We start from the raw sequence: 65886 nt of genomic DNA, 5'->3' as shown, positions 1-65886 counted from the left end.
TCCCTGCTTCCTCCAAGGCTCTCTTACAGTTGTCTTTAAAGATACCTTCTGTTTTCGTAAGAATGAGTCATCCCATGCTGAAATTTAGAAATCTCTGATGATTACAGATTTCAGCCTGAGGAGTGAGACGGCTGAGGATTTTCAGGCCACGTTAAGGGAAGAAATCTACTGCAGAGTACTAAAAAAAAATGAGACCTGGTTAGCGGTCCAGCTGCACGGAGCTTGTCCTGATGGGAGAAGAACCGCTTCTAAGCTTTCTGGAGGTGACGTCGGCTTTAGCTATTGAAGCCAATGTGCCGGTAGACCTTCACCGGCAGCAAAGGTGCAGGCTGGGCAGAGGCTGGGGCTGGCAGGGGCCGACACCCCCCCGCAGGCGTACGGCTGCTGCCGGCGTCCTGCCGGCTCCTCCGCACCACGACCCGTGGCTGGGCTCTGGCAGAGAGGAGTGGGCAGCCCGGGAACGGGATGCAGGAGCTGCACTCGCCGAAGGCTGACGGCAGGTCAGGACGGAGAGGCCAAGGCGGCAGGTGCTGCCCTCCCTGGGTTTCCTGCCTCGCTGCTCTCTGCCGCTCTGGCACATAATTCCTCCCACCTCCCCAAACGCAGCCGGGAGAGCTCTCCTCCCCTCTCCCGCTCTGCCGCGCGCTGATGGATGCTCGCTTGGCTGCGGCGGGGGGACGCGACCGCCCCGCGCGACCCACGGCTCTGCTTGCGGCAGCTTCCCGCCGGCAGCGGTGCCCCCATGCACTGCTGAGGACTTCAGTGCTGAGCTGCGTCGTCGCTTCGTGCACCGGGCAAGGGGATGTGGCGCGGGGGGGGAATTATCGCTGTCGGGGGTAGGCACAGGGTGGGACAAGGGCTGAGTCGGGGTATGTACGTGCACGGTTTGGGAGCTGCGGTTATCGCTCCCCTTTTAACTGGAAAAACCCGACCGGTGTTTTTCTGTCTGAGCATCTTCCATCAGCTCTTACTGGTGCTCCTCGGGATGTATTTTGGCTGCCGTTCTGTTTAGCTCGGCAGTTCTCGCTTCCCCCTCCCCTCCCCGCCACCACCACGCGAGCGCTTGGGCCAGATAACGTCACCGTGTGACTTTCCCGCTGTCAGCTGGTTGTCATCTCTGCTGGTTTCACTCCTTCTGCCCAGAGCCAATAAAAACCTGGTGAATAATTTTTGGCAGGACTTCAGCACTTTTATTGTTCCGTTACGTTTGGACACTTGGCCCTTGCCAAGCGCGCACAGAGACGGGAGGCGGCAGCAGAGGTAGCACCAGGCGCGCGTTTCACCGGGGACATCCTCCCGCGAGCGAACGCCGCCGGTCCTTGCTCCAAACATCCCTGTGCATCACCTTCGCTATGATATTGCTAATTGTGCTGCCGTTTTCCAGCGCAGTTCAGAAGCCGGTTGCTCTGGGCGGAAGGGACGGCGAGGGCGAGTTTCCCCTCCGAGCCCTTACAGATGCCACGGAACATCTGGAGGGGCCACATCTGGCTGAAGCGGGTACGTCCACGTGCGGCCGCCGGTCCTAGCGGGCAGGTTGATGTGGCGTTTGGCACGTGCCCGACGCTCGCCGGGACGCCCAGAGACGCGGCCGTCCGCTGCCCAAATCCTGGTGCAGTTTCAGCTCCGTTTCAGCACCAAATTCCCCTTTCGGTGTTTGAAAGCCTCCTCCTGGGGGGGGGGGGGGCGGGAAAGTTGGATTTTGGGTATCTCCCTTTAGGTCGAAAGGCGGCAGTGCATAATTTCTAAAAACGCACTTAAATTTGTAAAAAATTCTAATAATTCTTCGCTGTGAGGGAGTTGGAGTTGAGCTCCCACCAGAGGGTCCCAGAGCTGCTGAACCAAACGGGGCCGAGTTCTGCGCGTACACAGCACCTCTTGATTTTAAGGAAGTCAGCAAAAGGAAGAACCAGCATCGTCCTCAGCAAACTGATGGGAAACACCTATTAAGATAAAACTCACAGCGGCTTCTCCTCTGCGTTTGCTTAATTTTGCATTTCAAGAAACAGATCGTGCGTCTTCATCTATAAATTCAGGGTTGGGTTCGGGGTCGTTTTTTTTTAATCATCACGGGGAATCTTTTCAAGTAGGCACTGACGAAATGTTGGAAAACAGAGAAATAACAATAATGCTGCGGCCGGGAAGCGTACGGGGAGGCCGAGCCTCAAACAAAGCGAAACCTCCAGGAAGCAGAAAGTAGGTCGGGTTGGTAAGGATGAGCGCGGAGGGACGGCGTTAACGGGGAGGGGAAAAACAAAGTAGGGAAGAAATCACCTCGTGGCCCTGTTTGAAGAAGGAGGGGGCTGTCTGCTATGGACGGCTGAGATCTCTACGCCTTTTTTCTTTAAAACCTCTTATCCCTGAAGATCTCAGCTGCCATGGAGCGGTAATTGCAATTAGCAACGGCACAGGGAGGGTGAGACCGCAGCCTGGGCTTGGCCGGGGACAGCTTGGGAAAAGCTGCAGAGAAATTAGGTGTTTGTGAATTATTGAGGCTGGATAAAATTCCTGCAGGGGTCCGGGAGGAGCTGGTCCTGGAGAGCAATGGAGCAGTTCCGCTAACACTGCAGGACCAGGGAGCAGCTGGGAGGCTTGAGAGAATCACGGAATGGTTTGGGTCGGAAGGGCCCTTGAAGACCACCCAGTGCCACCCCCTGCCCCGGGCAGGGCCCCCTCCCCCCAGCCCAGGTTGCCCCCAGCCCCATCCAACCTGGGGCTGGAAGCTGGAACGTTGTCTGCCGGAAGGATGGGAGGAAAAAAAAAAGCTGGGAGGTTACAAACCCATTGGGCTCATTTAGACCCTGGAAAATACTGCGAACTACCCGGAAACATCTTAAAAAAAAAACCAAAAAAAAACCACAGTGGCACCACAGGCTCATGGAGAGGCAGGAGGTGGTCTCACGGGTCCCACGTATGCCAAACCCTCGGGATGGGGGGGTGATGCAGCGGGTCCTTGCAGGGATGCGGGACCGCCGGCGGCTGCGGGGGACCCCTGCTGCGCAGTCGAGCCCTAAGGTTGCAGCAAAGCAGGGCAGTCGGTGCTAAAATTGGACGCATCAAGCGCCCCCAAAATGGCCCTTTCTGCTTTAAATAGCGCCCGGGTGGCACAGGAGGAAAACGCTGGGAAAAGCCGGAGCCGTCACCCAGGGAAGGGAGTTTGGGAGGAAAGGTGCGAAGGAACCTGGTGAAGGGTTTGCCCTGGAAACCGCACAGCCGCGGCTCCGGCTGGAGATTTTTGGGTGAATCCCAGAGGTTTCAGGAGACCCGTGAGAACGCTTCCCAAAGGTGCTCCGCGCGCTGGAGCCCACCCAGCGTCACCCCGTGGGGCCGCATCCTGCGCCCGTGGCCGGTGCCCCCCGGGGCGTCCCCCCCTCCCCCGCGGCAGAGGCCGCTACGTTTGTGCTGATGTTGGCAGATATGCTAATTGGCTCATTAATCATCACCGCCCGCCGCTGTAATCGGGCTCATTTCGCATTGATTCAAAGGGCTTTGGCGAAACGTCGCTTCTTCCCATCCAGGAGACAATTTAGCGCCGTAAATCCCAACATCCCCCCCCTTGAATAAGGCCATAAGGCGTAAATAACCTCAACCAGGACCAAACCAGCGCTGCTCTGCACGCGGCAGCCGAGAACACGCGCTTAAAGAGCGGTTTCTCCTTCCAAATTTGAGACGTGACAAACCCCGGGAACTCCAGTCCTGACACCAAATGATGACACGTTCCTCCGCACCAGAAAATGAAGGAAACAGAGCTTCAGGCTCTATTTCTCTCTCAGCATCCCTCGCGCTGTCCCCCTCGCGCGTGCAGAACCGCCACATTTTACCTGCAAATTTGGGGCCGGTCTCAGCCTAAAGGGTTTATAAGAAAGATGGGGACGGGCTTTTTAGCTATAGGACGAGGTGGAACGGTTTTAAACTGGGAGAGGGGAGATTCAGGCTAGGTATAAGGAAGAAATTTTTTACGATGAGGGTGGAGAATGAAACTGGTGAGGGGCGGCGGAGGGCCCTGGGGGTGCTGAGCCTGGAGAAGAGGGGGCTGAGGGGAGACCTTCTCGCTCCCTACAGCTCCCTGAGAGGAGGGGGCAGAGAGGTGGGGGTCGACCTGTTCTGTCACATAACGGGAGACAGAACAAGAGGAAATGGCCCCAAGTTGGGCCAGGGGAAGTTTAGATTGGATATCAGGAAGAGTTTCTTTACTGAAAGGGTCATCGGGCATTGGAACGCGTTACCCGGGGCAGGGGGGGAGTCCCCGTCCCCGGAGGGGTTTAAGGGTGGTGTAGATACGGTGCTGAGGGCCATGGCTTAGTGGTGGGCTTGGCGGTGTGAGGCTGTGATTAGACTGGGTGATCTCACAGGTCTTTTCTACTCTGGGGGATTCTGTGAGAAAAACCGGCGCAGGGTGCCCCGAGGAGCTGTGGCTGCCCCATCCCTGGAGGGGTTCAAGGCCGGGTTGGACGGGGCTGGGAGCAGCCTGGGCTGGGGGGAGGGGGCCCTGCCTGGGGCAGGGGGTGGCACTGGGTGGCCTTTAAAGCTCCTTTCCCGCCCAAACCTTTCTGTGATGCATCTTTGGCTGTTGCCCCCCACCCCAGCGAAGCATCTCCAGTGAGCATCTCCCCACCACACACCGCTCACCCAAACTGGGTACCCATCGCCCTTGCTGGGGAGCCCAACCCAGCCTCCGGCCAGCATCGCTTGACCCCACAGGGACCCCCCCAGCCCTGAGGGAAAAGCAGAGGACACCTTTGTGCACACCCAAAAAAGCCCTTTCGGGTCCCACCACCCTCTCTCAGGTGGGGGCCGCTGCAAAGAAAGAAAGGATGGGGCAAGGGTTTGGTATCTTGAAAACATTTTATTTCATCACTATTCCGTGGTAGCATAAATAATAGGCAATGACAGCACATGTAACATAAAGAGGGGGAAGCAGTGGGCGCGGGGCACAAAGTAAATTAACAGAGAGGAGAAACTCTTGCAGGGGTAGCGCTGGGCAGTTCAGCAACTTCATTTAGTGAAAATGTATAGATATAGGTAAACTCGCGGTATTTGGTGGTGTTCCCTGCACTACAGGCCTAATCCACAAAAAAAAAAAAAAAAAAAAAAATAAAAATAGATGATTGTACACAGGTGCTGAACCTTTCGAGCGCCCGCGCACCTCCAGCGCCCGCGGGGTCCGTCCCTCGGGGCAGCACCGCCGCATCTCCCTCGGGGTGACATCCTCCCCCCCTCCCCGCGGCAGCGGCGCGTGTCCCCGCGGGAAGGAGGAAGGTAAGTCCCCCTTGGCAGAGGCAGAAGGAGCAAAAAAAAATCCCTCCGGGGTTAGGAAACCCATCCTTTTTAATTTTATTTAAAGAAGGCTATAGGTGCGGGTGTACGGGCGCAGGCACAGGGAGCAGCTCCCTTCCCCAGGCTGGAGCCTGGGGACACTCACAGGCTGCTCTCCCCAAAGCTCAGCCGTGCCGCGGCCACCAGCCACCGGCCACCAGCCCCGGCAGCACCACCGCCACCACGGGAAGGGTGCGGGGCTGCCGCCGCAGCAGCGTGCTTTTGCGAATTAAGCCCTTCCCGCAGCTCGTTCCAGTTCCGCGCCCACCAATGCGTATTTTTGCATAGGAAAAAAAAATAGAATAATAAAATTAATAGCAACAAAGCATCGCACTTTTCCCGGGGAGTCGCTGCCGCCTCGGCTCCCCCAAGGTGCCGGTTAATCCTCGCGGAGGGGGGGGGACGACACTCCTCGTCTACTTACTCGGAGCCCGCGGCTCATGCAGCAGCTTTCGGTTATCACGGTTTTAGTGCTAGACAAGACTAGGAGGACGTATTTCCAGTTAGCGAGTGGGCTCTTGGCAGGTCACTTGACTTCTGGCTCATATTCTGTGTAAGTGGATACGGTAAAATTAAAGAGCGAGTATAAACAAAGAAAGTTTATTTATAAAACGTCCCTGGAAGTTAATTATTCTTCGGGCTGTTACGTAAGTTTTTCAACTCCAGCTGTAGCTGTCGGATCCGTATGTCTTTCTGCGAGAGCTCATCTTTCAGCCGCCGGATCTCGTCCTGCTGTCGGAAGAACATCCGCAGGAGCTGGAAGGGAAGGAGGGAGCTGGAGGGACCGCACCAGCCGCTCGCCCCTCCTGCCAACACCCACCCCCCCCCTCCCCGGCACCGTTCTCATAACTCGGCTGCTTTTGCAACACGACTTCGTCTGCCGCGCTGCTCGCTCGGATTTAACGTCCCACCCACCAGCGCGGGGATGCCCTACGCCGGCGATCTGCAAACTCAGCTCCAGCAAAGCAAATTCCTTCCGGGACCAAGCGCTGATGTTTCCCCAGCGCTTCCGTACGTCATTCCCAGAGAAGGATTTTTAATTAAAAAAAAAAAAAACAAAACAAACAAAAAAAACCACCATAAAATAACAATAATTCAGGAGCTCAGCGCCGCCCCTTTGGGGTGCTCTGTGGTTAATGGGGAGCGGGATGCTTCGAGCGCCAGGGAAACGCGGTGCCCAGGCACTTCGGCGTGGGGACAGAGACCTGTGGAGTGGTGGCTTTCCAAACTGCACCCAGAAAACGTGTGTGTGTCGTGTCCCCCACCCCCCCCAGCCAGCGCCTGTCCCCTCCCGTCCCCGTGCCACGCTGCCCTACCTCGTTCTCCGTCCGGGGCGGCACGTTCGCCAGCAGGTCTATGCCGTTAACCACAACACTCTTCTTCTCCCTCACTGGTGCCTTAAAGACAATTTTGGATGTCTTCTTGTAGCCCTCCTTCAGCGACATCAGGATGGGATCTGAGCGGGGCAGAGGACGAGAGGGGGTCAGGGGGGTTTTGTGGCCCTGTCCCGCTGCCCGGCCGTTTTTGGGGGTCTCCGTGCCGCCCACCCAGCACAGCGCCGGCGCCTTTACCTCTGTTCACCCCGCTCAGCCATTCGTCCGGCGTGAGGGCTGGCTCCGTACCCGGAGTCATGGGGTAAATGTCCTCCTGGTACGTTTCAGACTAAAAAACACGGGGAAAGAAAAAGCGACCGCCTCCGTGAGTCCGCTCACGACTTCAACTACGCGTTGCGACGTGCTGTAAACGGGTGCGCTCACTCCTTCGGCACGCGGCAGCGCAGGCACTCAGGGCAGCAACCCGCTGGTGTGGGCACCATTAAGCTAGAGGAGAAACACCAGTGCTGCCTGCTCGGGGCACTGGGGGGGGGGACCTGGGAAATGCCAACCGGCTGCGGAGCCGAGGGGCCGGAGGAGGACGAGCGGCCGCGGAGCTGCAGCGGAGCCCGGGACTGACTCCTCCGCGCAGCCCCAGACAGGATTGCTTCCAGCTACAGACGGTGCCGGGAAGGCAAATGCCAAACCCCGCTCCTTCTCCCAGATAGATTTTCCCAGAAACAGCCCCCGAACCTCAGGCGAGATGAGCCCTTCGCTGCCCGTCGCGATGGACCGGGCTGATTTCTCGCCAAACAATTGCATCAGGGCAACGCAGAGACGCAATTCCTAAAAACACTCCCATTAAACATGGGGTAAACCACCCTCCCACCCCTCCACCCCCCAGGGAATCCCATGCCTGGGGAGCGTAATGACTTGGAGACCAGAGCGAAGAGACCCAGTGGTCGGACTGGGCAGCAAAGCGGTGCAAGCTGGGGCATCTCCCTCGCACTGGACCCACGTCGGACCCCCCCGGACGCTGCTGGCCCACCCGGGCGCCCCGGGGTGCAGCGAGGGACTCACCCTCCTCGGCACGATCATGGAGATGGGTTCGATCAGCCCCTTGAGGGTGATGAGCTTGTAGAAACGAAAGACCTCGCAGGCCGACACGTCCAGCCCGTGCTTCGGCATCACCCCTGCGGAGGAGGGGCAGAGAGTAACCCCCCCGTGCTGCCAACCCCGGGCAACCGGCTGGGACCCATCTGCCTCCCCGGAACGCAGGAGCCCAAAAGGTCCTCCCTCTCCATCAGCAGACCCAGGTCTTTACTGGGTTAATGCCCACCGTCGCCCTGGGGATCTGGGCCACACCGGGGGCGTTTGCAGGGACATGGGGAAAGCCATGAGCAGCTTTGATTCGGGACAAATCACCGGAATCACTGACTGGTGTCCCCTGGTAAAGCCCTGGCACGTGTGACAGCAGGAAGGAATGCGCCTGGCCGGCACCCAGCCCCATCCCGGCTGAATCACCGCAGGACGGACGGCACAGCGACGTGCACGTTGCCCTGCAGGCGCTGCAGCGCTGAGCTGATGCTCCAGCGCCGGCCCAGCGCCCGCCAAACCCGTGCCAAACCCATTTGCCTGCGGCGTTTAATTAAGCCCTTTCCATCACCTGCCTCTGGCACGTTCAGACCGAGGGGTCAGCAGCACAGCCCCTCCTTACCCAGTCCTTTTTGCGGGGCCGGGGAGCGAAACTCCATAAGATAACTCAAGTAGGGCTTTTCCGAGCCAATCTCGTAGTACCGAATGTTGCCGTCGCCCTGGAGTAAGCGCCGGGAAGAGGAATGGTTTAGTGCTTCGGCAAACATGAGGCTGAATAAAGACCACGATAACGACCCCCGGCACCCCGTCCTTGGGAATCGCTGCGGGGGGGACACAGGCTGCGGTCACCGCAGCATCATGCATCACCCCGCGGGATGCTGCCTGCTCCTGCAACAGCGGCGGCCACCTCTCCAAACCATTTTTTTTTTTTTTTTTTTTTTTTGGCCAAAGAGCCGTGTAACTCTTTGCTCGAGGCTCAGCACAGCCTCGGTTCTTCTCCCCCACCCCATTTGCTGGAGAGAGGCCCTTTCGCCTCCTCGGGAGATGCTGCAGCGCCCGCAGGATGCGAAGCACAACCCCGTACCTTGCCAGCCAAGTACAGCATGTGAGTGTCGGCATCGTAGAAAGGGAAGAGAAGACCCGAGAGCCCGTCGATCTCCTCCTCTATCAGGGGCATGGACAGGTCTTCCTGCACGACAGCAAAAAGCGCTTCATTAAGCGAGATGTCCCGATGCTCCTGCATCCCAGTGGGGACGGAGCGGGGGTCCCAGCGCCCACCTGGTCCCAGAGGGCGATCTGCCGCGTGTTCCAGCGCGACACCCCCGTGGTCAGCAGCCGCTTCGTGCTGCCCAGGAAGACCACCCGGTTGACGCGGTGGTTCTTGCAGCTGGCCTCCTGCAAGACAGGACTGTGCTCACTGACAGTATTCCCCCCCGGGCCCCGCAATGGCCCCCAGACCCGGTCTTCATCCCGGGAAACCCTTGGCAGGCGCCCCGAGCTGCCACCTCCCCAACACCTCGTCCCGGTGGGAGGCCGGCTCTGTGCCGGCAGTGGGGCAGACGGCGCGGAGGTCCCGTGATCCAGCGCCTGTCCCCTGTGCGCAGTGAAAGCGCCCGTCTCCCCAAATATTAGATACCACCTTTACTGAGAAAACACCATCTTCCTCTAAACTGTGGCTCTTTCTGGAACCTTCTACACACACAACCCCCCAATTTCTACTGTTTTCCACAAGTCCTTAATTAATAAAAGGCTAAAAGCCTCCAACTCCGGTGCCTGGGATGAGGCTGAGCCCTCCCCATCATCTCCACCTAATTAGAAGAGCCAGCCCCTCCCCACCTGCAAACCTTGACGCCCACAAAACATCACATCACGAGCGGCATCTTGACCTTGCAAGTGTTTTTACGCGTTTTCAGCAGGATTCCTCCCCAAGATCTTATTTCTACCCCCCTCCGCCCCCACGCAGCACGCGGCCCCCCCGGCACCGGCACCTGCAGGACCCTGCCCGAGCGCGGCTCCACCACCCGCAGCTTCTTGTCCTTGCAGGTGGTGGCCAGGAGACTGCCGTCGGTGTTGAAGGACATGCAGAGGATGACGTCCGTGTGGCAGTCGATCATCTTCACCGGCTCCCCGATGTCCAGGTTCCAGATGAGGACCTGCAGGAAGGAGGAGGGAGGCTGCCCCGGCATCTCCACTCCTGGAGACCCCCCCAAACCCCTCCTGCAACCTCCACATCTGCTTTGGGTGTCTCAATATCTCCTGTTTTGGCCAAAATTGTCCCCTCATCACCTACGGAGCCCCCTTCCCTCCTCCCAGGGCAGCTTGTGCGCAATTAAAATCATCCTTATGGGCGGGTGCGAGACCCCCAAGAGGAGGGAAGGTACCGTCTGCCGCAGACACGGTGGGTCATTTTATTCCCGGCTGCGCGCAGGTGACTCCCACCCGTGTCAAGAGCAGGGAGAACCACTGCAACGGCAGCGGCCGAGCGCAAGGAGCGGGGCCGGGCAGTGCCCACCTTATAGTCGTAGCCGGCACTGAAGAGGATGTTGTTGGTGGTAGGGTGCCACTCGACGAGACCGACGCGGCGGCTGTGCCCGTACAGCTCCAGGACGGCCTCCGTCATGTTCCTCTTCAGGCCGCCCTCGGGGATCTCCCAAATGCGCACCTGTGGGATGGGGCAGGCGTTGGGGAGGAGGGCATTGGGAGCCCCGGGAGGACCCCGACACTCACCCAGGGGGGCTTTGAGCTGCTGAATCCCCGCAGCGCCCCAATGCAGTGGCCTCATCCTGCGCCCTAATGGATATCCTGCGGTCAATCTGGTCCCATCACACCAGTGAGCACCCGGGGGAACAGGTAGCCCCAAAACAGGCAGTGGTTTCACCCCTGGGCTGTGGGTGCTGAGGAGGAGGAACCGATAAAGCCAACGCAGCACTCGCAGGGAACGGGGCCAGGGGAGACCCCCAACATCAGCCTTGATGGGAGCTACTGCCCACCCAGTGGGGAGAACCAGAGAATTGTTTGGGTTGGAAGGGACCTTAAATGCCATCTAGTCCCATCCCCTGCCCCGGGCAGGGCCCCCTCCCCCCAGCCCAGGCTGCTCCCAGCCCCGTCCAACCCGGCCTTGAACCCCTCCAGGGATGGGGCAGCCACAGCTCCTCGGGGCACCCTGCGCCAGGGGCTCACCGCCCGCACGGGGACACATTTCTTCCTCACATCTCATCTCAATCTGCCCTCTTCCAGTCTGAAGCCGTTCCCCCTCGTCCCATCACTCCGTGCCCTTGGAAAAAGTCCCTCCCCGGCTCTGCTGGAGCCCCTTTAGGCACTGGAAGGGGCTCTGAGGTCTCCGCGGAGCCTTCTCTTCTCCGGGCTGACCCCCCCCCAACTCTCTCAGCAGAGGCGCTACCTGGGCTAAAAACAAGCCAGAAAAGCCCCTGCACAGAAGGTGTTTGCTGAACAAAAGGAGGTGATGCACTGGGACAGAATAAGGTTTCCATAGCATCTCCTCTTCAATTAAGCAGCTCCAGATAATGCTTTCAAAGAGTGGTTACAGATGCTTTCGTCTCCACAGCAGGTCACTGGTATGAAGCCGATGTGACACATCGCATTTATCCAACCTCCATCGTTCTGCTCCACGCCCGAGTACCTGGACCCATGCGAGCAGCGAGACGCGGGGTCCTGCCAGCCCCACAGCTTCCCAGGGCCACCCCAAACCCAGCAGCGTCTGGTGGTGCGTACATGTCCCCATGGTGCAGATGAGAGCTCAAACGACTGGAGGTCGGCACTCCCACCTCCTCCCCACGGCAGGATGCTTTGGCCAACGCGCTCATCCTTCCCGGAGCCTTCATCTCACCCCAGCTCCAATATCAGTTGCAGACACATCACAACACTCATTTAAAAAGCCAATCTGTATCCAACGCAGCACACAGCCCGTGCAGGTTCCCTTTCACCTCCTCCACCAGCATCTCAAAAGATGAGCTTGCCTACGGGCAGAGGCGGTGGTCGGGGCTGTGCTGCCCCAGTGAGCATCGCCGAGTTGAAATAAAGCTTTTCCAAAATGTAGGGAAAAATGTGGGAGGCTGCCGCCCAGGATGGACTGGTCCTGCTGCCCCTTCGGTCGCTCCTCCCTCTCCACCAGCGCCCACAAGGATCGCTCCATCCAGCCAGGGGCTGAGCGACGCTCTGGTGGGGGGCAAAAATTTATCCGCCGTATTGCAGTGAAAAATCTGCATAAGGATGTACAGGTGGAGCGGTGAGTTTTCTGCCCAAAGCTGCGCTTTTAGAGGTGGAGGACACCGCTCTTGGGCTTGCGTGGCGCGCAGAGGAAACGGCGTTACGCGAGAGACGTGGTTAAGAAGCCAATTTGGCTCGGAGGGACGATTCTGAGAGCATCAGCGGTTTTCAAGCAAGGCAGAACACGAGGAACGAGCAACGCAACCCCGGTGGCCGGCTGTCAAAGGAACCGGTTATGAAAGCGGCGGGGTTACGAAACGGCTGTTACCAAACCTCCGGGCTGCGCTTCGCCCCGGCCGGCCGCACACGCCACCGCGGGGCTGCCCGCCTGCGCGGGGGACGCGCTGCCAGACCCGGGGAGGGCACACAGGGAAACCTTCGTGCGCTGCGGCGAGACGCCCCAGCTCCCCGCAGCGGCAGGGTGCGCTCAGCCCAGAGCCACCGTTTGCCTTTTGGGGTAAAACTCAACAAAAGGGACGGTCGTTAAACGCGTCCCGCACCACCGGGGTCTGGCATCGCCCGCTCAGCAGCGCTGGGGCTCCGCAGCGCGGCATCACCTCTGCGGTCCGCTCCTAACGGAGTTGCATCATTCCTCATGTCTTGCAAAAAAAGAAGAAAAAAAAAAGAAAAAGAAAAAAAAAAAAGAAAAAGAAAAAAAAAAAAGAAAAAGAAAAAAAAAAAAGAGGGTGAGTGCCAGGGCCGGGCTATTTTAGGCAGTCTTTCCCATCACCACGGTCACTATGACCTGAAAATAGACGTGTCGGAACTGGTTGTGGTACTAACGCCGTTCCGTTGCCAGTACAGGCACAGCTGGAGCTAACCCAAAACTCAAGCGTTGGGTTTCACAACCTCGTCCCACCCTGGGATGGAAACGATGCTTTTGGAAAATTATCATTGAAAAAAAAACAAACAAACAAACAGAGGAACAGCCCTAGAAGCTCCTCTCTCCACCCTCCTCCCGTGACACCAGCCGGGGTAGGACGCAGCCTGCGAAGCCAGAGGCGTCCTCCGCCAACCCATCCTAAGAAATCTGCTTGATAAAATTCTCCCTGAAACGCACCTTTCCACAGAGATGTGTCCTCCAAACACGACACCGTGCTGCAACCTCGCTCTGCGTGCCACAGCAGCTCACTGCGCCCGCGCGCACGGGGAAAACGCGGAGCCCGAAAACACCTCCGGACGTCCAGTAATTCGCCTTTTAACCTTCCTGCTTGGTTTTTCTTGCCCTTTAAAAGCTCTTTCCCCAAAAGCCTTCGCAGCACTTCAGCGGCACCGTGGCAGCGACCAGCAACTCGAGGATCAGCCCCGCTGCTAATTGTCCCGCGAGGACACATAATGAACTCACGGCCCGGGCACCCCATGGGAAAGCATCAGGACAGACGGCTTTATCCGAGCGGGGACAGACAGGTACGGATGGAGACAGGTTTGACAGTGAGGGAGTAATTACAGGAGGGGTTTCAAGCAGAGCAATAACCTGGGGGGGCTGTGAGAGCGATCCCTCTCCGGCGAGGCAGCGTCTGACCGCGGACGTTAGCGTCTGGTGCTGCCGAGATGTAAAACCCTCACATCCCCCCCCCCCTCCTCCTTTGGAGAGGATTAACCCATGGCGATGCCCAAGGGACAAGGCTGCACGTGTCGTCCCCTCCGCATAGGGCATGATGGAGGAAAGAGCATCCCTGTGCTCCCCACAGGCTAGCGGGGCACGCGGCAGGTCCCCCGTGGTGTCCCCAGCCTGGGGCAGGCGGTGCCCCCGGGTGACAAATGTCACGCATATACTCTGTTTTCTGCAGCTCAGGCTCCTCAAGGACCAAAGCGTCCTCTCTCTTTGATGAAGAATGTTGGTTTGAACCTCGTTAAACCCCCTGGGAGCCAGCAAAGAGCCTCAAGGTACAGGACCCATCCCCGGGGTGCGGGGTGGCACCGGGAGCCACGAGCCCACCCGGCTGCGGGACCGCTCCCCTCCAACTCATCCCCATCGGGGGGAAGCCCCCCCCTTCAGTCTCAGGGGCAATTAACTTAATTTCCTAGGTTTAACGATGGCTCATGAAGTCTCCTCAGTATCCTCCCTCCCTCCCAGCGCCCCCTATTCCCCAGTGACTGTATGTAAAAGGTTATAATTTAAAGTGGGCGACAGCTCACCATGATTCATGGCCATGATCTGCATTCCTCCCCCCCCCCAATATCTTCCTTGACAAGCTTTCAGCTAACAAAAAAAGCCGATATACTGAACTGAAGGAGAGGATGAGACAGTAGGCGATAATACGGTGAAACGCTCAGGATGAGACGAGGCAGATTTGCAACTGGTTAAAGCCTAGATCACCCCAAACCGTGCTGCGCAGAAGGGGTGATGGTTTCTGATCTTCTCCCTTGGACAAGGGCTTTTTTTTCCCCCCTTTATGACACAGCCTTTGGGATGGACTTGTTTGTGTCCAGAAAATAAAAAGGAGGAGGATGCAAATAACGGCTACGTAAAGATGACCCGGTTCGTTATCCCCCAGCCTGCAAGATTGCCTTCTGCTCGCGTCGCTTGATGGATCAGGCCATGAGAACGGCCGCGGCCCCTGGGAGCACGGAGGATTAATAATAGCATTGCTGTTGGGCTTCGGAAAAAAAAAAAAAAGGAAAAGATGACCTTGTTGTGCACAGCTGTGCGGCTTATCTGCAGCGGGGGACGCAGAAAGAGCAGCGCTGTGACGATAAGGGACACCGGGGACGGCAGAGGAGTTGAGCACCAGCCACAGCCCCTACGCCGATGGCACCGGAGCCGGGGATTGGCACAATTCGCCGATTGCTCTGCATCAATCTCTTACCCCCTCTCCGTTCCGGAGACTGCTGAGCCGTCACCCACCCACAGCGCCTCCGGCAGCCCCTGTTCCCGCACCTCCGGGTGAATAAATTAAAGGCAAAAGGGTGCTCGGAGCTGCACAACTCCTGGAGGTGCCACCACAAAGCATCCCAGCTCACCGAGGTGTCTTCGGAGCACGATGCGATGATGTTCTCAATGAAGGGATTCCACTTGATGTCCAGCACGTTGCCCTGGTGACCACAAACTTTGGGGTAGTTTGGTTCGATCCGGCCTGTCTGTAATTTAAAATAAACCAAAAAAAAAAAAAAAAGAGAGAAAAAAAAATTTCAGTGATAAAATTGGTCTTTTTAATGGAAGGAGCCCTATTAGGGGAGTGAGCTCTGTAACTTGCCCTGGAATATGGTTTTTGGCTGGAGGAGACACTCGGCCAAATCAGGGATTGATTTTTACCCTGTCAATATTCCCAGGGGCGGCTGCAGCTGATCCGTGTACGAGAAGAAACACAACCCCGTGGGGCTGCTCCACACGAGCACCTGCCCAGCCCCGGGGCAGTAGGAAATCTTTGCATGACCATCCGAAACCACAGGTATAAGGACTGGAAGGGGCTCCAGAGGCTCCAAATCACTCCCCAGACCTCGAGGCAGAACAGCCATTGGGTCAGCCTGAAGCATTTGGTACTTTCACCCCCAAGCTTTGGAAGTGATGTTGACCAAGTTATGCATGTGTATACCGCAGGACAAATTGCCAGAGACTTTGGGACCATCAATGTGGCCAGCAGGGCGAGGGGGGGACTCTGCCCCTCTGCCCCGCTCGGGGAGACCCCCCCGCAGTGCTGCTCCAGCTCTGGAGCCCCCAACAGAGGGGAGACATGGAACTGTTGGAGTGGGGCCAGAGGAGGCCCCGAAGCTGCTGGGAGGGCTGGAGCCCCTCTGCTGGGAGGACAGGCTGGGAGAGGTGGGGGGGTCAGCCTGGAGAAGAGAAGGCTCTGGGGAGACCTCAGAGCCCCTTCCAGTGCCTAAAGGGGCTCCAGCAGAGCCAAGGAGGGACTCTGGATCAGGGAGGGGAGCCATGGGATGAGGGGGAACGGTTTTACAATGGAAGAGGGCAGATTGAGATGAGATGTGAGGAAGAAATGTGTCCCCGTGCGGGCGGTGAGCCCCTGGCGCAGGGTGCCCCGAGGAGCTGTGGCTGCCCCATCCCTGGAGGGGTTCAAGGCCGGGTTGGACGGGGCTGGGAGCAGCCTGGGCTGGGGGGAGGGGGCCCTGCCCGGGGCAGGGGGTGGCACTGGGTGGTCTTCAAGGTCCCTTCCAACCCAAACCATTCCATGATAACAGTCTTGCTTAACGACACTAATAACCTGTTACACCACTTGATGGGATCCTTCCACAGGGATGGAAATCCTTGCGAGACTTTAAGGGACAGTCCAGCTCTGACATCCCAGCAGAGAGGATGGCGTGCAGCACCCGGCACAGCCTCCTGCTAAGGTTCCCATCGCAGATGGGCTGCAGGAACCCCCCAGCTCCTTGTCTCCGCTGCCGACCACCCCACCGCCCTTCCTTCTCCTGCGCCGGCTCCCTGCCGCAGCCCGGAGCTGGTGGCACGCTTCGGAGCGTGCAAACTAACTAGGTCAGCACGACACAGCCACTAAATATTTCATAGCCCTTCCAGCACTGACCTTTTAACATATCGAGCTCCTGGCTCCATTTAACGTGAACAAAGAAACCCGGCGAGGATAACGCGCTGCATTTTTACCATCCGCAGCTGAGGGAGGAGCGCTCCGGGCAGCAGGATCAGGCCCAGGGACTCAGCCCTGCACCATCGCTGCCAGGAAGGTTTATTTGAATTAATTGTCTCCCAGGCAGACGCAGCTGCTAATTGCCAGAGCGCTGCGGTGCCCGCCACAGCGCCGCACGGGTGGTGGCGGCACCGGCGAACGCCGGCCGGGAGCAGCACGGGATGCACGGGCAGAGCGGCTCTGCCCGCCCGGATTCGATCAGGCGGGGATGGAGATGCAGAAAACCATCACACAAGGCACTGAGAAACACGGGCAAACACAACCCTCCCCAAGCCCACTTTATAAATTTTAAAATACCCTCCGCAGGCGTTGCGAGTAAAAAGCCGCTTCTGGCTCAAATTGCTACAGCGGCTCCAAGTCATCCCTCAGACACGGCCCATGTAGAAGATGAGAACTGCGCTGGCCTCAAAACGCCGAGGACTTAGTTATATGGGTCATTTCAGTTATTGAGGTAAAGGGGAAAAAAAAAAAAAAAAAAAAAAAAAAAAAAGAAATAGGCGCCTGTTCTCACCACCTTCAATATGTGAACAAATGGGCACCTTCAGCTCCATCACTGGCGGGTAACGGGGTCATTGGCCGTCATTCCCCTCTGCCCTTCGACGCAGTCTCTTACAAACACTCATTAATTCCCCGGCGTGTGACAGGCGCGGGATCACATCCCCGTTAGCCGGTCTGTGATGAGCACTTAATGCAAGACTGATTTCTAACTCATGAGCCTCTTTCTAATTAGGGCACGTTACGCAAATTCCCTACCCATATGGCGCAGGGTTCATTTTCCCCTTCGGTGATTGATACCTGCCGGTGTGATTTTAACCTCTATTAGGGCCGATTTCTGGGCTGTCAGGGCAGGGATGGATGGAAGAGCTGGGAGGGGGCGGCTGTGCCCACCTCCTCCTTCCGCTGCCAACAGCGTCACTTCGGCTCGCTCAGACAGCCGAAATTTTGATAATTCTGCCCAGCAGCAATAATCTGGCTCAGATCTGAGCTGCCACATCAGCCCTGGACCCTTAACTGCCTCCCGCCATCCACTGATGCGTTTTCTTCCCTGCCCTCACCTGGCACCGTCGCCCCAGCTCAGCGGCAGCGATCGACATACGCACGATCGAACAGCTGAAAGGGCGTTTTCCTGGTTAAACGCCCCAGACTTGGGGTTTATGAGTGCCGTTATAAATCAGTGCAGGTTAGTAGGGATAAAAACCAGCAAAGCGACTTTCCGATGGTTTTTCCAGGGTGACCCAAACCTTCGGGGGCTCTGGGTGGTGCCGTGGCCGGAGGGATGCTCCCCTGCATCCCCCCCCCCGGGATACTTTTCCTTGCCTAGATTACATCAAGCACCACTGCAGCATCCCATAGGAAGGGCCATACATTAAAGTAAACATCACCCCATGGATTTTAAGTTTTCCTTTTACTCTGGCAGAGAGAGCCCCTTGGGAAGCCCCCATCACACCAAACCCACATGCTGTGGGGGCAACAGCCCCCAGCATCCCAGAACCCCCCCTTGCACGCTAAGAGATCTCCACGCTGGAAGCCAACGGTCCCCAGGAAAAGCGAAGCCTCAGGAGGAGCATCAACTGACCAAGAGCTGAGAGTTCATGTGCCTTAACATAAGAGAAATCATCAGATAGCGCAAGCCTTTTGTTTAAATAAAAAAAATAAAGTCTTTCTGACACAGAGCCTAGAAAACAGCTTGGATCGAAAAGTTAGTTTTCCATTAAACCGACCTTTCCAAAGGGGCGGAGAGGGAAGACTTAGGAAAATGTTGCTTTTCACTACAAACATCCTGGTACCCAAAAGCAGCGTTCTCGTTCAGCAGCCGTTTCCTCGGGGCCCTGGTGCGGCGGGTGCCCTGTGCTGGGCACCCCGGGGGGGGAGGGGGGGGCTGTTTGCCCTGAGGGACGCACAGGACATGGGGCGAGAGCTGCCCATCGCCTGGGCTCAGCTGCCGCCTTCACCCGAACTCCACTGCAAAAATCACACTGTGAAAATTTATGAAGAAAAACTCTGTTTTTTCCACATTCTTTAAGTTTTCCCCATGGAAAAAAAAAAATAAATAATAATTCTGCCCTCTGTTCACAGGTGGGGAGGAGTTGGTACGGATGGGGAGAGCCCTGTCCTGTATCCCATGGCCCTGCGGAGAGGATGAGGTGCTTTGGGTCTCATCCTGCACACGAGCATCATCCAGAGCAAAGCGCGAGCTGGAGGGATGCAGCTCCCGGGACGAGCAGGCAAGATTCGGGAAGGAAAAAACCCAAAGGTGAGCCGGAGAAGGTGGAAGGAAACGCAGCAACGTCAGTGCTTCGTTAGCGCATGAAGCTCTACCTCCCGGTGCCACCCAGAGACATCCCATTAATTCACAGGAGGGTAAATCACAGCTTAGTGTGCAAGTCCGCTAGCAGACGTCGCTTACCCAAACAGCTCAGACGACGCAGCTTCCCCCCTATTTTCATATTTACATTAGCGTGACATTATTAACACGCTGCCTAGAGTAGAAATTCACACAGCGGCTGTTAAATTCCAGGCGGACAGACCTTTTAACTTTAATTTTGAGCAACTAGACGAGCGATTTCCTTTGCGAAGTAGATTTGATGGGTTTTGTCGCAACCCATTAGGCTTTCAAGAGGGCAAAACACACTTTGCTTACGAGGGATAGCTTCTGCCCAAGAAATCAAGAGTTTCGATCAAAATTAGTTGAAGGCAGTCGGTGTGCAGGAGCTGCCACGGCGTCCGCAGCAAAGGGACGGCCCTCGGGCAAGAGCAGAGGCGGGTTGTGCCCGTGCCCAGGGCACCGGGAAGAGGAGAAGGAGCCAAATAAGTGAAATAAATAATAATAATAAAAAAAATAAATCAAGGATTCACGCCATAGCTTCCCATTTAGTTATTCTTGGAGGCACCTCGCCAGCAGCCGTGCATTAAGCCGCAGTGAATCCTAATCGCGGGATCCCTGACCCCCGCCGAGGGGAAGCTCGGTGACCCACATACCGTCCCTTCAGCGAGAGCCCGCCGCGGCTTGCCGGGCTCCAGCAGCGCTGACGTTTCCCACAGCACGGGACTGGAAGGAGCAAATCTTCCAGCAACTTTTGGACCTGCTGGAGCGGGGCCAGAGGAGGCCCCGGAGATGCTGGGAGGGCTGGAGCCCCTCTGCTGGGAGGACAGGCTGGGAGAGGTGGGGGGTCAGCCTGGAGAAGAGAAGGCTCTGGGGAGACCCTTCCAGTGCCTAAAGGGGCTCCAGGAGAGCCGGGGAGGGACTTTTTCCAAGGGCACGGAGTGATAGAACGAGGGGGAATGGCTTCAGACTGGAAGAGGGCAGATTGAGATGAGATGTGAGGGAGAAATGTGTCCCCGTGCGGGCGGTGAGCCCCTGGCGCAGGGTGCCCCGAGGAGCTGTGGCTGCCCCATCCCTGGAGGGGTTCAAGGCCGGGTTGGACGGGGCTGGGAGCAGCCTGGGCTGGGGGAGGGGGCCCTGCCCGGGGCAGGGGTGGCACTGGGTGGTGTTCAAGGTCCCTTCCAACCCAAACCATTCTGTGATTCTATGAACCTGAGCCCCTCAAAGCCCTCCCTTTGCTGGAGCAATTAGGAGCACTTGAAAAGGAGAAAGTTATTTGTGTTACGGCTCAGGGAGGAAGGGAAGAGAGGACAATGAATTTTTTTAAGCTGGTTGAATTCAGTTATTTTGCTGCTTGGTGACCAAGACAGAAGCCCTCCCCTGGGAACGGCTGGAACAGCAGCGAGGGCAGAGCCCAGGAGAGATGGATGCACGGCCCCAGGAGGTCGGACTGCCCCCAGAAGGGGAACACCATCCCCAGGAGCAAAGCCTCTGTGTTCTCAGAAGCATCACTTTTAAGCACTCTAAGCTCACAAGCAATTTCGATATCAGAGTCCATCCCAGTGAACTTCTTGGCCATCATCATCATCAGACTCAGGGGATGAGAAGCGTTATCTCCTCAGACCCTCTAAGCAGCTCAAGCTCCAGTCTCCTGATGGCAGGAATCTGCACTCGCTTTGCAACAAACCAGGAGGAAGCTCAGAGAAATCATTTTAATATATGTGTTTCATAAAACCTGCTTGTCACCACCTTCCCTGGAAACACAAACCCATAACCTTTCCAAATCCTCATGTTCCCGATAAAGAGCTACAGACGTGGTGAAAACCTTTATTCAACTCTACCCTCAAACCAATCGTGCACGGAAAACTTCACAGAAACCATAGCAGCATCAATCCGGCAGCGACGCCGGCACCTCCGGCACCCGTCCCTGGGTGAGGAACCTCCCTGAGGAAGAATCACCCCACCACCAGCCCCGGGGACCATCCAGGCCACCCTTCCCCACCCAGCAGCTTCCCCCACACGCTCCCTGATCCCTTATTAGCGTTTAGAGGGGGATCAGGGAAGCGCCGCCTGAGCCGTAGGGGATTTACAGGGTTTCCCAGGAAATCCTCGAGTACGCACAAGTCTCCAGTGGCCGAGATTAAGAGTAAATGTATTTACTGCCGTCTTTTTAAAGAAGGTCTCTCCTCCTCAAGAACCAAAGAGGAGGAAATCGCACCGATTTCCCTGACCCGGGGCAGATCCCTGGCTGATTTCGGTACAAGGGAAGGTCATTGCAGGTTAACTGGTCATCATTAGGAACCAAGTCAAACGGAACCAGCACAAGCGGGAGAGAAAATGGACCAACCCTTGGCAGGGACCCAGAGAACCCATTGCCACCATGTGGCTGCACATGTCCCCATGCAGCAGCAGGGACCGGCCCGGGCTGAGAGCCCGTGGGCAGGGGGAGGCAAGGGGAGGGCTCCAGGCACAGCCGGGCATCGCGTCTGCGACACGTGGCTACTTAGGCAAAGAGCGGCGAGAGCTGGAATGCGGGAGGACGAGTCACGGGCAGCGGAGGTGTTGCACCAAGAGACAGGACCTGCTGCCCCCAGTCACTTGTGCAGCTGCACAAATAATTCCCCAAGGAAATTCCCACGTGCAGGTGGAAGGACGCTGCTACTGGAGACGTTCCTCTCCAACAACTGAATAAATACAAAGACAGATGCCTCAAGCCTTTCTCCAACCTTTTCTGCTCTCCCCAGCAGCATCCCTTCTGCCAGGACACACATCCAGCCTCCAGCAGATGCCAACCACCCAGACGGGAGCGATTAAACAGCCCCATTTTGGCCAGAGGCAGCCAAGGGCAAGGAGATTGGGCCACCACAGGTGTTCCCAGCAGGATCATCCCCTGGGAGGGATGGGGCACACAACTGACCTGACTGGAAGGCGGTCCAGGGATTCTCAGTAACATACATCCATGGCAACAAAAAACCAAACTCACAAAACAACAAACAAAACCCAAAGAAATCCATGCATGCAAGCAACGCTATTATTCAACATCAATTCCAGGCACTGGAAAGGTCTGAATGTGCTTCTGCGTCCTGCAGAGAGTAAGCTGGTTGTTGTGAACACACTGTCAAGCTTCCTGACTGCTCTTGTGAATGAGAGCAGTAAGGAAAACACTAAGCCACGAGCCAGCTTTCGAGTAAACAAATTATAAAAGCTCAGCTCATATTCTGGCACCTTCGAGCGAAGAAGCTGTTTAAAGCCAGATGTGCACCTCCAGGAAAACACCACCATGAGCGAGAACTGCCGCCCCTTTTCCCAGCCGGTAACACCTGGGAAATTCAAACCAGGAGGGGAGGGAGATGGAGATGCGCTCTGTGCATCCTTCAGCACCTGCTAAAACATCATATGAGATTTTTTTTTTTTAAAAAAACAAAACCAAAACAAACAAGCATGGAAATACACAGGGGCATGCAGAGCCGGGCAGGATTTCTGCTTAGCCCTGTGGCTTTTATTGCCTGTGCATCTCCCACCCCCTCGGGTCTGCAGGCACCTTCCCCAGCAAAGCCCCGCCATGGGGATGGGGGGAGAAGGGGAAAGCGGGAAAGGCTGCAGTCCCAGCGGGGTTTAGCCACCACCCTCTGTAGAGCAAGCGCGCTCAGCCGTCCCCTGCCCTGGCAGGAGCTGCTCCAGCACCAGTGCAGGCGGACGGCATCCCCGCCGCAGCCCGCGTGCCGTGCTCCTTGAGCAAACATCACAAGTCTCCGTGCCTCAGTTTCCCCAGGAGTGATGATGCCATCACTGTCTCCGGCAAACTCCGTGTTCGGGGGTGCTTTGGGATGAACAGAGTCCCGGATTTACCAGGTTACTTGCCATAAAAAAAAAAAACAACACCTGCACTGATTTATAGATGACTCAGTTACTCTTTTTGTTATACCACCAAACCATGCAAATCCTAAAGCAGGAGAAGAAATCAGCGTTGATTAATGCCATTTTTGGCAGGATGAAGGTTTCAATATCAGTTATTCCTCTTATATGGATAGAAATACTGTTAAATTAAATATAAATACCGTGGGTTGTAAGCCCCTCCACCCACCCACCCACCCCCCTTCTCCCCCGGCTGCCTGCGCTTGGGGCAACCATCAGCAGAGCTTCTCCAGCCACACCGGACCCACAGAGCCCTCAAACCAGCAAAGCGATGCGCGCAGCAGCTTTCGACAAACAATTTGCACAGATTAAAACCCCGAAGCTTTGCCGCAGAGGTATTCATCTGCGCCATAAAAGCAGTAGCCAGGCTCAAGCTTGTTAATTAAAAAGACAAAAGCCCGTATAATGTCTCTGTTAAATTGGATTATGGAACGTTAAAAATAAATCCATGTTTACTGGTAACAAAAAGCCACTTTTCCCCGGTGAGGACGGGGTTTCTCTCCGCTTCAGCCGGCAGAGGGGGCAGGCAGGGCTGCGCTGCGCTGGCCCAGGCAAAGCCGAGCCCTCCCTCCCCCCCCCCAGGCTTCGCTGCCAACCCAGAAGAATTAATGGGGGCAAAAATCCAGATCTCCCCCTCCCAAGCTCCTGCTGGCCCAAGGATCTGCGTTTTCAAACCTTTTTTCCCCCCCTCCTCTGATCCACCACCAGCTCCCCGAGCAGCGCGAAAATTTCACACTGACACTTTTTGACTGATCCAGGTGCTTCAAACCGTGCAGATTCCCAGGACTGGGCTTCCCACAGCTGCTCTCCCATTATCTCCTTGATAAGTGCAGGGACATCAGATTGTGCTCCAGCATGGAACAGTAATGCTGAAGTGACAGCTTTTTTTGTACGCCTCAGGTCTTTGTTTTTTGTTGTTTTTTTTTTCCAGCCAACTCTAGGTTAAAGAAGACGTCTCCCACAGACTAAAAGCAGATAGAGAAAAATTCACAGAAAACAACAAAAAAAACCCATAGCATAGACCAAGACAGTCCCCTGCATCCCGAGTTTAAAGGTAGAAGAGCTCCAAGGACATGAAAACTGGTTCACTGCACAGAGAAAGAGAGAAAATTCGGTATCTTTTTTTTCCCTGCAGAAAACCTCCCGGCGCTTTGAAGCACAGCAGCCCCGAGAAGCACGGAGAGCAGCTGTGTGATGAGCTGGCCCGTTCTCTGCCCTGTCCCGGCAAGCAGGTGTCCCCTCAGAGGGGTGCACAGGGGTCCCTCGGGCGATGCCACAAGCACACAGGCAGAGCAGATGCCACCAGGACCTTGAGCCAAAGGCAAAGCCATCCCGGAGCCAGGGCAAGGCTGCCTGGGGCACGCAGCCCACTCCTCCCGCTTGCCAGCTGCCACCCTGGCACGCAGCTGGCGGGGGGGCACCCACGCAGGTCATTGCCACTAATCCCACGCTGACGAGGGACAGTGGCACTGCTCCTGCTGACAGAGGGGCTGCTCCTCCCTTGCAGCCCCCTGTGCTGGGGAAGGGACAGGCAATACCTAAAAGCACATCCCGCCTCACCTGGGGAGGGATCGCCCCACGCAGCGGTACAGGTCGGGGGGTGACCTGCTGGAGAGCAGCTCTGGGGAGAGGGACCTGGGAGTCCTGGGGGCCAACAGGATGCCCACGAGCCAGCAATGTGCCCTGGTGGCCAAGAAGGCCAGTGGCATCCTGGGGGGCATCAAGCAGAGCGTGGCCAGCAGGTGGAGGGGGCTCATACGGAGCCCCCACAGCAGCAGCAAGGGGCACCCCACAAGGACATAGAGGGGCTCAGCCCCCCCGGGACCCCCTGCTCACCACCATCCACCACCAGCAGCGAGACAGCCCTGCCCGCAGTGGGGTGAGGGACCTGCCCCACACTCAGCCCCACACCACGGGCAGCCGGAGCGGCTCACACACAACCAACCACCACTACCACAGGCAGCGCTGGCACACACAACAGCTTTGGACTTCAGCTTCCGACGTGTAAACAGAGACTCCCCCTTCCTGCTTGCTGCTTCCTTCAGGCGCACAGGCAGATAACATTGTCCGGCAGTGGAAAACAAGCTGTCTTCCTCCCCTACAGAAACAAAAATCCTCCCATCGCAGCCTGAGCGATGCCAACCACCCTCCGCCTTACACTGCTTACCTTAAGGGGCCCCCGCAGCATCCCCACACCACAACACCCAGCCCCTCTCCTCCCCCCCAGCCCTGTTTATATGACACCAACTAAATCAGGCACAGCTGAAATAGATCCACAGACTGATGAAGATTGGTTTTCCCCAACTGCTTTGGCCAAAACAGGGATCCTCCAAGCTGCCTTGGAGCTGGCTGTTGCAGGTGAGCTGCACAAACACGCCGGTTTATTTTTTGATTGAATAACTGTTTCCAAAAGCTGTCGTGGCCCTGGGACGGGGACGGGGATGGGGGCAGCGCAGCTCTCACACTTCAGGGCTGCAAATACAGTATCTTCAAAAAGCACCGTGTATTTTGTCCCTTCCCCCGGGTTCCCCACGCATTTGGATAAGGCTAAAGAGTTTGGGAGACTAAACAGACCGAAGCTGAAGGTGATGGATCAGGGATGGAATCCCCCTGTGAGGGGGTGGTCCCGGGGCTGCACGGCCCCATCCCGGCTCTGGGGTCACAACTGGGTGTGAGAGCAGTGGCTTTCCTTTCAGAGGAACAGAAACGCTTCATCGCCACCGATAAAAGCCTGGAACTGCCACGAAACACATCCCGGAGCGTTTGAAAGCCCAGAAGAGGCGAAGGCTCCTCCGTGGGCGACTTTGTGCCATTGATGATGATGTTGGTGGCCATGCCGGATTTCAGTGTTGGCGTTAAGGGATGTGCAGCCCCGGGGAAAACGCTGCTGCTTGGGCTGCAAAATGCGACGCTTCAGATTCTCCCAATGAAGCACATTTATCTGCTGTAAAAATGTAGCCACACCATTCCTGATGTTTCTGGGGTGTTTGCACAGATTTTTTAAGAACAGAGCCCAAATCCTGGCTTTCCTATAATTTCACAGCCCTTCTCTGTCCACACATCCCTTCACAAGGCGGAGAGGATGAGGGACATGGGGGACGGCCGGAGCCTGGAGTGTGTCCGGAGCAGATGGAGCAGAAGCGTGGTCTGTGCTGGAACACAAACAGGGATGGAATTGTACTGAGCTGCTTTTCTGCAGAATTGCAGCAACCAAGCAGGACTTGATTTTGCTCATGATGATAGACCTCAACCCAGGCTGGGTTATTGTTGACTCAAAATGCCCATTTTTGATGTCATCTCCTCTCCCTTTCAGCTGAATCACATGGTTTGGGTTGGAAGGGACCTTGAAGACCACCTATTTCCCCCCCTGCCCCGGGCAGGGCCCCCTCCCCCCAGCCCAGGCTGCTCCCAGCCCCGTCCAACCCGGCCTTGAACCCCTCCAGGGATGGGGCAGCCACAGCTCCTCGGGGCACCCTGCGCCAGGGGCTCACCGCCCGCACGGGGACACATTTCTTCCTCACATCTCATCTCAATCTGCCCTCTTCCAGTCTGAAGCCGTTCCCCCTCCTCCTATCACTCCGTGCCCTTGGAAAAAGTCCCTCCCCGGCTCTCCTGGAGCCCCTTTAGGCAGTGGAAGGGGCTCTGAGGTCTCCGCAGAGCCTTCTCTTCTCCAGGCTGACCCCCCCACCTCTCCCAGCCTGTCCTCCCAGCAGAGGGGCTCCAGCCCTCCCAGCATCTCCAGGGCCCTATCACAGACTGGTGAGGGGCGGAAGGGACCTCTGGAGATCATCTCGTCCAACCCCCCTGCCAGAGCAGGGTCACCTACAGCAGGTTGGACAGGAACGTGTCCAGGCGGGTTTGGAATGTCTCCAGAGAAGGAGACCACCACCTCTCTGGGCAGCCTGTGCCAGTGCTCCGACACCCTCACAATAAAGAAGTTGTTCCTCGTGGTCAGACAGAATTTCCCGTGTTCCAGTTTGTGCCCATTGCCCCTGGTGTCACTGGGCACCACCAAAAAGAGCCTGGCCCCGTCCTCTTGCCACCCACCCTTTAGATATTGATAAGTGTCGATGAGATCCCCTCTCAGCCATCTCCTCTCCAGGCTGAACAGCCCCAGGGCTCTCAGCCTTTCCTCAGCAGAGAGGTGCTCCGCTCCCTTGACCACCTCCGTAGCCCTCCGCTGGACTCTCTCCAGGCTCTGAAGCGCGGACTGAATCCTCCTGTCGCTACGGTTTGGGGAGCAAATCATCTCCTCGAGCCCCAGACCCAGCATGGGCACGCACGCTCTCCTTCGCCCGCTCTCCAGGGGTATTTACAGCTCAAAACCTTCGCGGTGCTGGGGAGAGGCCGGTTCCCAGTGGTCTCCAGAATTTGGGACGCTGCCCCAGCTCTGCTGCAGCTTGGGGAGGACGGGGGAACAAAAGGCGGCCGTGCTGCGTCTTTCCAACCTACGCGGGTTGCGCGTCCCCTCGATCGCTACGTAACCGCGCGAGGGACCAGCACGCCTGACGCGCAGGCAGAGGAACATATGGCCCAGCGTATGCAAATGCATTGTCGCTCGAAGCATAAAGCAGAGAGGTTTCTGGTGAACATTTCTGAGCAGAACAGAGGGCAGATATGTAAAAAAATAAAAATAAAAATAAAAAAAAATTTAAAAAAATGGCAGCAAATCAAGTCCTGAGTAGATCTGCAGTATCTAGGTTACCTTAATTATGTTCGGCTAAATATGGATGCCAATTAATTAGAGGGCTGCTGATTTCCAAAGAAAATTAGTTTACTCTTAATGAGCTAATCAGTCCCTATTTGAAAAAAAAAAAAAAAAAAAAAAGAAAAAAAGAAAAAGAAAATGAGAAGAAATGATTAGATTGTACAAAGGCGTGTGCAGCCAGTTGACACGGAGTGCCAAGGTCTGCTCCGGCGGGGATTTATTGGGTGTGATATTGCCAGGATTTCCACACGGGGCCGGCCATCCCTTCGGAACAGGTTGCAAACGGTGTCGCGCTCCCTCTGCTCTCATCCTGCTGGGACCGGACTACGTTTGCCAAAAAAAACCAAAAGGGTAATTTGCTGGCAATGCTGGTTATTAGCTCAGGATTTAGGACGAGGAGCGAGCGGTGTGCGGACGGGCATCCTCCCAGCTCGGCGGCACGGGGAGGGAGGCAGAGATGGAGGCTGGAGCGCTCCGAGTGCTCAGACAAAGCTCCCGGTTTTTCGAATATTAATAGGAGTCAAGCTGCGCGCTGCAATTAAAACGCTGATTATAATTTCTTCCATCTGTAGCTGATTCTACTCCAGGAATTAAAGAGAAACTCAGAAGAGATGGGAACGTTACACGGGGAAAATGCCTAAGAGGAACGCCAGGGTGTGGGGAGAGGGGGTGCGGAGGGGCCCGGAGGGGAGCGCTCCTCCATCCCCCCGCGGCCGGCTTGGCCAGTTTCCCCTCCCCGCTGGAAATCCCGGTGGGTTTGGCGGCCTGAGAGACAAACACCTTCTCCCCATCCACGTCACGTGTCTTCACACGCGGTGTGTCTTCGCGTTACACGGTGCATCCTTAAGGGCAGTGAGCGCAGCTCCTCCGATGTCAAAGATGCGCCCCAGAATGAGCGACTCGGAGCCCCGTGGCCCCTCCCGCAGCCCAAGAGCCGTGGGGCGAGGGCAGGATGCCCAGGGACGGGCTGCGGGTATCAGTTCGGAGCTGCCGGTCCACACGCTGGAGCACCAGCAGGAGAGAAGCAGCATCAGTGCAACCGTGGTACCCCGCGGCAGTGCCGGGCGCCCCCGGGTTCAGGAAAAAAGAGAAGGTAATATTTATTTCATGTTCAAGGTCGCTTCTGCACAGCTTTTCCTCCAAGAGACACAGCTCTGCGTCTGCCGGGCGCTCCGAGTGGGATCCCCCGGGGGCAACTTCTGCAGCATCAGCTGAATTTCCGGGAACGTCGACTTGCGTGAGCACGAGAGGTGCGGGTTCACGTGGGTGCTCGTGCAAAGAGCTGGGGAAAGTCTCAGCTGGGGAGGCAGAAGCCCAGCGCGGGGGGGAGGAAGGATGCGCGCTGCAAACGGGATTGACGGTGCAGAGGTGCACACGCCGCTCCTCCCGTGGGCACAGCCGCAAACCGAAGCCCAGAGCACAGCACACGGCTCCCGGGTAAGGGGCTACGGCTTGGGGATGGCCTCTTCTAAATAAATCTTACACGAGGTGGCATCCGCCAGAGGGCACAAAGCAAGAGCCCCTGGGGTTTTGCCACAGCGCAGTGCCACTTCGCAGCCGTGCGCTCCGTCTCAGGGTGTGAAATTTGAGGGCTGAGATTATACGGACGCGCTCAAAGAAAGGGCAAGGACTGCTGCCTGCTCGGCAGGAGGAGGGGCTCCACAGGGACTTTGCGGGAGCCGTCTGGGTGACATACCGGCGTCACAAACCCCAGCGGCCTCCGCCGCTGCCGAGGGGCAGGATGGAGATGCGCCCAGCGCCCGCCCTGCCCGCCACGTGCTGACTGAGAGATGCCAAAAACGCCAGAGCGAAGAGAAGCTTTTAACAAATGTTTCATTTTCTTCTTAAAGAAAAAAAAAAAACCCAATTCACTAAGGCAGCTGTAAATCCTCCCTTCCCCGCGCGCAAAAAAAAAAAAAAAACCCAAACGGTTAAGGACAGCGGAGGCTTCGATGCATCCCGCTGCAGGAGGGTATTCCCGGGATGGAGCGTGCATCCACACACCCGCGCTTAGGGACCGGCTCCAAATCGGAGTCACCTCCGCCGGGGCCAAACCTCCTACCTGCTCGAGGGGGATGACGAGGAAGGAGCCCCCGCCGGCGCTCTCTGTCACGATGGCGAGGAAGCGGGCATTGACGGCGCAGAAGTGGTTGTCGTGGACGTTCTTGGTGATGGGGATGCCATCGAAGCAGTGCTCCCGGCTCGCCACCTTCCCGTAGACGTTCCGAAACTTGGAGCTGCGGTACTGCGGGCGCCATGACATCTGCTGGGCAAACACAGAGCGCTTAGCCTTCCCAAAATACCCCACCGGGGCTGTTCCCCGGTTGCTTTCCGATTTCCAGCCCGTGCCGCAGTTGGGATTTTGCCCAGCGAGGCGCAGCCGTGTCGGCGCAGCCCAGACCTGCGAATACACCGCCCTTGAAAAAAACGTACGGCGTCTCCCTGGTGCAAAGGTACAACTCACGAAAGGCATTAAAAGGCTCTCTCTGCTGTTGCAAAATTTAAGCCGATCTCCTTTTCAGCATGAACGGCTTATCGAGAACACACAGCACGACTACTTCATGTGCATATGACAAATGAATTAAGGCTTTTAATGCGATGACTTGGAAATGGATGGGTCTGGACCCCGCGAAAGCATGCAGCAGGGCAGGGTAAGAGCACTTAGGCAAGGAGTGAGCCCCGGAGAGCTGGCACACGTTGTGTTGAGCTGTCTCAGCCTATTTTGCCTGGGTCTCCCTGCGTGGATGAACCCGCAGCATCGCGGGAGCGCGTACCGCAGGCCGGCTCCCATCGCTCCCACCAGTGAGACGCTCCCAAGAGTGAGATGCTCCCAGGGATCCCGCTAGCCGGTCCTGGTGGACCAGAGATCCTGAGGTCCCCCAGCTCATCCCGCTTCTCCATAGCAAGTCCAAGGGCCGCAGCTGCGTGCACAGAAACGAGCGCCCTTTTGCATGTCCTCCCTCACTACTTTGCTTTTTCTAAGTAAAAAAAAAAAAAACAACCAAACCACTGCTTTTTTTTTTTTTTTTCATGTCAATCTTCTTTTGAACAGCCCTTATGGTAGCACAAGTGTTCACGATAAAATCTATAAAGATTGAAGGCACTTTGAGTGTGCGGAGCAGCATAAGCGTTTAAGCCACCTTAGAGCAACATAAGTACTCGGCTCTATCCAAACCCGGTAACTGCACGCCTGAGGACTCGTAGCCACTCGCGTCTCCATCACCAGCATCTATTGACAAAAGCACATAAGTGTGTACTTAAACGCTGGGTCATCTGCTGAGAGCATCTCTCAGTGGGAGGCACCACCAGAGAAACGCTCCGGTGGCTGCTCTGATCCTAAATAACTCCGACGGAGTCCCCGCTTCGCCCCAAACTCAACGCCGCGGGCGCAGGCTTGGGAGCACGGTGCGTTTGAGCAGCATCTCCCGAATTTGAAAGGGGAATGCTTTAAGACCGCAAACAGTAGCGTTTCCATCCCTAGCTCTTACGAGCGAGCCCAACAGCAGGATTAACTCCCGGCTGTGGGGCAACAGGCGGAGCGAGGAGCAGCGGAGGGGGACAGCCTGCGCTGTGCGTTATAGGGCCGACGGCAAAGGGACATGTCGCGGTGACCTCGTGCGAGCGGAGACCCCGCTGTGCCGATATTCCCCACGGCGTCTGACGCCCTGCCTGCAGGAAAGCCGCCCCTAGGCAGAGTCCTGCGCGAGGATCCCGCTGCGCTGCCTCGACCCCGTATCGCACCCAAAACGCCAGCGGTGTCTTCCACCCCACCAGCAGCGCAGCAGCCGGGAGCATCCTTCCGAGGATGCACGGCAGCACCAGGGCTGCGTGTTTGCCACAGAGGTGACGCTGTCGGCAATCCCCAGGCTGCAAGGAAAAAAGGACACAGATCCTTGAGGATTTAACACCCCCCCCCCAAAAAAAAAAAAAAAAAAACGAGAGCAGAGAGACATTTTTGGCTGGAAAAGTTTCTGCTCCGAAAAAATGCAGACTCACGTCCAACAGCGCGCTGTGAATCTGTGCCAAACCTACCCAAGCGGTCGGAGCCAGGCAGGGCACGGAAAAACACCCCGACCGCAGCTTGAGGAGTGGCTTTCAAGAGTTTCACTAAATCCTACGTTTTCCTTTGTCTGAACGGATGGGTTTTCATGTCGAAATTAATTTTGCTATAATATTGAAAAAGAACAAAAGTGTGTTTCGCTAGTTTTTTAAGCTCTCGAATTGCTCCGTGATCCTGCGACTTTGACTTTGCTCTCGTTTCTGCTTTCTGTGCCCCTCTACTCTGGACCTATTGCAAAAAAAAAAAAAAAAAAGCCCCAAATTCTACCAAAAGGGCCATTTGCTCTATCCCTCCCCCACCAAACTTTTCAGATGCCTCGTAGCGTATCCCCACGCAGGAGAAAACCCGCGAATCCCCCCTGCGGAAAGCCCTCCTGCCCCACGGGGGTAAGCAGAAAAGGGGCTCCCAATATTTCCTGCATCCAGAAATTCAACTTCACAAGTCGCTGCCAAACGAAGCGCCAGCACAGACGAGCTCCAAGCATCCCGGAGACGTGTTTTTACCCCTTAACGTGGGTCTCCGTGCGTGTGCTACGGATGCTCCCGACCCGCCGCGGTCCCCAGCCGCGGGCGATGCTGCTTCCAGCACCTCAGCGCTTCTGCATCCCTCTTTTTCTTTTTTTCCAGCCCTCCTTCTTTTATCCTTCCACATAAAACTGGGCAAGGCTCCACGCCGCGCCGGGAGGAAGCAATAAGCTCAAGTGCCTCTTTCACTGGAGAAATCCAGAGTTTCTTTCCTTTAACCTCAGTCCGTATTTCCTGTAAGCAGCGTCACATCACCCCGCGGCCCCGGGGATGCAGACAGCCCGGAAAAGCCGGCAAAATCCCTGGCAAGGCCTTTGGGGCTGCCCAGAGCCGGCATTGTGCGGTGGGCGGCTCCCGGCCGGGGCCTTTCCTGCAGATTTCTGGGGTTTGGTAGCCAGTGGAGGCTTTCCCATGCCAGAAATAGCTCCCGTGCCGCGTGGGAGAGCGCAGAGCCCGGTGGGGGCTCGGGGGGGGTCCCAGCCCCGCCGGCGGCAGGGAGCATCAGCCTTCAGATGGAGAGGGGGCTGTAGCGCGGGAGCAGCGGGGAAAAGCAACTGATGGGACGCTTACGCATCAACGTTGATTCTGGTTTGAAAACTAAAAAGCTCGGCAGCCTCTGCTCAGCTCCTGCTGGCGCGTTGTCCCGTTGCCGGAGCGAGGTGCTCAGGGGACGGGCGGGCAGGCAAAGTCCGCTTTCGAAACATCACCTTCACCTCTGGTCCGTCGGCAGATGGCTTTGGCAGAGGCCGTGCTTTCCAGCTGGAAAGCATCCCAGGGAAAGCGGCGCCTTGCTCTGCCGTGCTGTGTCACACCTCCGGGTTTGGCACGTGGAGGTGCTGCCGGCTCCGGCGGGATCTGCCCACCCTGGGCTGCCACCCTTTGCCCAAACCCCTTTCCCCGTGGAGCCCACCGGGCTGCGGGAGCCATCGCCTACAAATGAAAACCTGGAAATATTCTCTGGCCGAGAAAAAAAATCACTGGTTTCCCATTGCATTATCCCACTGGGGTGCTTTTTGTGAGCGGTGCTTCAGTTCTGGATTCATGAAAACTTCTGAGTTTCCAAAAAGATGCCAGCTTTTTTTTTCCATTTAATTTTACTATTTATCCCTCTGTTTATTTTCCCCCACTATATATACTTAAACCTTCTCTTTGAAGCTAGTATCATCTCATGGGGCGTCCAAGCATCCAGGAGATGGAGGAGCAGGAGCCCTTTGGCTTCTGCCGGCAGCCCGTGGTGGCCACAGCACTGAGACTGCGGCAGCGCCGCCGGGGACACGATAGGTCCCGTTTGGAAAGATTTTTCTGGCACTCGGCTGCTCCCCAAGGATGTAGAGAAGAGCACAAGCCCACGTGCAAGGCCACCAAGGGACCTTAAGGATGCGAGGAAGAAGAAAGTCAATGAAAAACCAACGTGCAAAGGGTGATGCACCGCCCTTACGCTGCAAACGCGGCTGCCGATGGGTTGCACGTGGGAACTCTTCCCAGCAAAATACATCGTTTCACAAGAAACACCGCTTTGTGATGGGAAACTGTTGAAAACGAGTCGAAATTTCTAGCCAGGAGGATGAAAATCTCTTATCCCGCAGGCTCTGCAATCCAGGGTAGAGGTATAGTTTCAAACGGGAAATAGTTTTGTTATTTACTTATTTGTTTCCACTCCCTGTGTGCCGCTTTGCAGAGTCCTTCGCTCCCCGGGGTTTCCGGGCTCGGAGGGGCCACGTTGGAGTTCGGGGCTGGACAAACATCCTATTTCCCGGCTGAGCCAGCGAAGGCTTTTGAAGACGAGGAAGGGATGGAGAGGAGGGGGGATGCGGGGATGCTTCGGACACCGACGGGACGCAGCCCAGCCTCCGGCACCGAGTATTTTGCAGGTGGTGGTGGTATTTCCCGGCCGGGGAGGAAAACAGCCCCTTCCCCAACGGAGCTCGACTCGGGCGAGACAAAGCCGGAGAGGAAAGGCTGGAAAAAGCAACGCAGCCGCGGTCCCACGCCGGCCCCTCTGCCCTTCGCTTCCTCCCACGGGGCCGGCGACGGCGGGCTTTGCACGGGGGTTTGCGCGTGGAGACCCACGTGCCCCATGTCCCACGGGGTGTGGGGGAGAGGTGGCCGTGACCTGGCGGTGGTGGCGTCGTTGTGGCAAACCCTCCGCGTGCCAGGGGACAGGGAGCTTCCCCAAAACTTACCGAGAAGCGTTGCATTTGCTGTCTTCCCCTTGAATTTAAGCCCTTGCTCCATCTGCATTTCAGCAACCGTGGGAGCGAACAGCATTTCAAACTCTTGGGGGTTTTGTTCCAAATGTCTTCACTTTTGTCTCCTCACTTACAAGCTATTTGCGGGGTTTTGACTTAAGTTTGGCAAAACCGTGTCTGTTCAGAACCTATCGTTTTCATCGCAAATTATTTCCCCTCTACGAACACCCTCCTTTCTGCTCTAGAACAGAAAAATGAAAAAAAAAAAAAAAAAGGAATTTGGGGTGAAATCAGGGGTGCTTGGAGCTTCCAGCCATCACCCCGCAGCCGACGGGCGTGCTGCTGCCGGCTAATCTCTGGGAAGACGAGGGATGCTGGAAGACAAAAGAAAATCCTGCTAATTTTTGCTCCTGGGGGCCGCCTGCCCTGTGCACTTGCATGAAGTCTCAGGCGTCTCGGCCCCGGCTCAGATCGAACTCCCGGCAACGAGGGACCGGCTCCTGTCACCGTGCGATGTGCCACATTCGGCAATTCTGGAAGTTATTATCCAGAGCATTTGCAATCCTGCAATATATAACCTTTACGAAACTCACTTTTTGAGTAATTCTCTACATTCTGCTGACACTAATGGGCATTTTTATTTTTCCATCACCTCACTCTCAACAGCTTAGAGGCATTAAAAAAAATATTATTGATTTAGTGGAGTCGTTTCCATCCATCTCCAGAATCGGACTAATGTGCCACCATTTCCAAGGTTCATTCTGCGTTATTCTTGAGCTCCGGTTTCGCCTTTCATTACAAAACTCCTCCCTTGTTTTAGCTTGAGCAGAACTTACATGAAAAACGAGGATATTATAAAGCACTTCGAAGCGAGGCAATAAAATAAATCACATCCTCAATCACAACATTCAGTATCAACATTAACTTCATGAAACAAGCAGCAGCAGAGAAATTTTCTGCTCCGCTCCGACGTTTTGAAGCTCTTTGCAACGTTTTACTTATTTAAATGCTTGAGGGGAAGAGCGTGTTGTCCCAAAATCCCAAGCCGGAAGGTGGAAATCTCTTCGGCGACGACAGTTTTAGCAGAAAAGGGGTGCGCCGGGAAGCCCCGAGGAGGGATACAGGCCAGTGCAGAGCATCATCTTTCCCCTTCCTCTCCTTCCCCGGCTCCCCCCGGCAGCCCCGGGGAGGGAAGGGCCGGCGCTGCCGTCCCACTCCTCCGCTCCAAACAAAAGAACAAAGCAGCTCATTGAGGTTTCGTAATCGGAGCAACGATATCTGCCACCGCCGGGCATCCGCGCCGAGCCAGGCACCCCGGCTCGGGGACGGGGACGGGGGAAAACATCCCTCCTTTAGCAAAAATATTTCATTGAAGGAGAAATGCAGAGGAGCGCCGGATTGTTTCTGCGCGTCGTTGCGCCGGTTTTGGTGCTGTTCCTCAAAACCCGGGGAAAACACACGGAGGAGGCGGGGGAAGACCCCGGGGGGAATATTATGGGCAAGGAGCCCGGCGTTTGCGGCTCCGGGTGATGCCCGCCGCGCTCCCCGGCCCCTTTGCGGAGGGGCATTAATATCTTACTCTGACCCCGCTCCACTGCAAAAGCAGATCTGGGGAGAAGACGGACAGGAGCGTGCAACGGGGGTCGGTCAGCGAGAGATGTTCCCTATAGGATGGGGCTGGATGAAGGCGATGATGCTGAGGAGCGGCTGCAGCCCCGTACCGGGGACGGGACGGGCAAATTTTCCTCTCCGACAGTGTGGAGGTGGCAGGGAGCTGACTTCCCTCTTTCCCCCCCCCTACCCCAGGAGCTGCAATATTGCATCCCGAATCACAGGGCTGAGTAAGAAACGGAGGCATCCGCCCGAGCGGGGGCAGGGACCCCCCCCCAGGCCGAGGAGCAACGCATCCCTGCGGCTGCGGAGGGGTCAGAGCTGCCCCGTCCTGGGCGCCCCGCGAGCTCCTGCTTCTCGCAGCGTGGGGAAACGGGCTTTTGAGCGAGCGTCTCAGGCTGCCGTTCAGTTTTGCAGCAGAGAGCAGCTTCGGAAGCAATTGCATTTAAAATAAAAATAAAATAAAATAAAATAAAATTATTTTGCAGGTTTTTCTCTGGGATGGAGGATTGGTACCCCCCCCGCCCCCCTGCAGCCCCATCAGGCGGGCAGAGAGGATGCCGTGGGGCAGAGGGATGTGACCCACACGTCCCCGCACCACGCACAAAACCCACAGGGACCAGCTCTGCCCACATCCCCTGGGAACCGCACTGCCCTTCGCCTGCAAAAAAAACAAAACAAAAAAAAAAAACAAACCAAAACCCAACAAAAGGAACCAAGAAGCAAAAACCCAACCCTTCTTTAGAGCTTTAGAGGCTTTTCTGGTCTGCTGGCAGCTCCAGCCTTTGCCTGCCAGCAGCAGCAGGCCACAGCTCTTGTCTCAATGTGTTTATTTTTAAATGCATCTTTTCAAGCATCGGGAGTCTTGGCAACAGGAGCGGGGAGGGAGAGCTTGCGCAAAGAGCCCCTAACGCTGCAATAGGCACTTACACAGCACAGTGGACTGCAATCCCCCCAAAAAAAAAAAAAAGGGTATATCCTATATATAGCGCCGTTTAATGTGCGTCAATCGTCAAAGCTTTCCGAGAAACGAATTTCTGACTTCACCTGTAGGAAGCAGTCGTTATGGGGGGGTTGGCAAAACCCACCCCCCTCCCCAGCCCCGGCGCAGCGGGAGCACGTTCTCCTTCGCGCTGTGCCCCCCAGCAGCACGTCTGGGGGGTGACAAGGGGGCTGTGGCACCTACAGCAGCTCTTTGGGTTACCCCATGGCCTCAGAGAGGTTTTTAATAGGAAACCGGTGCTCTTGCATCGTGACTGTCCAACTTATTGTTCTGTCTGTGGTTAAGTATCAGGGTTATGGCTGACTAGCGAGAAAAAAATATTTGCCTGAAAAAGTATGTTGGGAAAAGGAAATATAACACTTTTTTTTTTTTTTTCCCCCTAGAAAAAATGGGGCTTTCAGGAGGGGTTTTGTGGCATTCCAGGAGACAGCGCCTTTCCGAAATCACATTATTCCCTTTTTTCTTGCCTCCTCCTGGCGCAGGCTGAGGTTCCGGAGAGCATTCCCCATGCGGGGCTTTCCAGTTAAAGTCAAGGCACAGTTTTATACGAAGAAAACCAAAGACAGCTGAAAACTCACCCCCTCATTCCTCCTGTGCCCCTCTTTGCATGGGCTTATTGTCCCCTCTCTCCTCTCCGGAGCCAAGGCGTTCCCCGCGCATCCCTGGCAGCCGCTGGGCAGAAGTTATTTTCCATCAGAAAGGTCAGCGGTGCTCGAGTTTGACATTTGGAGTATCGATCAGCCATTCAGGCGACCAAGTGTAACTGGGCAAAAACAAGAGCCGTTTTCCGGCACGTCTTAACCCGAGGAGATGGCTTCATCTGTAGGAAGCAGAGGGCTGCCCGGCCGCCCCCCGCCCCCGCCCTGGCCCAGCGCCGCTCCTCACAGCTCCCGTGAGCTCAAAATAGCTCACCGGGGCTTATTTTGGAGGAAAAACCCATCACCGAGCTCGCTGCCGCGCCACGCTGCTGACCGCGCTGCCTTCCAGGACAGACTCACCATCCCCAAAGTCCCTGCGAGGCGGGCACGGCCCCCGCTCTGGTCCCAGTGCTCCTCCACAACTGGCGAGCATCGGCGCCGGGCGATTTAGGAGCCTCGTGGATGAGGGGGGATTAAACTCCTTCCCAAAGGGGCTATTTTGGCCACGGACCCGCGGTGGCCGGGGGCAGGGGGGACCTGCGCCTGCGGGGTTCGACGCTGGCGAACAGCGATACACCGTCCCTGCACGCACTGCGGGGCGGGGGGGGCCCCCCCAACGCCACCTCCCCACCCCGACCCTGTCCCCGCTCGCTCGGATTGAGCAAAACCACTGTTTCTTTCACCGGGAGGGGAAAAGGCAGCAGTGGGAGCTGGCAGAGCCGCCGGCGGGCTGTGGTGGGACAGCATCACCCCGAGACATGTCCTGTCCCCCCCCACCCACCCCCCAGCTCCTCCGGACACGGAGGATGGGATCCGCTCCGCGCACACGCCCGGTGCGTTAGCAAAGCGTTTATGTGGGATTTATGCTGCTGGAATCCACTCCCCGAAGAAAAGCTTGAAATTTAACAGCTATATTTTGATAAGGTACCCAGCATTGCCAAAATTAGTCATCAAATGCTTATTGTTCCATGCACATTAGATTAGAGCCAAACAAATGCTGATTTTAATCTCTCCAGCGCTCTTAATGCTCAGACGCTTCTCAATTCAACCTTGAAAACCGCTTTTGTTCACATTAATGGCTTTCATGCTAACGAGGCTCGCTAAGATTTAACATTTAGGCACATCCCGTTCTTCATTTTAATAACAATTCCGCCGCAGAGGGCAACACGCGTTCGCGGTGTGCAGGCGTAATCCAGCCCCCAAACGTGTCTGAAAGTCCACATTCAGCATCGCTGCTTCGGCCGGGGCACCCGGGCGCCTTCGCAGCCCGAAGCTCGACTTCAGAAGCAGACGGGCTAAGAAACGCCCAGCCTGCGGTGGAAATGAAGCGGTTTCTCTTTTGTGCCAAGGGACATGCGGGGCAGAGCCGGCCAGTCGGGCTCTCGGCTCGCTCGGGCTGAGCCGCTGTTTCTATGCATCTCTCTGTCCCAGCCTCATTAAAATGCCCTGCGCGGGACACTCACCGGGCTGCCGCGCTTGCTTCCCAGCACGCTAGACTTGTGGAGGTCTCTCATTGACTCGACAAGAGCTCTGTGCAGAGAGGGAAAGCAAAAAACATTCAATTCACCATCCCGGGGAGGCTGAGAGAAAACCACACAAACCCTTCCTGCTTCTCCGCGCCGCGGCGTTGGGCAAGGCCTGGCAGGATGCGACCCTCGCGGGGCTGCTCCCGGGCAAGTTTAGCAGGAGCCGGAGCATCGCCGGCGGCAGGGCACGAGGCGCAGCCGTCACGCCGAGCCCCACGTCCTCCTCCCCGGTGGCTGCCAGCCCCGTTTAGGGTAATTACGCACCGCCGCCTACTTTCTTCTAGAGAACAATTCCAACGCAAAGAGGTTTTGCTCCCGAGACCGTTCGCAAACGGAGGCATTTACGTACACGGCACATTACCTGACTCATGCACAGCCCCGTAACGTACTCATTAACCTGTCCGGGAACCCCGGGACCGGCAGCGGGATGTGAAGCCACATCCATTAATACGCCCAGGTGAAGTTTGCCGGCGAGTCAGATGCTCGTTCAGAGACCCCAAAGCACCGAGGACTGCCCCTCGCCCGCCACAGCCAGGGCAGGATGCGGCCCTACACACTGCATGGGGACGGCGTGACACGGCAGCGGGGCCGCCGCAGCCCCTTCGCGGGGGAAATACGGAAGGTGGGACACTTTTTTCACAGGTTCCCAGCATCCCAGACTGGTGAGGGCTGGCAGGGCCCTCTGGAGCCCCCCCAGTGCCACCCCCCGCCAGAGCAGGGGCACCTCCAGCAGTGGCACAGGACACCTCCAGGCGGGTTTGGAATGGCTCCAGAGGGGGAGACTCCCCCCCTCTCTGGGCAGCTGTGCCAGTGCTCTGCCGCCCCACAGGAGAGAAGTCCCTCCTCAGGTTGGGATGGGACTGCCCATGGTCACCTTTGTGCCCGTTCCCTCCTGTCCCGTCACTGGGCACCACTGGAATCAGACCGTTCCCACCCCCGGCACCCCCCCTTGGAGGACTGATAAGCGCTGGTGAGACCCCCCTCAGCCTTCTCCTCTCCAGACTGAACAGCCCCACGGCCCTCAGCCCCTCCTCAGCAGAGAGACGCTCCAGTGCCCTCCTCATCTCCGCAGCCCTTTGCTGGGCCCTCTCCAGCAGTTCCCTCTCCTTCCTGACCCGGGGAGCCCCGAACTGGACACAGCGCTCCAGATGTGGCCTCCCCGGGGCAGAGCAGAGGGGGGGATGACCCCCCTCCACCTGCTGGCCACGCTCTGCTTGGTGCCCCCCGGGATTTTTGCTGGGTATTTTCGATGCAAGGGGCTTTTGCAGGCACCAGAAATGCGGGGGTTGCACTCAGCCGCGGGGAAAAGCCATTTTGCCACACAGCAAACCTTGAAAATGATGCAATTTCAAAGGCTTCAATTTTAGAATCAGACTTCTCTGCAAGAAGCACTTGCTTGACTTTTGGAAAAAAAAAAAAAAAAAAAAAAGGTGGATTGCACAAAATCCAGCACAGGCTGATGGACGGAGCTTGTTGATGTGTTCCCAGCACGTGTGTCCCCCTCCGAGGAGCATCCCCGGGCGTCGGGGACGGCGGCCAGAGCGCCGCACACCCGTACGGGGCTGACAACGCGCCCCGTGCAGCAGCACAGCGGTGATGGCGATCCGAGCCCCGAAGCCAAGTCCCGCCGGCCCGAGAAAATGACAGGGATGGGAGGGGCAAAAGGGCTTTGACAGTTGTATGAGGTCGGTTCAGGATTATATATTGACCACTAAAAAGCCGATTATGGGTATTTATGAGACAGGCAAAACTGCAGGTCCCATTACAGAATAACTGTGTCGATAACGAAGAACAAAGCTCCCCATCAAGCCTCCTGTGGCTAGTAATGTTTGGACGGCTGGGCAGTTTTGACTCCGAGAAAACATCAGCAGTGCTGCGGGACCTCATCCATCTCACGCCGCCGTGAGAGCGCGGTGGCTCCTGGGCCGGGGTGGGGGACAGTCACAGCTCTGCTTCCCCCTCAGCGCCGGTCCGGCCGAGCCCCTGCCCCGGGGTGGGGGTCTCACGCAGACCCGCGCAACCCCTCCACAGCTGCCAGTGGGCAGAAATGCCGCCTGGAAATGCTCCACTGCCAGCACCAGGGACACAGTCCCAAATGCCATCAGCATCTCGAAGGTGCTTTTTCTTTTAGACCAAGTTTTTCCGTGTGTGTCTCGATCCCTCAGCAAAAAAAAAAAAAATAAAAATATTTCATATGTCCCCAAATAGTTACAAACATTCAAGAACAGAGAAAAGAGTCTCCTCCTTGGGAAGAAGCCTTTTTTGCCTGGTCTTGATATGGGTTTGATCGCTGTGAAAAGCTGATAAGCAATTGCATAATTTTTTGCTTTATTGACGCAACGTGGAGCCCCGGGGCACAGCACCGGGCACAGCTCAGCAGGCTGCGGAGCCGCAGGCATGCCGGTCCTCGCCCCGTGCCAGCTCATGCCACACAAGGCAGCATCCCTCAGCACCCCTCACCATCCCTCAGCACCCCTCAGCATCCCTTCACCACCCCTCAGCATCCCTCAGCATCCCTCAGCACCCCTCACCATCCCTCAGCATCCCTCAGCATCCCTTCACCACCCCTCAGCATCCCTCAGCACCCCTCAGCATCCCTCACCACCCCTCAGCATCACTCAGCATCCCTCAGCACCCCTCAGCATCCCTCACCATCCCTCAGCACCCTTCACCATCCCTCAGCATCCCTCAGCACCCCTCAGCATCCCTCAGCATCCCTCAGCATCCCTTCACCATCCCTCAGCACCCCTCATCACGATGCGCACCCACGGCACGGTGAAGTGCCATCAGCCTCCTCTTCTCCCAGAGGAAGAGGTGACCCAGCCAGGCAGGGAGAGGGTCCTCCTGCTCCCATCCCACCCCACCAGCTCCGTTTTCACCGTGTCCTGCCGGGATGCGGTGCTGGAGCATCTGCCCCATGGCTCATGCATATTCCCACCACTGATGAGAGACTCCTCCTCCCCCATCCCCACCAGCCCTTGACACATACCGAGTCCACGGAGCAGGGGAGAGCCCTTCAGCCCACTCTTGACAACACTTTGGAGACCCAAATCCCACAGTGACCAGCAAAGCTCCTTCTTTTCTGCCTATTTATGCATCTGGCTGATGGCACAAACAGCTGGAGCGGCAGAGGGAAGCTGAGCAAATGGCTCCAGCTCTGCCCCCAGCCGCAGGAAACACCTTTGGGCTCTAATAAACACCGGAATAAATGCACTGAGCGGGGCACGTTCCTATAAAACAGGCTGTCGTGTTCCCATCCCCTCCGTCCCGCTGGGCTTCGCCCTGCCCGGTGCAGCTGGATGAGCTCGCAAACCACATGGAGAAGCTAAAAACTCTGCTGGGGGGGAGGAGGGGGGGGAGCGGAGGTGGCTGGGGAGTGGTGTGGGACGTAGCTCGGGTCTCAGGCTGTACACCATCCCTCTGGCAGCTCCCTGCCACCAGCAGCATCCCGGTACACAGGATGCTCTGCGGTGGGGGATGCTGCCAGCCCATCGGACGGCACGTGGGACATCCGCAGCGTGGGCTCAGCAGAGCCCCCAGACCACACGTTGCATTAAGGTTGCAAAAAAAAAAAAAAAACCAACAACAAAACAAAAAGATTTGGGGTTTGATGCTGAATTCACTGTGCCCTCACTCGCGGGGTTTTGCATTTGCCTGTTTGCCAGAGTGAATGATGAGATGAGGGCTTTAATTGCCTTGCAGCGCAGGAGCACCGGCGCTGACGTGGCCCGGCTGCCTCCTTCGTGGGTGAGCTGGCACCGTCCGCTCACGCTGTGCCCCAGGAAGGCGCCCCCCACCAACGCGCCCACATCCCGAACCTCTCCCCCCGGCAGGGACGGCAGCGGAGGGGGATGGACCCCGCTGACGCCAAATCCGACGGAGAGATACAAGCGCCGCAAGAGCAGCGGCTGCGCTCAAGGGAGGCGTTTGGGCTGCTTCGCACTCTTCTGTAACCCGAAGAGCAGCACCAGGGCTGCCGTGAAGCTCCGCGGGGTGGTGTCCCCCCGCGAGGAGGTCACACTCAGCTGGGCAGGCAGGAGCCTGGGCATCCCCGGGGCTCGCTCTGCCCCACGTGCCCACAGCCCGCGGCCCCGCCAGAGCAGCCCAGTGAAGAGGGACGGGGCCAGCAGCACGGTGGGATGCTCCGAAAGGCGATTTCCAAGGTTGTGCTGCAAATCCCGGTGTCCCTGGGATCTGCATGTCCCCCATGTCCCCTGGCTCTCCAGCACCTCTGCGGGTGCTCTGCAGCAGCCGGCACCCTGCCACCCTGCGCCCGGGAACGATGCTACGATTAGATGTATGGTGCTGTGATGACATTAGCACTGGGGCAGTGAGAGACTGGGGACACCAGGCAGTCGTACAGCCCAGGACAGAGCTCCCAAGGGGCTGAGACACACACCACCACCCCCCACCACCGCAGCACTGCTCCGATTTGGTCCCCCCCCAAGTGGGGCTGAGCTGCCAAGTGCCAGAGCAGATCTCTGCTTCCGCAGCCAGTGGGGCGGTGGGTGCACCCCATCTCCCCAGGGGGCACCCTGGAGTGGGGGAGGCACCCCGAGAAGGGATTGTTGGCAAAGCGCAGTTCACTTTGGGAAAGCCACTTATCCGTAGTGCGCAGACAAGGAGAGGCAGAGAGAGCTCCGTGCTTATCCAACTTGTAAAGAGCTGTAGACTGATTTTACAAATACTAAGGAATTAATCCAATTAACATGGTCTAAACAAAGGACAAAAGACAGATGAACATTTCTGAAGCGCTATCTGCCAGTTGAGTTTTTTCCAGCCTGGAAGGAAGTGACTGGGATTTCCCTGGAGTTCAACTTTTCAACGATTTCTTCTTTCCAGAGACCCCTGACTGCCTGGGGAAGAGCCTCCCCTCTTCCCGAGCCGCTGGGAAAAAAGCACCAAGTGAGGCCAGATGTCTCCTGGCCATGGGGCCGGGCTGTCACCACGAGTCCCCATCCCTCCTTGACCACGGTGTTGCTTCCCGCCCGTCCCGGGCACTTCACGTGGTGCCACAGATATCCCGGACTGCGCGGGAACGATGCAAAAAGCATCCCTGGCGCCCGCGTTTGCAATACTGGGCAGGGGCCCCATTTCGGAGCGTTTTCCCCCCAGGAAACCTTCCGGGGGAGGCAAACCAAACCCCTCCCGGACCCACGTGCTGAGAAGAAAGACAAATCTCACGCTCGTCAATAAATTCTGTAAACAAGCACAGTTTTCCTCCCACTCTGTTTCCCGACTCCTTCCCACCCCGTGAAGCTGGCGGAAACATCCTGATGAAGGACAAAGCGTTTCTTTGGCCCCCGGAGCTGCCCCGGGTCACTGACCACAGGATTTTACCCTCCTCCAGCTTCTTGGAATAACGTTTCCTTGAGGATAAAAATTATTGCACGCTTTTTCCTCAACTTGAGAGGTTTTTAGGAAACTCGGAGAGGGGAGGGGGGGGGGGGGGAAGGTCTCTTTTCACACGTTGAGATGAGCGGGTAAGCGAGCCAGGGGCTCTTCCACGAGCGTTATTTCACATCGCGTCACACGTCGTCGAGAAGACTGAGTCAAGAGACTTGGTTACAAGAGGTTGTTTTTTTTTTTTTTTCTCCAGCCAGGATTCCCCAGTTTTAAGCCGAATAAGCGGGGCTGCCTGTACAAGGAGAGAAAGCCTCCGGCGGGAGGATGCCGTAAATCCAACCCCTCCTCAACTCACCTGCTTTTTAATTGTAACGAGGTGAAAAGCCACACACGTGGGTATTTAAGGGCTGGGGGAGGGTGGCTGCTCAGTCCTGTGGGTAAGAAACTCCTTGGGAAGGTGCTCTGGGGTAGGTGAGGGGAAAGAAATTGGGGTAAAAAGGGTGGCTGGGAGCACTAACGCCTCCGCTTTTGTGACAGATTGAAAAAAATCCTTACTAAGCCCCAGCTCTGTACAGGATGTAAACCACAGAAACCTGTTTATCCTGGCAAGTGGCACTTTACTAAAGCAGGCAGATAGCGCGCGGGTGAGCAGCTCAGACGCTTCTCCCTCACTTGCTGTTTTTCACCCAAACAAACTCCAAAATGTTCCCTGGGAACGGGCACCCCGGGGTGCTCCTCGGGGCACCGGGCAGCCCACGCTCTGGTGGCTTCTTTCCTGTTCCAGCCGCTCCCGTACGGAGCCATTCACTCCTGGACGGCTTACAAAACCGCAAGGCTTTTTTGGAAGTTTGTCCCAGCTGGGGGCAAAAGTTTTCCGAAAGAGAAGAAGGAAAGGAGAAGAAAAAAAAAAAAAAAAAAAAGAAAAACAAACGCTATCTTCTAAATATTTCAGGCTTCAGAAACCCGTTTCCTGGCCAGCGTGAGGAAGTGCCAGAGCCTGGGTGGATGAAGGTCACAGGACGGCGGGGGCCGGGATGCGGGAGGCGCCGACCCCCCCGCCGCCAGCCCGCGCGGTGCCCGCCGGGCAGCTGGAGCCCGGACAAGCCCTGCCTGGTGTGCCGGCTCCCAGGAAGGGGGAAACCAGCCGCAGAAGCGAAACGAAGACTTCTTATTCAGGCACAAACAAGAGCCCGGGGGAAGCTCACGGAGGAGCAGTGGCGATAGTCCTTCCCTGCCCCGCGATGTCCGTGCGTTCACCGGAGCCTCAAATCTCGCCTTTTCCCTATTTTTTTTTTTTCTTTCTATTTGAGCACACAGTGCTCTAGAATGGGGTTTCTTTGCACTTAACGTATGACGAGAGCTACCAGAGTGACTCTCTTTGCCAGAGGGGTGCAGTGAACCGACCCGGAGCTGTAAACCCCCCACCACCACCACCACCCCCACCCCGGGGAGGTGGAGGAGCCGCCGTCCCGCAGGCTGAGCCCGCACGGGATGCTCATCGCGCACCGCGGCCTCGCCTGCGTTCACCCAAGCAATATTTTTGCACGTTCGGCTTTTCGGTCGCTTGCTTAAAGGACTCGGCGTTTCCACAAGGGCCGAGTCTTCCATGGATTTGCTCTCTTCCGACGCAGGGAGCTCTTTTGGGGTATGGGTCAGGTTTTGGGGGGGAGGAGAGCTGCGGCAGCCGCTGCGCTCCTTGATTAAAAAAACACTTTTCTAACCTTCCCAGCTATCTGCAGAGCAACTGGGGATGGGCAAGAGGGGCTGCCGGTGGCAGACCCCCACCCTGGGCATGGCACCATGTCCCTGGGCTGTTTCCATCCCTCTCTGGTGTGCGTGTTTCCCCCCCCCCAATATGGCTGGGGTCCATCGGGGCGCAGCGCGGGGTCCTCACCTGCCCTGCTCTGCTGCGCGGGCTGCTCGGGTGCCTCCTGACACCCAGGAATGGATGTAGGGCTCAGGGGACCGTGGGCTCTCCTCGACCCTGGAAGAAAGGGAAACCCTTTGGTTACAGCACCCCCGCCGCCGCCTGCCCCAAGCCCCCTGCCGGGTGCCAAGCCCAAACCTCGGCTTCACCCAACGCGCTCGAGAAATGCCAACACGCACCGGGGCGCAGCCGCAGGCAGCTGATTCCTAATGATATTAGGATTAGCTTCAGCGCCCCCCCGCCCCCCCCTCCAGCTCTTGTTGCCAGCCCCACATGGCGAAGCCACCGCTTATCCCGGCTGCGAGCAGGGATTTCATGGCGTGGGCTGAGCAATCCCTCCTTCACCGGTGGGGATTTCGAGCCCCAAAGCACTCGGTGTGGAGGCTCTGGGTGCCGGTGGCCAGTACGGGGATGGGACCTGCAGCCCCCGGCACCCCCAAGCACCACTGCCACGCTCCCGGTGCTGCTGGCACGGATGGGTCAGGATGTGGCCCCCATGATTCTGGAGTCCCCCTCCCCTCCCAGGCCCTGCAAGAGCCAGCGTGCCTTGGGGCGGGCACGCAGAGGTGGTCCTGTGCACAGACAGAGAGACCATTATGCTCTGATGAATTTATAGCAGCTATTGTACGGGCGGAGAGGAGGGATGCTCGGAGCAGAAGGCAACAGGGCTGGGCTGTCCGAAGGGGCAGCCATGGCTGCAAAGGGACCTTCATCCCTACATCACTATCGGCTCGGGCTTCGGCAACAGCCCCAGCGTCCCTACAACCCTGGGAACCGGCCTTTTGTGTCCTTCCCCTTACCAAAACCCAACAGCATTAACTCTGTGACAGTGATGCCCGGCGCTGGCATCCCCCTGTCCCCAACACAGCATCCCAGACTGGTGGGGGCCGGCAGGGCCCTCTGGAGCCCCCCCAGTGCCACCCCCCGCCAGAGCAGGGGCACCTCCAGCAGTGGCACAGGACACCTCCAGGCGGGTTTGGAATGGCTCCAGAGGGGGAGACTCCCCCCCTCTCTGGGCAGCTGTGCCAGTGCTCTGCCGCCCCCACAGGAGAGAAGTCCCTCCTCAGGTTGGGATGGGACTGCCCATGGTCACCTTTGTGCCCGTTCCCTCTTGTCCCGTCACTGGGCACCACTGGAATCAGACTGTTCCCACCCCCGGCACCCCCCTTGGAGGACTGATAAGCGCTGGTGAGATCCCCCTCAGTCTTCTCCTCTCCAGACTGAACAGCCCCACGGCCCTCAGCCCCTCCTCAGCAGAGAGACGCTCCAGTGCCCTCCTCATCTCCGCAGCCCTACAGGCACGTGCACGTCCCCGAGCTGCCCCGGCAGCACCGCGGGGCTTTTTGGCTGCGACTATTCCCCACCCTCCAGCACAGGAGGTGGGTGAGGGTTTTTCCTAAGGCCCGACAGCTTGTTTGAGGGATTGGCACAGCAGATTGTCGGCGGAAGAAACCACCGCTCCGACAAGGGAAAATCCGGGTCCGCATCCCGGTGGGAGGATGGGGGCTGCGGGCGGCAGCCGGACGGAGGAGCAGCATGATGCAGATCGCAGGCACAGCTCCCGCCCTGGCACCGTGCACGAGCAGGCGCTTCCACGGCCGTGTTTTTAAGCGAGCGGGTTGGAAAGACTCATTTTTGGTGCAAGCGAGGTGGTCCTGCTCGAGGCTGCCCGTGTTTCCCATCAAGCCGGGTCCCTGTCGTGCTCACCAGCCCCGTGCCATAGCAGGACCCCGATCCGGGTGGGGGGTCTGAAGGGTTTCGCCCTATTTCTCCGCTCTCCGCAACTCGAGAGACATCTTGGCTGCTCCGGCGCTGCCCCAGCACAGCTTCGCCTCGGGCAGTTTTGCTCCCGGGGCTTTTCACAGCGATGCTCGAGGCTCTGCAGACCGATTCGGTCCGGAGAGCTGCGGCAAGGGGGTTTTGCCGATGGCTTTGCGATGAACAAAAGGAGCGCGGGATTTCTGGGAGCCGAGCTTGGCGCCGGTCCCCACCCGGCCCGGGAACGATGGGATTCGCAGATTTGTGGGGGACTCGAGCAGCTGGCTCCGTCACGTAGATTTTGCCTGCTGCCAGATTTGGGTAATTACACACTGACTTGGGAGATAGGAATCCGGGATCCGAGTCCTTCGGGCTCTCTGCTAGCCGGGTAATGAATTGAACTATTCATCATTTGATAAAATTTCCATGAAAAGGAGGAGAAGGGGGAGCGACCCTGCGCTGCGTTTGCGGGGTATGAATTACAGCGCCCAGCCAGCCTGCTGGCCACGGACGGGCAACGTTAAAGCGCCAGATTAATGCCGCGTTGAATCACAATTAAAACTCATTAAAAACCCGCAGGCCAGACAAGTCGCCTTTGATGAGAGTAATACTTCTTGAAATGGGGAGCTTCCGTTTTTAGACTCAAAGCGGCCCATTACGCTCGTTCCCAACCCCCAGAAACGCCCCCAAAGCTAAAGATTAGTGATCGTCCACACTGTTGGAGACGAGGGGGGGTGTTCTGTCCTGTATTAACAACTCGGCGCGGACTGCCTGGTTCCATCCCGGTCCAGCTGGTAAGCAACGCGACCTCGTTATCCGCTTCCAGTTGTGGCACCGTGCGCCGTTACGTGCCCTCCCCCCATCACGTGCCGCGAAGCAGCTCCTCCAGAAGAGCCCCCATCCCTCCACACCTGCCTCGGACCCGCCACAGGAATCCATTTTGCACGATTATTTATTTATGAGCGACGTCCGTCTGTGCAGCCCAAACCAGCCAGGCTTTTCCAACGGCCGTATTGCTGAACCCCAACTAAAAATATACCGTCGCTTTGATTTTAAGGCGGCGAGAGGCAGAGAAAGCCCCGCTCCTCCCACACCCTCCCCGCATCGTTTCTGCCTCTACTGCTGCCTCCGTGCCCCTCTCCCGCCGGGAGGAGCATCTGCCCTTTGTCACAGCGCTGTGCCAGCGGCTGGCCGGGACACTCGGTCCTGCGCGGGGACCCAGCCCCGCTCGCCGGTGCGCGGCCCTGGCTGGGCTCAGGGTTACAGGGGCCCTATTGCTCGTAAAACCCCACGCAATGATAAATCCCATTTGTCTCTTCGCTGGAGATGTCGGTTAGCTTGCACCTAGTCCATTAACGTGAGTTTAGTTAATATTATTCGGAGCGGTTTCTCAAGCATCAGAGCGCGCGCAGCGCTCCGTCATATGCCTTTTCAGCAAACCACCGAGAGAAGGCTTCACCAGTTATTCCTCCAGAAGTAAAGTCCAAAACCTCATTCCTGCAAAGCCATTCTCCCCGCTGACGTGGCCCAGTGCCTTCAATCAGGCTTCCTATCGATCCAGCCGCTATCAGCTTTTCCACGGGATCAGCATTTGCCCCAAACGCTCTAAATCTGCCCTTACCAACAAGGCGGAGGACGCTGTGACCTGCCCTCGGGAACGTCATGGCACTGTAACCGTAACCTCCCAATCAAGGGCCTCCGCGGTAATTATTATTTATCCGTGTTAGGACATCATTTATTTACTGCGTTTGATCACAATAGGCAATTTCCTCTCTGGGTTTTGGTCTCGGCTTCATCTGCTCACTGAACTATGAGGATAAGCCATCATTTAGGCAGCACGGCTCGATGACTAATGCCAATTAATAGATAATAAAGCCAGAGAAGACCATAGGATAATTCAGGCTAATGCACACCGCGGGACCTCCCAGACGGCATCTTCTTTTAAACTGCATCTTTTAAAATAAACCTCCACTCATTTGAAAACTATATTCCCCAAATTAACACGCCCCCAGGCCCCCAGTCACTTGCGTTCATCGTTAATTATACTTAGGGCTTTGGAAACAGCCTCTGGCAACGGGTGGGAGCTGGAAGCATCGTTGCCATACCAAGGGACTTCTGCCATGCCAAAATGCGCCCAGCACAAGCCCTGCTCGGAGGTTAAATGTGTCTAACCCCTCCCTGACCGCAGGATTCCCACTTGGGTATCCCCAAAGGTCCCGTTACCCTTTCGATGGCAAATGAATCGGGAGAGGCCAGCCGTGGGCGCCTTCCTCCCGCTCCTGTTCCCCATCCTCTGACTCACATCCCCTCTCCCCCGAGCCCCGCGCCGCCCGCCCGCCATCAGCCCGGCTTCGCGCTCTTCCTGCTTGCCGGCATGAAGCAGAAAGTCATCCGGGGTGAGGAATTACTCAACCAGCCCCGCTAAGCCACGGCCGTCGAACAATTCTGTTTGCCGCGAGACCTGGACCCGTCAGCACGGTTTGCCCGTGGCATTTGCAAGCAGACTTGTTCAGCTTCATAACACGGACCCTTTTCTTCATACATAACGCGTTTGGGTTGGTCTTCTGATTGTAAGCACCCCCGAGCCCCAGCCCCTCGCAGGACCAGCTGAGCTAGAGCAGGGACGAAGCTGCCCCTGGTTCCTACAGCACCTTCTCAGCTGAAGGCCACCACCACCTTGGTGGGTCGTGTTGCAGAGCCTGGAGAAAGCCCTGGCCAGGCAGAGCTGGTGTGGCATGGCATCCCATGTCACGTCATGCCATGCCACGCCACGCCACGCCACACCACACCATCCCATCGCCACGTCACTCCACACCATCCCATCCCACGCCATGCCATGATACGCCATGCAATGCCATGCCATCCCATGCCATGCCACGCCACGCCACGCCACACCACACCATCCCATCCCACGCCATGCCATGATACGCCATGCAATGCCATGCCATCCCATGCCATCCCACGCCATCCCATGCAGTGCCATGCCACGCCATGCCATGCCACGCCACACCATACCACACCATGCCATGCCACGCCATGCCATGCCACGCCACGCCATCCCGTGCCATGCAACGGTGCCAGGGAGGTGTCACAGAGTTTGGGCAGATCCCCAAGCGTGGGTTCTTTTTGTGTTTCAATTGGTTCTTCTCCCTCCTATTTATAACCCGCTCAAACTCTCCCAGGGAAGCAAACTCCCCCAAAAGAGCGAGGTCTGGGGATGCGCTGCGGCTGCTCGCGTTTCTTCCTGTGGGAGGGAAGGGGGTGGCTTGGGACACGGATGAAACCAGCTTGTTTCACATACTGATAGCAGATACTTCTGCCTCCTTCTTGCCTTCCCCCGGTCTCCCCCACACCCCAAGAAAAGCTTTTTGCGCCTCCCCATGCCTCGGCCTCGCGCTAGGGCAGCTCTGCCTGGCGTTAGGCACCCGGACCTGATTTTCAAACCGATTTTCCTCTAAGGATGAGTTGCTCAGGAAAATTTGCAAAACCTGTACAATGCTCCCCATGGCTCCTGTTTCCAGCACCGCCTGAGATGCGGCCCCAGCGCTGCAGAAACGCTGTGAATGCCTGTCCCTGGCAGGACTGGGAAGTGTGGGCTATACTGGTTTTAGTTAGACACCTGCCGCTGGGCGGGATGCGAAGACCCCACAAGTCCTCCAGGACTCTCCCCTCCATCTGCCCCACTGTGGGAACAACCCCATCATTCCCGGTCCCCAAACCCCCCGTTTCCCCCCAGCCTTGGGTCACCGGACCCTTCCCCGAGTCCCCACCTCGCTTTTGACAGCCAAAAACATGCAGAAAAAGCATCTCCCCTCCCACGGGTGCTCGTGCCACTTTCCCCCACCGCATCAGCCCGGGCCACACGTGCCAACCTCACGCCCAGGGGAAGGACCGGTGAGTGAAGGACACGTTCGCCAGCTCGGTGCTGGGGTCCCTGCCCTGACTTGACGGGAAAGACCCCGGCGCTGACGCTGTGGCAGGTCGGGAGCCTGCTTTTGGGTTTTCTTTAGCTTGCATCAGGATAGTCCATATGGCAGGAAATAAAATCTATAGGGTGTATTAGGACCTCACGGTGCTTTAGCGAAAGCATACTTTGCGCACGTGACATGGAGCTTCCCAGTTTGCACCTCCGTTGCCCGAAAATTAACAGCAGAGTCCTTCCCTGTCCTGCTGAAGGTGCTTTCCTTACAGCCCTGCAGCCTTTTCTCAGCATAGCTCTGAATAAACCTATTTGCACTCAGAAAAAAAAATATCTGTTAATGAGCACGACAAGCGAGTCAGCCTGGCGTAAAGCCGTGACACTTGGTATCAGTGCGTCTGTAGGTCTTTTAACCCAATTGACCTTTCAGGTCTGTCCATCGGCCCTTCTCTCAGCGCACAGAAGAGCTGGAAACACGCTTTTTCTTGAACACAGATGCTGGTGGGTTTGTCGAGCTGGCAGGGGCTGTGGGATGGCTCAACGCAGCACGAGGCGTGGGGAAACACCCAACAACTAATGCAGACGCTGGTGACCACCCAGCAAAAGCCACGCGGGCAAAACGCAAGTGATTTGCTGAGGACAACGGCAGGAGAGAGTGATTCCTCCCCAAGCAGCCTCTCCACTGGGGAGCCCGGGCACAGGCCAGCATCAGCCCTGGAGCATCTTCGGGCTCACTGAACGTCCCCAACACGCTCATGCCAACACGTGTGTCCCTGCCGCATGTCGCCTTCCGCTGGGGAGGCCAGTAACATTTGGGGTGAAAGGCAGCAAACAGAGCACGGCTACCGCTGCCGTCCCTGGACGTGTCCCGCCTCGGGGGCTCCGTGAGCTGTGCCACAGCCCCGATCAGCAGTGTGGCACCAAACACCGGCAGGGACCCCATCAGTCCCGTTCCCGGGATGGCAATCACAGCCCACTGAGAGCCTTCCAGCTATGGCCAGACCCTGCCCGCCACGGGGCCAGGCAGCCTTTTGCTGGGTGGGCTTCCCGAGGCAGGGGGGCTGCTGTTTCCCCTCCAGTGTATGAACCATTAGACTCATCAGCACAACCACATCCTTGCGGGGGGGGCGCAGAGTGAGCGGGAGGGCTTGGGCCAAGCAGGTCCAGCTTGAACCGCTCTGCTCCCAAAGTCTCACTGCTCCCACAGTCCGGAGGTGGCCCCTTTCCTCCGGACACTGCCATATCACGCAGTAATCCAGCAGGATGCTGTGTGCTCTGGACCTCTCCGGTGGCAGATTCACCCTGGCATGACCCCGACCCGCTGCAGGATGGGGCGAGCGGGAGGTGATGAACTCGGCTCCCCGCCACGAAGGATCGTGGGGATGGGGAAAAATGGGAAACAGCCCTCAGAGAGCAAAACCTCCACCCCACCCCCACCCCCCCCCCGCAGCATTGGCAGCAATTTGGGAGAGCTGAGCTCTTAAGATTGATCCGGCAGAGGGTTAGAGGGAAGATTTGGGGGACCGAAGCGACTCCGCATCGCTTCCCACACCCTGCAGCTCAGCTCGGGGGGGGGGGGGGGGGCTTGCTCATCCCCCGCCGAGCCCCTTCCACCTCGCAGCCCCCCCCATCCCGTTCCTTAATCCCCCCCCCAGCCCCATTCCCGAGGTCTCCCCACCCCCAGACGAGCCGGCAGCCACCTGTAGCGGTCTGGGCAGCATCTGCCGAGCGGCCGCGGAAAGCGGCTTAAGAGCGGGGTCCGCCCGCGGGGGGATGCTCGGCCCACCCCCCCACCCCCCCCCCGGCCCTCCCGGCCGGCTGCTCCAAGGGTTAAAAATGCAGCACAGCTGCGAACTGGAGGGGCCGAGCGAGAGGGAGACGCGGGGGAAAAAAAAAATCAATAAAATTAAATAAAATTAAATTTAAAAAAAGCAGCAATCTGGGCGGGGGGGGGGGGTTGGAACCAGGAGAAGACACACCCCCCCCCCCCCCCCAGCGCGGCACCTTGCGGGCATCGGGGCGGGGGTGGCACGTCGCGGGGCCGGCGGAGCATCCTTACCTTGGTGACAGTCATGCGGGATGTCGCGGAGGGGTGAGGAAGCTCCGCGGGCGGCGGGGAGTGTGGGGGGAAGATGCGCGGAGACGGCAGAGAAAAAGAAGGGGGAAAAAAATAAAAAATAAAGCCGAAAAAGGACGCGGGGGGGGGGGGGAGGGGGGGAGGGGGGGCGGGCGGGGGGGGACACGCGCTGCCGCGGCGGTTTTCCCCCGCAGAGGAGGCGGCGGCAGCGGCTGCAGCAGAGCGGGGGACCCGCAGCCCTCCGCCGCCCGCCCGGGCGAGCAGCCGAAGCCGTCGGTGCTGTCGGCGCGGCGGTGGCGGCGGCGGTGATGTCAGTCCGCGCCGCCGTGACGGAGCAGCCGCCTCCCGCGGGGGGGTGGGGTGGGGGGGGCAGGGAGGCCAGCCAAGGAGCCGGGGGTGGCGGGGGGGGGGGGGAGATGATGATGAGCGGGACGCGGGTGCCGCTCGGCTCCGGGGAGAAAAGGGCAGTTTTGAACTCTTTGCCAACCCGAATTGCCCTTCCCGGGGGGGGGGGGGAGGCGGGCAGGCACCTGCTGCCCCCCCCCTTCTCTCCCCCCTGGTGATGCGCAAGGGGGTGGCGGCTACCCGGGAGGGGCCTTCCTCCGCACACTCGGTCACCGAGGTCCAGTGGTGACCAGTAAGACCAGTGCGTACGCACTGGGAGCGCAATAGCCCTCCTCTCTCCGAAGCAATACAAATAACCGGGGGTTTCTGGGCGGGCTGTGTCGCCGGCTTGTGCAGGGTGACTGCAACCACACCGCCTATGTTATCATCGCCTTTCCGCAGTGGGAGCCGGGGATGTGCTGCAGGGTCCCCACCGTGCTGCCTGGTCCCTCCCGCTGGGCATCGTAGTAGGGCCCTACAGCATCCATAAGCATCCGTCCATGTGCTTGTTTCCCTTCTCATACAAGGTGAATATTTTTTTTCCTATTATAAACAGTGACAAGTGACGACACCAGAGACCACTGCTTTGTCCCAGAGCTGTCATTCCCACTTATCTGTATGAATGAAGGGTGGCCCGGACGGGAAGCGGCACTCAGATGCACGGGGTTACTTAGGGGTCCTGTGTCCCACCGTGCGGCGGGGTGTCCGGGCACCTCCACACACCGGGGCCCTGTTTGGGGCAGCTGTTTGCTGCTATGAGGTCACTGACGCAGGAATAATAAAATCTGTAATTGTATCCTCCTTCTTCTCCTCGCCACCGAGCAAACCGTCCTCCCGATGACACCGACTCAAAATAAATTCCGGGGTGCGGGGTACCGGGAGGCACTGAAGCATCCCTGCCAGCCACGGCCTGCGTCACCTGGCCTTGCACCCTTGCACACCCTCACACCCTTGCACACCCTCGCACCAGCTACGAGACACAGGCGTTTTCTCACGTTTTTAAAGTTCTCCATCATTGTAGATGAGAGAAGCGATACTGAGAAAACGTTGCATTTTAGCTTATTGTCTCCTGGTTACAGGGCAACGAAAGCAGCAGGACACAGCCCGGACGCAGAATTACGCAGCCATTAGGTTGGATGTTGCACCAACTTATTTTATTGTTGCTGAATTAAAACTACTTGAGGCCAATACCAAATGCATTTCCAATTCCCCTTAAAGAAAAGCACTCCGCCAATAAACAAAGGATTTCCTTTTTATAAGGAGATTATTTGGCCAAGAGTCTGATGAAAGATTACTCAGTTTTATTCTAGTGCCGAGCCTTCCCATAAAATATTAGTGGGTCTGATAACAAGTGAATACCGAGAGTTGTAAAAAAATGTCTGTCCTCTGGTATTCTTCTAAAAATCAACTCTGTTTTTAAGGATAAACCATGTGCAGTGGGCTGGACTGGAAACTGTGAGGAAGGTTAATGCCATTAACGTAGAGCTTATGACATTAGCCAGCAGAAGAAGCCACCTCTAATTCCCAAACCACCCAGCAATGACCTCTTCCCAACAAAACCACCATTTTCCCAGGAGCTGGTGACTGAAGCGGGAGGCTCGATGTGGACAGAGATGATGCTGAAGACTAAACAGCTCTTGGGAGGTGACCAAGGCAGGGGATACCGAGGCCCGGATAAGGCAACAGGGAGAAAACAAGCTCTTGGAAAGCATTAGAGGAGCCACCGTGCCCCGGTCACCGCCGCTCGTGCCATGGAAGCGGCAGTGCCCGGGGCCCGCTGCGCCTCCTGCGCTCGTCTGGAGCCGCTGGGATTAATTAGCACCAATTAGCTGATTGAAACAACTCGCTTGGAGCAGCGAACTGGGACAGGCAGAGAAGGTAGGGCGAGAAGGGAAAAGCTGCTGGGAAGGCTTTGCGTTGCTGGGAGGGCTCCTGGGGGCCCGATCCTGCTGAGAGAGGGAGGCTGTGGCTGCGTGGTCTCTCCCCGTGGCGGTAAACCCCAGCATCCCCCGCACCCCAAATGCTGCAGCAGCCGCCGCAGCCGAGCCCTTGCTGGGGAGCAGGAGGGATGCCGGGGGGGGGGTTCAGCCCTTGGTGGGGTGAGAAGGTGGGATTTTGCAGCGACGGAGAAGCCGCAGCAGCCCCGGTCCGGCCGAGCGCGGGGCAACTCAGTGCCCCGAGCGCCTGCGCTGCGGTTCCCCTCCGGCAATGCCGCGGGCTGAGGGCAGCCCTCGCAGCGTCTCTGCACGAGTCCCAGCAGAAAATGGCATTACTGGGTGCATGGAGCACTGCTGACAGCTGGTGGGGGAAAACGGGCCCTTAGCGTTGCCCCATGGCCGGCAAAATAGCAGGGGCTCCCTGTTTCACCAGTATAGCACAGCAACTCCAACCCCAACTCATCTGGGTTTTGGCAGACTAGAAAGGATTTTATTATATTTTGGATCAAAATTAAGCCAGTGGTAGACTGCGGGGGCTTCGTTACTGGGGTTTTGCTTTGAAGGTTTTGTTGGGAGCCCGTTCAAGCCCCAGACTGGACTTGCCCTCCTTCGGGGGGGGGCTGAGGAGGGGTTGTGCTGGGGCTGTGCAGACCTGCACTGGCAGTACCCGCTCTCCTGCCGCAGTCCCCAGGGAAAGGGACACGCTCAGCACCTGCGAAGGCTCAAAATCTCCTGCTGGCACGGTGCAGGATCTGTCCTGGGCAGGGTCTGTCCTGGCCTCCTCCATCTGGAGTTACCTGCAGAGGAGATCGGGATGGGGGCTGTGTGGGGAGGATCACTCTTTTTTTTTTTTTTTCCCTTTGCCCAAAGGAAACTGTGCTTATCCCGGTGCTGAGATGGCATTTGCAGCCCGCGAAGCCCTCTGCACTCAGCTTCCCCCGCCGCCAGCCAGCACACAAAACCAGTCCCTCGGTGGGGACGTTGCACCAGCATCTCGGGAAACACCTTTAGCCCCAAAATCAGAGCTGATCTCCGCCTTTGAACCCCTTTCACCCCACCCCTGGCCTCGCAAGGGGGCTGCCCGTCCCCACCTCCATTTCCCCGGCTCAGCAGAGCCGTCGCTTTGCGGCAGCACCCGTCCCCAAGCTGGTGGCTCCCGCGGTGGCTCGTCACCGTGCCCCACGCTGGGCACGCGTGCGGTTGGAGGCATCCCTTCCCCTGCATCCCAGCACACCAGGAACAGCCGGCTCTGGGCTAACTGGGGTGGAAAACACCCTGAGGTCCCCGTGCTGTGCCCACGGCTCGCAGGAGCGCGTCTCCAGTAGCCCAGGAGGATCCTTATGGGATGGCCAAGGGGAAGAGTCCCGCAGGGATGGATGGGGCCGTGTACCCCCAACCCCGTGCAGACGGGGGTGCTGCGAAGAGCCGCCGAGCCGACCCCTCGCTGGATGGGCACGGGAATGTCCCACCCGCGGCGTGCCCGTGGGTGATGCCGCGGGGGTCCCGCCGAGCTGCGCGGCCGCGGGGGGCTCTGGGGGTACCGGGGGCTGCGGCCAGCAGCGGCGGTGGGGGGGGCTCGGGCTCCCTCTCCCGGTTCTGCCGAGATTAAACTGGTGCGTGCACCGTGGGGATGGGGAGGAGGCTCCCACGGCCGCGACCACACGCCGGCTGCAAGGGGTGGCGTGGGGACAGGACGGAGGGACCCCAGGGACACTGGGGTGGGGGGGGAATGACAAGTGGCAGTGCCACATCCCTTGGGGAAAGCATCCATAGCCATTGCTGCAGCACAGCAAACCCGGGCAGACGGATGCTCGGGGGCATGAGGTGGGCTAATTCATAAAAGCGCTCCACAAAACAGGCTAAGGGGGGGTCTGAGGGCTGGCGGCACCCCCCAACCTCCCGCCTCGCAGCATCTGGAGCCCACGCGGGGAGCACGGCTGCGTTTCCGTCCTTCCTGCCACGCGGCTCATCCCACCCCTCTATTTATCCGCGTGTTTAATTTACTGGCGCTGCTGAGCAGGAGGAAGGAGATGCTGCCGCGGTGGATGCAAGCAATTAAAGCAAGTCATCAGGAAAATTGGAGCCTGCCTGTCTGGCTGCGCAGTGAGGCAGGGGCTGCGGGGAGAGCGCGACTCGTAGTGCCCGCGTCCGGGAGATTCGGGACATGTAATGCAGCAGATGCATGTCCGTCTTTGGTGCAATACATCACCCCGCTCAAGGAAAGCTCCTGAGAGAAATATTGCCGAACCCATCCCGAATTGTGAGTTTGGAGAGATTTCATCAACCCATTACTCACCACTTGGCTTGCCTGGGCCGGGCTCGGCTCTGGGGCAAACTCCGAGGTTGACCTGGTTACACCACGGCTGAGTTTAGCCCTTCATTTGATGAAACTCTTGGAAAGACACATCTCTATTGCACCAGGCTGCGTCTGTGGACATATGAGAATAATAACGAAGCCGGGCTGTAACACATAATTACCGTGTCACCAGAGAGCCCTGATTATGAGATGATTCATGAACGGAGCTGGCCGAGTCGCTTGCTGCAAGCCCACGATGGCTTTGCTCTGGGGATGCAGATCAGGCCCCAAATCTCCTGCACGAGGTGTCTGCTGGGCCGGCTGGGAGACGGGACCGCTCGGTGCTTAGGGCTGGCCGGGCTTCGTTAGCGCCGGAGGGACTGGCCGTGACCAGTGCTGCCATCGGACTTGCTGGTCCCATCAGAGGCGGTGGTCCCGAGGCTGCCATGAGCATGAGCCGCCCCAGAGGCAGGTGGAACAAGTCTTCATGTCTTCCAGGTCCATGCTTGCTCTCAGCAACGCCAATCCCGCCGAAATGAAGGATGCGTGGTCCCCCTTCAGCAAATGCTTGATTCTTAAGGGAATATCCACCAAGCTGGTTCTTTGCCTCATCAAAAAGGAGTTACAGTTCTCAGAGACACTCCCGTCGCTGGACTGGCGTAGTAGGCGGCCAAAGCTGAGCGCATTGTTTGCGCTGGCTAAAATTACATTGAAATAAATACGGCATAGATACTACATACAGTCTGTGCATGGCAAATTGTCCTGGATTATCCCCAGAGTTACTGCAGCTGTGAATTATACGGAGGTTAATGTTTGGATTTCGTACCAGATAATTTATAGAGAAGTCCAGGGACGGGCTTTCATCTGCTTTGATGAAAGTTCATCTGGAATAACAATACTCGGTAGAACCTGGCGCTTGGACCGCACTGAGAACCCAAGCCCTTCTACTTGAAAGCAAGATGTTTTCATTTAAAAACACTGTTAGCAAGAACAAACATCTCTCTATTACTGCCTCTCCTTGCTCTTCCCCTCCACTGCACTCATCTGGTTCGGATTAGTCCTGGATAAGGTCCCGGTTTGCTCAGTGAACTAGGAGGGGAACTTGGAGCTCTTTCTGCTCATTTCAAGTATGAATTGAATGTGGTGCACAAATGAAAACGCAATGAGCTCCAATGTGCGAAGGGAATCGAAGAGAAATGGCAGCTCCTCCTGGTGGAAAATCGCTTCTAACGGCGTGGGAGATGGAGAGTGGCATCAGAGTGTCCCCAGTCCCCGGGCAACCACCAGGACCGGTAGCAATGACCCCTGGCAAGGGTGAAGCTGTGACCGACGGTCAGGTTTAGGGGAGAAGTCCAGCTCGGTTCAGCTGGGCCAGCACTGGGGTCTGGTGCTCCTCCGGCTGGGAGTGGAGTGTCCTGAGCCGCTCTCCTGGCACCCATCATCTTCTCACCCCAGTGGGAAACTGGTGTTTTCCCCAGCAAGGATGAGGCGCAGCCTTCCTCGCTCACCTCCCCGGCGAGGGTGCTGGCAGCCTCCGCCAGCTGGCTGGGAGCAGAGCCCTCTGCTCCCGAGTGGAAAAAGCTATTCCCAAGAAAAGCCGAGCGAGAGGGAGCCTCTCGACACCAGCGAGTCAAATCCAGCCCCTTCTTGTGGCTTGTTGTTTACATAGCGCCTGTTTGCAGCCAGCCCTCGCCATAGCTGCTAATTTGATAGCACGTGACGGATCGGAAACGCTTTGCAGAAGATGACAGAGAGAAAAACAGCCGTGGCGTCAGAGGCTGGCGCAAAGCAAGAGCCCCGGCGAAGAGCTGTTGAGATTTTGGGTTGGCGTGTTTTGGGGAGGTGAAGAGCTAAACGTAACATAGTGTGTGCACATACGTATATCTCCTCCTCCTCGGGATGCTGGGAGCTTGGCCCTGCCGGGGGTGCTCCTTCCATACGTGGAGGTGGCGGCTGCCGCAGCGCTCGAGCGTGGGGTGCGTGATGCAGCGAGGGGTGGGCTGCCTGCAGCCGGGCAGCACAGCAAGGGAAGGACGGTCACGTACCGCAAGCAAAGACCTCAAGTCCCCCCGGGGCATGGGAGAGCGATGCCACATGTGCCTGAGCTCCTGATGGCGGCAGAAGTAGGGATGTGCTTGAAGTTAAGCACGCGTCCATGCGTTCTGCCTCGGGATTGCTGTCTGGAGGTGGGTCTGAAACAGCCCGAGTTTACTGCAAACTGGTCAAGGTGTGAGTTACCTGTAGAGGAGCCACTGCTCTTTTATTTTTTTCCCTTTGCCCAAAGGAAACTGTGCTTATCCCGGTGCTGAGATGGCATTTGCAGCCCGCGAAGCCCTCTGCACTCAGCTTCCCCCGCCGCCAGCCAGCACACAAAACCAGTCCCTCGGTGGGGACGTTGCACCAGCATCTCGGGAAACACCTTTAGCCCCAAAATCAGAGCTGATCTCCGCCTTTGAACCCCTTTCACCCCACCCCTGGCCTCGCAAGGGGGCTGCCCGTCCCCACCTCCATTTCCCCGGCTCAGCAGAGCCGTCGCTTTGCGGCAGTGCCCGTCCCCGAGCTGGTGGCTCCTGCAGTGGCTTGTCACCGAGCCCCACGCCGGGCATGTGTGCAGTTCAAGGCATCCCTTCCCCTGCATCCCAGCACGCCAGGAACAGCCGGCTCTGGGCTAACTGGGGTGGAAAACACCCTGAGGTCAGCGAGTATGTCCGGGGCTTTTCAGGAGGTGGTCGGGCTCTCGCTGCTAAACCAGGGGCTGGGGGCACAGAAGACTTTAAAATTGTCTTTAAAAAGAAGCCCTTTGGAAGTGTTTGCTGTCTTTCGACGGGCTGGGCATGTTGTGGGTTTGGTGGCTCGTGTCCCAGCAAGGATACATCCAGCGACCTCCCAGGCGCGCAGCCCAAGGATGGATTTGCAGCTCCTCCCGTGCAGCGTCGCTCCCCACGTCCACAGCTCTGGCCGTGGAGATGTTGGCTTCCCCTTGAGCCGCCCACCCGAGTGCTGGGTGGTGCTGGAGAGGTTTTCTGGCCCTTTGGAAGGGGGGTGGTCTTGGTAAGAGCAGCTTTTCTGGCTCAGCCTCCCTAAGCCAACGCGTGCCACGAGGAGCTCGGAAATCCGGCGGCTCATTCGGGAGCCCGCCAACGGCTGCTGGCTCCCGAGCTTGGGTGAAACGCTGCTGCCCAAAGGAGGTGTGACGCCTCCCTCCTCTTCATGAGGCACAGCAATGTCCTTCCCCCTCTTCTCCCGTTTGCGGAGGTGCTCCTGCTCCGCCGCTGGCACGGCCGGGCTCCCCGGGAGCGCCTGGATTTGCACCGGTGGGCACTGAAGGACCGGCGTGGATCAGCAGCAGCGCCGTGAGCTGAGTTTTTGGCGTCCCAGTTTGCTGTCAGCTCCTCTCCCTGGCTAAATTTTCGATAAAAGGCCTGTTCTGTGCCTGCTGCAAGCGGGACCTAGCCCTTCTTTCCGAAAATACTTCCCAGCCTCCTTATTTTCTGCCCACACCGAGTTTCTTGGTGAAAAAAGCAGAGGGCTGAGCATCAGACGGTGCAGAAGAGAAGTCAGTGTCTCCTGGGCTCTGCCACTGCTCTCTGCTGGACATACACGAACCTGCGGGGTCCCAGAGGCAGCTCTAACCCGAAACCCAGGCAGGAGAGATTTAAATGAACGATAAGTGAGGAAACCAAAGGCGATTGCAAAAATCCTGCAGAAACCAGCTTTTCCCCCAGCCCGGCCAAGGTGAGAAGCGCTCCTCGCACGGGTGGCTCTGCTCTGCCGCCGTCCCCCAAAGCCAACACGCTCCTGACACGCTCTCCCCTCCATCCTTCAGCTCCGAGGCTCCCACCGCGGGCTGTGTGTTATGGTAATCCTCCGCATTTCTCTTGCAAAGCTCCTCTCTGCTTCGAGCGCCAATGGCTGAAGCACAGGAGACCAGAGGGACAATATCAGGTCAAAACCATGAGCCGAGGTCCAACCTCAGCCCCTCAGCTAACTCCTGCAGGGAACGCTCCCGACCCAGCAGCACTTGGGTACCACGGGCCCCGTGGGCTGAGGGTGCATCTCAAGAGGTTCCCAGGGTCTTCACATTGTCCCCTGCAGAGAGAGGTGCTGGGTGGACACGGGGAAGAGCAGCAGCAATGACAGGGGGGTGCAGTGCAAAGTCTCTCGGTGGAGACCCGAGCCGAGCCCCCGGGAGCGTACGGGGAGCTCATTTTCTAATCCTCATCAGTCTGAGTCTCCCTGGCTGACCCTACGCTGCTCAGGCGGGCAAACGCCTGATACGGATTCCCGTTTAAATGGAGCCCAGATTTAAGGCTGCGCTATGCCGCAGCTCCTGCCAGGGAAAAGCACACATGGAATTTTGGCAACCCGGAGGATACGGTGGCAGATCAGAAAGCGGCCGGAGTCGGGAGCCCTCCTTGCAGCGCAGAGGGCATGGAAACGGGACTCCATTTTAGGCAGAACGTCCTGGCAAGAGCCCTGGGCCATGGGAAGCCAGCCCAGGCAATTGAAGAAGGGTTTTCCATAGCTCACGTCTGTTGTTTGGTGAATGTGTTTGGCAGTTGCCTCCAACATGCACTTTAAAGGGAAACCCGAACCGCCTGGCCCACTTGCTCTTTTTCCCCTCGCAGCACGAGCACCCCCAAGTCTCCCCGGGCTCAGGGGCAGCGATGGGGGCCGGGTCGACACCACCGGGGTGGGCAGAGTGACCGGCTCCCCTCCGTCGGTCCCGCTGACTCCCGTGGGCGACCTGCCAAGGATCCCCACGATGATCACGTCACCCAAAACAGGATCTGCTCCCCCAGCTGGAAGACCCCACGCAGCACTTGGGAAAGGGGCTGGCAAAAACGCAGCTGATGGGAGCCCACCGAAGCCCCCCGCTCCCCCCAGAACCCACGCTGCACCCCCACACCCTCGGCTGCGATTCCTACCCGGTTCGCCAGGACGAGCTGGAGAAGGAAAAGCGCTGAGAAACGAGTCAAGCACTTCTCCGAGTGGCTTTTGTGTCTCGTCTTCCTACGGCCCTTCATTTTGAGTGCTGAGCCTGGGCACACCGCCGCATTTTGGGGGTCCCGGCCCAGGGCGCTGCAGCATCTTTAGGGGGCTGAGCCTGAAGCACATTGCGGCATTTTGGGGGTGAGTCCCGGGCACCCCATAGCATTCCTGGGGTCCCAGCCTGGGGCACTGCAGCACCTTTCAGGGGCTGAGCCCGGGGTGCACTGCTGCATTTTTAGGGTGTAGGAGCCGGGTCACCACAGCCTTTTGGGGGGGCTGAGCCAGGGGAATTGCAAAGTTTTGGGGGGCTGAGCCCAAGATGGACTGCAATGTCTTTCAAGGTTTGAGCCTGGGGCACAGTGCAGCATTTTGGGGGGTTGATGCCAGGGTGAAGCACAGCATTTTTGGGGGGGGGGGGGGCTGAGCCAGAGAGCTCTGCAGCATTTTGGGGGGCTGAACCCAGAGCCCACCGTAGCATTTTGGGGGCCTGAGCCCAGGATGCACCCCAGCATTTTGTGGGGCTGAGCCCAGAGTGCAACACAGCATTTAGGGGGCTGAACCCAAGGCACACTGTAGTATTTAGGGGGGCTGAGCCCAGGATGCACCACAGCATTTGGGGGGATCCAAGCCTAGGGTGCACTGCAGCATTCAGGGGGCTGAACCCAGGATGCACCCCAGCATTTTGGGGTGCTGAGCCCAGAGCTCACTGCAGAATTTTGGGGGGCTGAAACCAGGATGCACCCCAGCATTTGGGAGGGCTGAGCCCAGAGCCCACCCCAGCATTTTGGGGGGCTGAACTCAGGATGCACCCCAGCATTTGGGGGGGCTGAGCCTAGGGTGCACCACAGCATTTTGGGGGGCTGAACTCAGGATGCAACCCCAGCATTCTGGGGGGCTGAGCCAGGGCGAACTGCAGCATTTTGGGGGGGAAGGCTGAACCCAGGATGCACCCCAGCATTTTGAGGGGTGCCAAGCCCGGAGCGCACCACAGCGGTTCAGAGCCGAGCCCGCCACACCGGCAGCCCCGGTAGCCCCGGTAGCCCCGGTAGCCCCGATAGCCCCGGTAGCCCCACGAGCCCCGGTAGCCCCGGCAGCCTCGGCAGCATCGGCGGCCGCGTTTGCCCTCTAGCGCCGGCCGCATCCCCGCACGGCGGCCACATCCCGCACCGGCCCCGCCGGATGGTGCGGAGCCCGCGGGCACACAGAGCCCCGGCTCCCCCCTGCCCCGGGAAGGGGGTGGGGGGGGCTCTGCAAAAAACCCACCCCCCATAACCCCGACCCACCGCCGGACCTGCGGGGTGCTGCCCCAGGCACCCAGCGGAGGGCTCGCTGCCCCTTCCCCCCCCCTCCCCCCCCGGGGTCTTCCCACCTTGCCCCCCCACCCCGGCCCAGTACTGGAGCAGGAGACCCAGAGCAGCCCAAATCCCACCCAAAGCCCGCACCGGTGCCACCGCTGCGGCAGCGGGGTCAGCGCCAAACCCAACAGCATGACTCCCTGCAGGACCCCAGGGGTGAGAGAAGGTGCACGAAGCCACCACAGTTTCCTCCAAAGCCACGAAATCATTATATATTTTTATCAAAATGTATAAGCGCTCTCCCCTATCAAACCTTATTTTAGCTGCGGGAGGTCAGGGCTTGCAGCATCAAGGCTAATTGTGCGTGTGTTAATAAGATGCTCAGTCCTCGCAGGGGACAGGGACCCCGGCAGCATACGGCCGCGGTGCTGTGACAGCATCGGATGGGACAGGACAGCACACGATGCTCAGGACAGGGCAGACAAGGCCCCGGCAGCGATGCGCCGCGACGCCAACCGGAGCCATGTACCTGGCACAGTGGCTGTAAAGCCGTTTCCATTCCCAGAGCTTTTCACAAATATTTTTTTTTGAGCAAAATAAATAAAAGCAAACAAAGCGCCGCCCGGGAAAGCCGCAAAGGGTGACCAAGGAGCTGGGCTGGCGGGGTGCGTTTCCAGCGTCCAGCAGCTTCACCAGCTCTGCCAGAGCCCGGCTGTATGTTACAGGGGGTAATCACTGCCCCCGAAACTTGCAGTGATGGAGGCCACTGGGGCACTTGGTCATCTGCACCCTCCCGTGCCCCAGTTTACCATGGATGCTGCTGTTTTCCCAGCACTGACTCAGGGAGGCGCAGGGATTCTGCAGTACCCTGGGCATGTTGGCTGGGCAACACTTCACACCCCCAAAAAT

The 65886-nt window shown here is 57.8% G+C and overlaps 1 protein-coding gene across 1 annotated transcript; it reads right to left on the bottom strand.

Moving 5' to 3' along the window:
• Positions 1–5696: 5696 nt before the first annotated feature.
• On the bottom strand, positions 5697–54070 carry CORO2B (coronin 2B; the record flags this gene model as incomplete). Its single annotated transcript, XM_082489106.1, has 12 exons — positions 5697–6069; positions 6630–6769; positions 6885–6975; positions 7707–7819; positions 8344–8440; positions 8806–8910; positions 9000–9116; positions 9710–9874; positions 10234–10383; positions 14913–15029; positions 29558–29758; positions 54056–54070. 12 exons carry the CDS (start codon positions 54068–54070, stop codon positions 5938–5940), a joined length of 1443 nt encoding a protein of 480 aa, XP_082345232.1. The 3' UTR covers positions 5697–5937.
• Positions 54071–65886: the final 11816 nt, after the last annotated feature.

Source organism: Vanellus vanellus (assembly GCF_965231255.1).
Source record: "Vanellus vanellus genome assembly, chromosome: 11".
Lineage (NCBI taxonomy): Eukaryota > Metazoa > Chordata > Aves > Charadriiformes > Charadriidae > Vanellus > Vanellus vanellus.
Note: the sequence above shows the minus strand (reverse complement) of the source record. Positions and strands in the feature narration are given on the sequence as shown.